We start from the raw sequence: 72,089 nt of genomic DNA, 5'->3' as shown, positions 1-72,089 counted from the left end.
CTCACTATCGAGTAGCGAGTCTATAATTTTTTAAGAATCCACATCAGCTTGAGTCGAAAGTAAACAATACTTTTGTCTGCTAGAAATGTTCCTTCTTAGATTTGACGAAAAAGGGTTCAGAATATGCTTCTATTCTTCTATTTCTATTTTCAGACTGTATATCCGTAAAAAATGTTTAAAAGGAATATATTTTTTTATTTATCTTTTACTCTTACATTTTTAACTCATTATAATTCCTGGTAACTAGACAAAGTGTCTCAAAAATCAGCCATGTGACGTCGAAAAAATGAGGGAGATGGATGGAGAAGTGGGAAAGAAACCCCTTTAAAAAAGAGATGGATATTCCCTCATTTCTATGACGTCACATGGCTGATTTTTAAGACACTTTGTCCAGTTACCGGTAATTATAATGAGTTAAAAATACAACAGTAAAAAATAAATATTTATAGTCAATAAACAATAATTTGTAAAAAATTAAACGCACAAACAGAATGAGTTTTGTAGTTGTTTTGCAAATTTGCAAAGTGTACAGTACAAGTAAATTGTATTTACAGGAGAACAAGGACATGACAATAGCGAAGGTCCACAATAAGAAAAAACTGATTAAGACCGGTTCTCAGCCATACTGAAAAATCATGCATAGCATCATATTACAGACAATTTTTTACGAATATTAAAATAAAAATCATAAAATTGATACCAGTTTTGTTTGCTCTTGCTTTCAGCCCCCTTGGGTCTAACAAAACTGGTTTTAATTTTTCATTTTAATATCCGCCGAAAGTTGTTTATGATATGATGCTATAAATAACCTCATTACTTCTCCCCATTGGACTTGAAATAATAATAGTTATTTCTTTCATCGTATTATAAACGGCGTTCCGCGGATATAGAATGTACAATTATAAGATTAAAACCAGTTTTTTATCCCCGAGGTGCCAAAGGCACGAGCTAAAAAAACTGGTTTTAATCTTATGATTGTACATTTTTATATTTATAGAAAGCTGGATATAATACGATGCTAGACATAGTTTTTTCGTATGGATGAGAACCGGTTCCTATCCACCGGATTCGAATGAATACGAGAAAACATTTTAAATCAATATATGTAACAGACGAATTGATAGGTAAACGTAAAGATTCTATTTTAGAGAATCTTTGCTCTTATAACAAAGCTATAAATACTTAATACTATATTGTTATTCATGATAAGAAAATCACAATAGAACATGTTAAACTTTGAAATTAAATTTGCAACAATTCGCAACTTAACCTTACTATGGGTCCCCGATATAACAGAATTATTTACACAATACACAATCAATGGAACATGATGTTTGCAGAGAGAGAGAGGGGACAATGGGCTGTTTATTTAACTAGTCCCCAAAGTTTTATAATAGCGTTTTCTTATTCGTTGGCTTAACAATTTTGGGAAGTTTAATTTAATTTTGATTGGTTGGTTGGTTCATTAAGTGTTTAACGTTTCGCCACTATTTGCACTCAATACAATGGTTAATTTTGTATATCATCATTGAGGATATACATCAATTTATCGGCTAATGTATTATCCCTTTAAATTCTTGGTTTTCTTTCAAATGCCTCTTAAAGAAATTAAACTTTTATTTTGTTCTATTATGTTAACGATCTTTGATTAGGAAATAAAGTTAGCAAATCATCTAAACTATTAAATTACTATTGTACGTGGTTTCTACGGATTTTTGTTTCTCATATAATAACAGATAATTTTTTTTCTTTCAATGATTTATATCTATATTTAATCCTTATAATAAAGTAAAATAATATTTGCCTGTCTGTACCGAAGGATCTTGCTAACCGCTGAAACGTTATGCTTTACAGTGTAGCTTCTCATAAGAAAGATTTTAATTATTTTGGGGGAAGGTACCACCACTCTCTTCAAGGAAATCTCTTTAAAAAAAAAATAATACCACTATTTTTTTTTTACTTTTTTCTATTTTAGACTAAAATTGGAAGTGGGGTCGGTCGACTTCCAGAACCCGGAGGCTTCCAGGGGCGTAGCCGCTAGTGTCAAATATAGTAAACGAATTTAATAACACTTTAAATTCAATAGTATACTGTAATCTGAAGAAATTATGTCTTTAGGAACATATTTAAATTAAAGAAACTTCGTGTCTTGTCAATAATCAACACATTACCTTCAAGCATACTTTACTTCAAGGTTGTAACTTTATAAAGTGTCTCAAAAATCAGCCATGAGACGTCATTAAAATGAGGGATTATCCATCTCTTTTTTTAGGGGTTTCTTCTCATCTCTCTTATTTTTATGACGTCACATGGCTGACTGGGACACTTTGAAAAGTCACTTAAAGGTTTGACAATTGAGAGTTTTATTGACAATACCTGTAGTTTAATCAACAGGAATATAAATAAAATATAATTTGGGTATTTCAAACTTTGTATTTTCATCACCGTTATTCTTTTCAGAGTATGACTTTGAAACCGATTAATATTCGCAAGATTAGAACCAGTTCTCAGCAATACTGAAAAATCATGTATATCAATGTATTACAGTCAATTATTAGATTAAAATCAGTTTTTTTAGCCCCGAGGTGCCGAAGGCACGGGCTAAAAAAATGGTTTTAATCTTATGATTGTACATTTATATATTCGTAGAAAGCGGTTTATAATACGATGCTAGACATAGTTTTTTCGTATTGATGAGAACCGGTTCCTGTCCACCGGATTTGAATGAATACGAGAATAGTTGTTTCTCGCATCGTATTATAAACGGCTTTCCGCGGATATAGAATGTACAATTATGAGATTAAAACTAGTTTTTTTAGCCCCGAGGTGACGAAGTCACCAGCTAAAAAAACTAGTTTTAATCTTATGATTGTACATTTCTATATTCGTAGAAAGCTGGATATAATACGATGCTAGACATAGTTTTTTCGTATGGATGAGAACCGGTTCCTATCCACCGGATTCGAATGAATACGAGAAATAGTATTATCATATAAGGAAAGGTTTGATAATAAATGTAAAAGTATAGATTTTTAACCCAGACTACTACCTAACTCAAGTGCTGGTGACCTTTTTCGTCTCATAGCAAATTACTTTCTGCTCTTTTGTAGCGACTTGCCTGTGTTATATTTAAGACGCTATTGGCGGATAGTTAAAGACGCAATTGAAAGTCGGCACAAAGGTAAAGGTAAACTATCGGCACAAAAAAATGGCCAGGCTAACATATCAGACAGATCATCCGATAAACTAACAGATATAAATACTTGTAGAGTAGAATTGCTGCAAAACCAATAGATAAACAAGGATGACAACATCCATAAAAGCGAAGCTCTGAAATGGAAGGACAAACGAACATTAACACTTGTAGATTGTTAGAACTGAATTAGCAGAATATTAATGCATCAGTACAAACAATATTTTAAGAAAATTTGTTGCAAAACTGCATAAATAGATGATACTGTTTAAGGACATACTTACATTTTTGGGACTTGTTTATAGAGATGTTTCGCTTATAACATTGTACCTTGTTGTAATAGGAATCAGTTTTCAAAAAATCAGAAGAATCGGATAATTTTAACATACAAAAATTTGTTGTAAAAAAAGTTAAAATCGACATGTTTAAAATGGACGTACGGACATTCTGGTATTGTTTATAGAGTTGCTACGCTTTCTTAATTGTACCTAACTACTATAGGAATCATCATGCAAAGTTTGGAATCGATAGGACAATTCTAACCTGTTTAAATTAACGAAAAGAGCTAACTCTCTGTGACGGACGTACGGACGGACCGACCCTATTTATAGAAAAGCTTTGCTTTTAAAAATAATATGTTCGTTTTTTTTTAGAATTACAAAATTAACAGATCTTCTGTCGACTTATAGAGTTGCGTTAACAAACAAAAAAATCACGAAACCTTATGATGTTAGAAATCCCATTTTAAATTGCCTACCCGTTAACATGACAACATTAATTAGCTACTTTCAATGTAAGTAAAACCCTATCAAACATCTGTGCTGTTAATATATCGACACAGATATGTCCAAGCTTTTTATTTTAAGGGGGTAAAATGGGAGGTTGCAATGGTTTTAGGGGTGTAATCTAATGTATGTATTAAAAATTTTGAGGGGTGAATAACGAGGGGTTTAAAAGTTTGGGATTGGGGGGGGGGGGGGGGGAAGGGGATAAATTAAACACGGGGTGGGGGACCCTTGTATCTTAAATATATATCTTGGCATTGTTGATAAACAAAATTGCCCCTTTTGTAGATTCAGATTTATATCGATTACAAAGTTTAGACAGTTCTGGTTCATAACTAACCGATCTCAATTCTATAAAAGTAACCAAAATTTATGGGCCAACAAATAAAAAAACGTTGTTATAAACTTTGGGTAACTGATTTTATGTCAGCAATGGCCACTTTTTATAAGATTGTAGTCGACGTAACTCAGTGAGAACAAATTATTTCTAGGTTTAACAGAGAGGGAGGGGACATTGGACTGTTTATAATACTAGTCTCCAAAGTTTTATAATAACGTTTTCAATTCGTTGGCTTAACAACTTTGGGGATTTTTATTCAATTTTGATTGGTTATTTTATTAAGATGTGTGTCCAAAATAATAAAATCTACATAAGGAGTAATTTTGTGTATAATCATTGGTAATGTACATCAATATATCGGACATTGTCCTATCCCTTTAGATTCCTGCATCTGATTGCATATTTATATAATATGCAGTATCATAATTATACGGAAATATACTCTTACACCTTTATTAGAAGCATAGCTACTCCATAGTTTACTTTCCATACAATTCTATAAACCTCAGATGGAGGCAGGGAGGGGACATTGGACAGCATATAACATTAACCAATGACGTTTCCTTGTTCGTTGGAATGAAAACTTGTGATTGGTTGGTTCCAAACTAATAGCTCCCCTGATGGGGTAATTTTATTGATCAAGATTGGGTAAGTACATCATTTTATCTACAAACGTCTCATCCCTTAATACCCATGACGAATCACTAAAATTAATACTTTTTTTATTAAAAGAAAAACCATTGTGTAATTCTATGACAATTTTGTTGACTAGCGTAAAAGTAAGACACAAAATCGTTTTTTCTCACATGAGTTAACCCTCCTATAACAATAACGAGTACGTAAACATCTCCGTTGGTGCGTTTCTCTGACAAGCTAAGCTATTTTTGAATGTATTTGTTTTCGTTATTAGGCATTCAATTCACAATTCCTAATGTGTTAAGTACCAGATATTTAAAGGGATAGGATAATGGCTTAAAAAATTATGTACAATATCCCCAATGATACACAAAATTGACCCTTCTGTAGATGAGAATTACTGGTGGAAAAGTTTGAACACTTAACTTGATAAACCAACCAATCAAAATTTGCTATGTTCCCAAAGATTTTAAACAAAGTTTACGAATACGTTATTATAAAACTTCAAGGGCTAGTGTAATAAACTTCCCATTGTCCTCTCTCTCTCTCTGGTTAAGTACAAAGCAAATAAAAGTTATAATTGTAAGATGTTCTTTGCATTCCTAACAAATGAATAATAAGACGATGCTAAAATGTTTATTTAGATTTTTAATATTTTGATTAGAGTTTAATTATAGTTTTAATTAGAAAAAAATCGGGTAGAGGTTAATTTTAGTCCCGAGGCCATTTCTATCTTAACTATCTATTGAAGATTGACGGCTGAAATTTTCAGTTGTTAAATTGAATTAATATCAATTGAAAAAATTCGCTTTAATCTTACTCCGACATCCTTTTCTTTAAACAAAGAAGGGGGAACTTTTTTATAAGAAAACAAGGATGGCAACATCAATAAAAGTGAAGGTCTAAAATAGTATGACAGACGATCATTGACTCTTGTAGAGTGTCAGAACTGAATATACAAAAATTAATAAGTATATAAGTTTTGACAAAATTATACGTAAATTTGTTGCCAACATTTCTTAGATACTGAATACTGTTTATTATTTAAGGACATACTGCAATTTTTTTTATTACTTTATTTTGGAAATGCTTCGCCTATAATATTGTACCTTATTGTAATAGGAATCAATACTTCATAAATCAGATCAATCGGATAATTATATCACATAAAAAAATGTTGTTAAAAAGTTTTAAAATCAACATGTTTAAAATGGACGTATGGTACGGACATTCTGGTTACGATTATAGAGTTGTTAAGCTTTCTAAATCGTACCTAAATAATACAGGAAACATCATGCAAAGTTTGAAATCGGAAAGACAATTTTAACGTGCCTAAATTAACGATAAAAGCTATAAAAATTATAAAACTAAAAAGTACAATGAAAAGGTTGAAAACGATATTTTATTTATATTTGGAGCAGGACTGACATACCGACGATTCAAGTAAATTATATACTGGATGCTCATTGGTAGAGGGAATCTTTACAAAAAAATTCAGTCATTTATCTTTAATAGCAGCTGTATTCAATTTTCTCCAACACACAGACAGTCAAAGGGTATTATTAAGTAGCTTCGCTACTAAAAACCAGTTCTGCAAATTTCTTTCGAAGAAAACAGTAAAAGTGTCGAACTATGACGTCAGAAAAAATTAACAATTAACCAATAAGAAGCCAGTATTCACTGTAGTAAAATATATAGCGGCCTCTCATTGGTTAATTGTTAATTTCTTCTGACGTCATAGTTCGACACTTTTACTGTTTTCCTTTCGAATACTTGTCCCCGAATACCATATCTTCCCGTTTCCCGTTCCGCAATTTTTTTTGCATTCTGACCATTATACACTACACACACACACACATGTACATAGAATTTAAATAGATCCCTTGAAAACTCACTATAAATATAAAATCTATGGTTTTTGATTGAGTTTTTATTTGATTTGAAGAATATATTGATATTATAATGATTTATTTTGTAAATAAAACTAGAAAAGTTCTAAATTAGCAAAAAAAGAAATCAAACTTATATAAAATGTTAATTTCTTTTCAATTACTTATTTTGATATCATTTCATATCTATGTTTGTATGATTTACTTTAAATTGTAAGTTATAACATAAAAATATTGTTTTAAAAAGTATTCAAGCCCAATTTTTTTACATAAAGAGCAAACCATCTGAGTAGCCTGATTTATAAAATGATGGTTGGTGGGGGGAGGGGGGGGGGGAGGTGCGAACATAAGACCTTGCACTTTTTTGTTACTTTAATTAACAAAAAAAAGTAATTTTGTTAGGGACCTTGCAAAAAGTGACTAAGTGAAACTAAATATATATGAACACACACACACATATTCAAATAGGCAATATGTAGAATTAAAGAATCATGTTTGCGGAGTAAATCAGTTGGTTATTATATGTTGAAGGGGATGGAGCTAAAAACAACAATAGTTACAGCACTCCTAGCTGCCATAGGTCTAGTTTTCTCCTTAAATAATATTTTCTTTAGTTCTCTATTTTTAAAAGCAAAGCTTTTCTTTGTTTAGGGTCCGTCCGTACGTCCGTAACGGATAGCTTTTTTCGTTGATTTAGTTATGTTAGGATTGTCCTATCGTTTTCAAACTTTGCATGATGATTCCTGTAGTAGTTAGGTACGATTTAGAAAGCGGAGCAACACTAAAATCATTACCAGAATGTCCGTACGTCCATTTTAAACATGTTGATTTTTAACTTTTTTAATAGCAATTGTTTATGTGATATAATCATACGATTGATCTGATTTTTGGGGTACTGATTCGGGATTCATATTACAATAAGGTACAATATTGTAAGCGAAGCATCTCTACAATAAAGTCATAAAAATGTCATTATGTCTTTAAACAGAATTCTGTATCTAAGAAGTTTTGCAACAAATTTACGTATAATTTTGTTAAAACTTCTATATTTATATTTCGTATTTTCAGTTCTGACACTCTACAAGAGTAATGTTCGTTTCAGAGCTTCGCTTTTATGGATGATGGCATCCTTGTTAGTAACGTTGTTACTCTATTATCCATTTTGTCTGTCCGTCAGTCCGTCCGCAGCGCTATGGGGAAATTGCGATTTTCTAGGCTACTATTAAAGATAGAGAGCTGAAATTTTTGGTAAAGATTTCTTATATCAATTAGCATCAAGTGTATAATCAAATTTGTCCATCCATCCTTGTTACTTTTTATTATACTAGCGGCTACGCCCCTAGAGGCCTCTAGGGCACTTGAGGAGGGGGGAGTCGAATTTGTTTTTAGATTTTAAGAAAAAGTATTAAAACATTTTGGGGATTTAAATTATCTTTTTGGGGGGGTATTTTCCCTTTTTTGGGGGGTTGGGGGTGTCCCACCCCCCAAGAAAATAGTTGTAAACCTTCCCAGGACCTATGAGTAGCTACCCTGTTTAGGAGAACCCGATCGGTTCAGCGGTTAGCAAGATCCTTTGGTACAAACAAACAGACACATAGACAAAGATCCTTTTACTTTATTATAAGGATCACAAAAATCTTATTTCTAAGATCAATATTAGGCCGCTTAATTCAAACTTTAGTTTTTGAAATTTAAAATTCAAAATTTGAGGAGAAAAATGGTTAAAACTCAATGAAACAGTTCCATTCATCACAGAAGCACAGTTTGATGGTAATAATTTATATCCAGGGAGGGAGGGGACATTCGGCTGTTTATTACACTAGTCCCCAAAGTTTATAAACGTTTTCTTATTCGTTGGCTCAAAAATTTTACTTTTACTTAACTTTGAGTATCCAAACGTTTTAACCACTAATTGTAATCTACTGAAGAAATAATTTTGTATGCAATCATTGGGGATGAACATCAATTTATCATCCATTGTCTTATCCCTTTTGTTTAATCCTGAATTATATCAATCCAATAACTGCTTATTTTAGATATTTTCTTTCAAAATATATTCTTCAAATAAAGTTTCAACAAGTCGCATGCATAGAGATTTGTTGGGGATGGTTTGAGCCTTTTAATGCGGTGAAATACCTATTACTGATAAATAAGTTATAACTAAAAATTCATAATGTAGATTTTAATGTCGTCGTAGTTTACCATTTTCCTAAACCACCAATAGACTTAAGCCCAGCTTCCATTTTAATTCTTTTTTTTGGAAATTAATATAATAATAAGTCTTTTAACTATACAGGGACAGAGGGGCAAGAAAAATATCTCAAAACAATCCCATGATTAAAATCTATATATATATAATATATATATATAATAACCTAGAACTTTAACAGGATCTATATTTTGCTTACTTAAAATCGGTTTAGTAGATTAAGATCTTAAGCTTAAGAGAAAAAACGCTTACTACTTTATATGATAGAATATAATGAAATCGCTTGTCGAAGATAACAATAAGTTTTTAGAGAGATATTAATTGCAGGTTCTTCAAGTTTAACAACAGACAATAACTATTCCAAGTACAAGACAAAATATTTAAAACCCAAGAAACCTCCAAATCTAGCCCTAGAGTCCAGACTACAGGATTGTTTTTAAAAATATTGTAATATTCGCAACCAGTGGCATTCACAAAGGGGGGGGGGGGCATTTCTTGAGGGGATGAATTCTTCAAATTTTTAATTTTAAGGGGGGGATTATCCAGAGAGTGAGGGGGGCCAATGGGCTGTTTATTACACTAGTACCCAAAGTTTTATGATAACGTTTTCTTTTCCGTTTGCTTAAAAACTTGGAGACTTAAAATAATTTTAATTTGTGGGTTTATTAAATTGAGTGTCCAAATGTTTCAACCATCTATTGTAACCGACAGAAGGGTTAATTTTGTGTATTATAAATTTATTTGCCATTGTCTTATCCCTTCAGATCCCTGGGTATGGTCACACCTCCCAATTTGATAAAATAGCTAACAAAGTATTTAAAAACAATATAAATGTACACAGCCACCACTAGAGAGAGAATATTCTATCCAACCTCTAGCAAGCAAGCTCTTGCCACCAGTAGTAATACCTTCCAGGAATATTATTATGTTTTATCATTTACTTTAATACATAAGCCTTTCAATTTTTGGTAAAGATTCACAATTATAATCATTTTAGGGAGGGAGGGTTTATTGGACCTGTTTATTACACGTGTTCCCAAAGTTTTATAAAGACGTTTTCTTATTCGGTAGCTCAACAACTTTGGGGACTTTCATTGAATTTTATTTGGCTGGTTCATTAAGTTGAATGTCCAAACATTTTAACAAATAATTGTATTCTACAGAAGGGGTAAAAATCATTGTCAGTTAGTTTAAAAGTTTTAATTAAGGATTTAGGCAGGTAAAATCTTTTTGATGCTAAAACTAAAATTGAACCAAATTTTTGTAGAGTAAAATTATATAAAATTTTTAGTTGAAACCAAATGTTATGACAATGTATTAATGGAAATATTATTATTTGGTTTTTAAACCATATTTTCATTTTCTCAATTAAATGAAACATACAGCTGGCTAAAATATTAATTCCTCCTTTCGTTCCCTTCACTCCATCCCCTCCCCACATACTAGATGAATGCACTGACCAATAAATGACAGAGGAAATACACCTAAATTGACACCAACATAACATAACATAAACTAACAGTGAACTAAAAATAAACCTAAGCGAAGAAGACCTGATTAAGAAAGCCAACAAGTTGAAGGATAAAAACACCGCGTACTTTGATGATTATGAATATCCATCAGTTGAGACTGCAAATGATAAAGCATCATCAATTGATCGTGTGGATGTACAGGGTGATTAAAACCATGTGTTAATTTTTGTATAAACGCTATATCAACAAGGATGACAACATCTAAAAAAGCAAAGCTGAAAATGCGCAAAAACAGGATTTGATTCTTGATATATTTCGCTTATAATATTATACATTATTGTCCCAAGAACCATAATAACAAAAGTCATAAAAATAGGATTATTGCATCATGCAAAAAAGTTAAAAAATAAGCTTGACTTTCTGGTAACGATTATAGAGTTGCTACGCTTTCTAAACCGTAACCAACTGTTATATGAATCATCAAGCAATGTTTCAAATTTATAGGACAATTCTATCTTGTCTAAATTAACGAAAATTAATTGCAATGTTAGGACGGACCGGCGTTGGGACTGACTGATCCTAATTATATAAAAATGCAGTGATTGGCAGCTGTGGGGGCAGCCGCCTGTAAGCCTCTTTTCCCTCATTGTCGACAAAGTCAATATCGTCCTGTTGTGACGTCATAAATTTCGGGATAGGAAAAGGGGAAGGGGGAAGAAAATCTATTCAAATGAGATGGGAGGAATGGGGTTCTCCTTTCCCTTTTCCTTTCCCGAAATTTATGACGTCACAACAGGATAATATGGGCTTTGTCTCATTGTCTAAACAAATATATGTGGGAAGTCCAAGAAAAAATTAATTATATTTTTAATTAATCACCTTGATAGATAAAGATGCAGATGGTAGCGAAGAAAATACAAGTTATGAGGATGGCAGCTATGAAGAATATGAATATGGTGAGTTTGCAGTCTAAAGAATATCTACTTTATAATCAACACAAATTATCATATTCATAGTTTTAAGATTCAATATATCCAAAACTTGTGTGTAAAATTTATTCCAGGTAAACAAACTTTTCTATAATTAACTTTATCTGTCCGTCAGTCCGTAACGCTATGGTTGATTTTCTTTGCTGCTATTTCAGATAGACAGCTGACATTTTTGGTTAAATTCTCTACATCAATAAGAATACAGTATATAATTTTCCTGAGATGGGTTTTTAAAAGATGCCGCGTTTTTTCTCGACATTTTTTACGCTATGAATAACAAGCGCGGCATTCGCAAAATCTTAACAGAGTATACAACTATTTATTTAATTATTTCGCTTTTGTTGGTACAGCCTTTTTAAAAGAAAAACAAATCATCTTAAATCCATTTTTGCTGCATATTAATTAATATATCTTTTTAGAGCTATTAGACATTATACAAATGGCTAAAATAATAATTTTGAAATTTTGAATTCTTAAGTTGTATACTCTGTTTAGATTTCGCGAATGCCGCGCTTGTTATTCATAGCGTAAAAAATGTGGAGAAAAAACGCGGCATCTTTTAAAAACCCATATCTGATCTGTTTTTTTTTTTTGGGGGGGGGGGGGGGTGGTTGCATCCATCCAAAGACATAAGTACTTTGATTTTTTATCAACTGAACATCTTTTATATGATTCACTTTTTCCGCTGTCCTCCCATGAATTTTTTGTGTTTATATTCTTATGGATGTTGTCATCCTTATTTAATGGATTATGACGTGTTTTTCTATGGTTAACAAAATAGGAATTATTCCGTTTTTTTTCAATAAAATTCGTAATAAATTTAGAAAACTTTGAAGAGAAAACCAAATCAACAACAAGCACTACATCTACTTCAACCACAACAGCTACTACAACCACAACTACAACTATATCAACATCAACAAAATCAACGGCAGATGTTCCAACAAAATCCTCCAATGAAGTTAATGATAAAACTGACTACTTAGACGATGAAGGATTGTATACTTTAAACTTACAGCAAAAATACTAATGTGAAAAATCTCTTAAACGACTACTCACTTTGATATTATCTTTTGATAAAAATTAGACCATACTATGATCAGAAAATTTAAATTCTTATTAAAAATGAATATTTATTACAACTATTTTTAAATGATTAAAAATAATCCTATTGTATAAAGTAGTCAGAGTTTTTTTGTATGAAACTTATGATCTCAATAACGACTGTGCTGATTGGGTTCTCTATTTTAACAATGGGCCCTGTAATGGTTTTAGGCTATTTTGTTTCAATATTTGTATGTAATAAAGCATTTAATTATTTTTTAACCTCTTTTCCCTTTCAATACAGAGTCCACAGATGCTAGGGGCGTATCTGCTAGTATTTTAAAATGGATTAAGTATAGAAATAATGACTGCTACAGAAATATCACTTAAAGACAACACTGCAAACTACGCTATGATCAGCAGGAACTATAGATTATAATAATTAGTGGATATATATAATTACTTGGATGTTGCTCCAAATTTTTATTATGCACTCTAATAAAATGATACTCCAAGCAGGCGATATCCCCCCTTTTCCCAATCCCCTCCAATTTTACTGGATAAACGAACTGACCACTAAAATATAATATAACTATAAGAGTTTTTCTTAAATGTACTTATACACAGGAGGTTATAATATTGGGCTGTTAATTACACTAGTCCTCAAAGTTTTTATAATAGCGTTTGCTTATTCATTGGCTTAACAACTTTGGGACTATTTTTAATTTTGATTTTGTTTGTTGAGTGTTCAAACTTTTCAACCACTAATTGAAATCTACAGAAGGGTAAATTTTGTGTATTATCAGTAGGGATGTTCATTAATTTATCCACGATTGCCTTATCCCGTTAGATCCCTATTATATACATCTATACTAATCTATGTGTGTGTCGACAGGGACGGCCAGTCACTGGTAAACCTGACAGTTGAGCGGACAGAGTTTAATAAAGTGCGGCTACTCTGCCAATTTCAGACAAGGACCAAGGACTTGTTCAGAAATGACAATGCCCTCCCAGAAGTTTGGCTCATTTCAGGTTTTACAAAGTTTTTTTTGCTCTAATATATTGATTGTCGTTTTCAATCTACGATCAAATAAAACCGTTACTGAAGGACGAAAGCATATACCTACGAAAAACTCTGATGCGAGGCCTTTCTTTATTTTAGTTAGAAAATCTACTGTGAAAATACGACGAAACACCATTGCCACGTAAGGGACTATTACCTTATAATCTTCTCCATATTCTGTAAAAGTTATTTTGAGATAAGTTTTAAATAGACTTAAATTTTTATTATATATTTCAATTTTCGTTTGTCAATCAGTTTAATAGATTTTGTCATTCTTGTTTCTAATTTTATCAGGTAAAGACAGATGCCAAGATCTGGAAGGCAACGTGGAGGCTGTCAAGATTGCCTATATTATTGGTCAAGGAGACGGAACTTTGGATGTGGATGGTCTTGTTTGGGAAGACCTTAGAGGCAATGTGATTTTATAAAAAGCTAGCAGCTATGCCTCCAGAGGCCTCAAGGGACAAGTAAAATGTTTTCCTATCAATCTGTGTTAAGATTAGATTTTTACCAAAATATCCACCCGTCAATTTTTTTATTTCTTGGGAGGTGTGTGGCACCATCCCCCAAAATAGCTATAAACCTTCCCATGACCTATGAGAAGTTACACTGTGAATGAGAACCATATCGGTTCTGCGGTTAACGAGAGCCTTCGGTACAGGCATACAAATATCCTTTTGCTTTATTATACGGGTTAATTGGAGTAACTTTCATTCTTTATAAATTAATTGTCAATAGTTGTGCCCCTAGAGGCTCTCTAGTGGAGGGGGAGAGGTCCCCTACACCATTTAATCTTTGTGTTTTAAAAGGGAAGCAAAATGAATAATTTATGGGTTGGGGTTATTTTCTCCAAGGTGCGATTTAGAAAACGTTCGAGATCGTTAAAACCTGACCCTACATTAGATTTATTTCAAAATACTTCATATCAATCACATTGTATGGAAAAGGTAAATGCATGGCTGTAATGCAACGAATAACCCAAGTCGACGACATCAGCTCACAGCAACAAAATATTATAAACGTCGACCAACAACCAGCTAAAACCATAAAAAAGCGACGCAAGGGCCAGAAACCAAATTTCTTACAAGATAAAATATCCTATTTTGATGATAACTATTCGAGCGAAAGAAAATTTTCATCTTCCGAATTAAAATTGAAGAAAATTTCTTATTTTGATGATGACGAATATTATGAGGAGAGTGAGGAAATTGAAATAGAAGCAACTCCTGCGCCTAACAAAGCAGCAGTAGTAGTTGCTAGCCAAGAATCATATGAGGATTATGAAAGTAATGCTGATGATGAATCTATCCAAGACAAAGGTTATGGCAGAATTAATTAGCAGATTAACAAGGATATCAACATAAACAAGTAACGAAACTATACAGATCATGGAAAGAGCAAACGGACATAAATAGTCATAGAACAGATGTTGAATTGTAGAATAAAAAAATAGATAGTATACATAAATTAAAAGAAATCACGAAACCTTTAAAAAGTAAGGTTTATGACTCTTGAAGTATGACTGACTGACAGACAGACGGACTAAACACTATTTATAATAGATGCGCACATGTTGAAGAATCATCACTAGAGAAGTCAGCTGTATACATTTCTCCCATAGAGTTACGGTCTTACTGACAGACTGACTGACAGACAAAGTCAATTATAGAGTAACTTTGCTACCAAAAAATGAAACAGTATGTAATAATACTACTAATGAAATATTCAATCCTACTTTTCCTAAATTAATGTACCAAAACAAATTTTCTAAAGAAGTCAGCCATGTGACATCATAAAAATGAGGGAGATGAGAGAAGCAGTGGGGAAAAAACCCCTGAAAAAGAGATGAATAATTCCTCATTTTTATGACGTAACAAGGCTGATTTTTTTTGGGACAATTTGTCCAGCTACAAAATGATCCTAAATTTTGCCATACAAATTTAGTATCTGAGGAGTTGAACATATTGAAACCATCTACATTTACAAGAACAATTATAAACATCAACCTGGGACAATACATTGTTATCTCTTCTGGGTATTCAGGTATACATTATCTATCTATCTATCTATCTATCTATCTATCTATCTATCTATCTATCTATCTATCTATCTATCTATCTTTCTATCTATCTATCTATCTATCTATCTATCCATCAATCCATCAATCCATCTATCCATTTATCCATCTAACCTTCTATCTATCAATCCATCTATCAATCAATCTATCTAAAAATCTAAAGGTTTTTTTTATGTCTGAAGCGATTTCAACAACTTCTGAACTGAGTAAGTTCAAACTTTAAGGGAAGCTTTCCTGGTGTCACGGGATTTGTTTAGGCTAATCTATTTTTAATTTTACCCCTTGGGTTTATTTTTAGTAATTTTTCTGCGCTCTTCTTACCTCTTTTGAATACATATCTCGTAGGTACTTGAGACACATTCACTATTTGAATTAAAAAACTCACAAAAGCATTTAAATTTGAAGTTGACCTTACAAATTGTTCATGAACAGATATGTACCTTCCTCAGATGTCAAATATAAACTAAATTAAGATATTTTTTACAAAAAATATCTTTCTATTTTAGTTGCTTTCGTAGCCCCCACCTCCATCCTCTCCATTTTGGATTCTAAAGTAGTTATTAACCAGCAGGAGGGCCAGGAAGTTCTGTATCCCTGGGCCACCTGGCCATACCTCAGAGTTCCAGGTATAATATTTGAATAGGAAGGTCTGTATCCCTGGGCCACCTGGCCATACCTCAGGGTTCCAGGTATAATATTTGAATAGGAATTTCTGTATCCCTGGGCCACCTGGCCATACCTCAGAGTTTCAGGTATAATATTTGAATAATAAGTTCTGTATCTATGGGCCACCTGGCCATACCTCAGGGTTCCAGGTATAATATTTGAATAATAAGTTCTGTATCTATGGGCCAACTGGCCATACCTCAGGGTTCCAGGTATAATATTTGAATAGGAAGTTCTGTATCTATGGGCCACCTGGCCATACCTCAGAGTTCCAGGTATAATATTTGAATAGGAAGTTCTGTATCCCTGGGCCTCCTGGCCATACCTCAGAGTTCCAGGTATAATATTTGAATAGGAAGTTCTGTATCCCTTGGCCACGTGGCCATACCTCAGGGTTCCAGGTATAATATTTGAATTGGAAGTTCTGTATCCCTGGGCCACCTGGCCTTACCTCAGAGTTCCAGGTATAATATTTGAATAGGAAGTTCTGTATCCCTGGGCCACGTGGCCATACCTCAGGGTTCCAGGTATAATATTTGAATAGGAAGTTCTGTATCCCTGGGCCACCTGGCCATACCTCAGAGTTCCAGGAATAATATTTGAATAATAAGTTCTGTATCTATGGGCCACGTGGCCATACCTCAGGGTTCCAGGTATAATATTTGAATTGGAAGTTCTGTATCCCTGGGCCACCTGGCCAGACCTCAGAGTTCCAGGTATAATATTTGAATAGGAAGTTCTGTATCCCTAGGCCACCTGACCATACCTCAGAGTTCCAGGTATAATATTTGAATTGGAAGTTCTGTATCCCTAGGCCACCTGGCCAGACCTCGGAAAGCTACACTAGAAGTGATATTATTTCTATACTTTTGCTTGTAAGCCAATAGCACAGGTTTAGGGTCATAGAGCTATTGGGGGGGGGGGGGTAACAAAATTTACCCCTGCTAACAGATTTCAGGGGGGGTAATTACCCCCACCAAAAAAAAGCTTTACCCCCACCAAAAAAAAGCTTGGACGCCCCTGTCAATTATATCCTGTTTTTATCAGGGCTCGGCAGCGGTGCTCAAGCCTCATTAAAGTCATCATATTATAACTTTAAAATTCAGCTGGATGTCTAAACCTGTTCTTAAACATACAATCCATCCATCATTCAAATTTTCTTGTCACACGAGCGGGTTCAAATTTGAGGCTTTTCAGCGGCTGCAAAGCCCTGAAATTTTATAAAAATAGCAATTTTATGATAGACTGGCCGTTGTTTTTAATTCTCGATATTTCAGAGATCAACGCGATAGCAGCGATTCTATCAACACTTGGATTCCTGTCCTTGTTATATTTCTTCACCTATGTGCACACACATCCTAAACAGATTGATACAGTTGTTTCAAGTAAGTAGAAAGAAGGTGTATTAACTTTTATTTTTATAGCTAGCCGGTGCTTTTAGTAATAGTAGATGTAAATTTTTCCATAGAATTCAGATGTGCAACCGTTTTTTTTGTAGACCTCTTATTTTTAAGTAATTTAATTTTTTTTAAAATTTCATATGAACCCATATTTTTTATGCCTATGAAATGATATAATTAAGTTCTAAGTTTTTATTCTCGTGGGTTTAAAAAAATCTTAATACATCTTCTTTATAAAAAAAATAAGGATGACAACATTAATAAAAGCGAAGCTCTGAAACGGTAGGACAAACAAATATTAAGACTTGTAGAGTGTCAGAACTGAATAATAAGAATATAAATGTATAAAAGTCGTAACAAAGTTTAAATTTGGTAAATTTGTTGAAATACAGGAAAATGTTTAATATTCATCGGTAAATTCATTAAAACGTTTCAACAAACAATTGCAATCTATAGAAGGGGTAATTTCGTGGATCATCATTGGAGATATATAATTTATTGGCAATTATATTATCTCTTTAGATACCTGCATGTGTATGTTCTCATTCCAGATATTTTTGCATAGAAAACCAAGTTAGTGAATCATAGCTGAAGCTGAATAATATTCAAAGAAATTTGTGGCTTTGGTTAGAAATTCTTACAAGCTGTTAATTAGTATTTAGGAAAGTGTTTACTAATTGGTTCAAGGCCTCTTTTAGATATCATTATATTATATTCTAGAGGCTATGCCCATACAGGCCTCTAGGGGAACTTTTGGAGATGGGAGTTGAATAACAAAATCCATTTTAGACCTCACTAACCTAATTTTTTGTTTCAATTTATTTTTTTTATTTTTGGAGGGTAATTTTTTTCTAGGGGCGATTTCTCTTGGGAAGGTGGTGGCACCCTCCCCCAAAATAGTTATAAAAATTCCAGGGACCTAAGAGAAGCTACCCTGTTAGGGAGAACCCGATCGGTTCAGCAGTTAGCGGGATCCTTTAAGTTTCATTTTTTCGCAATCTTCAGAAAGATACTAATGATTTTTAAAAGATAATTAGAAGATTTTTTCAAAAATTTTATTACATTTTTAATCTTTCATAAATATATATATAATCAGTGCAGATACTAGGTACTATTGTATGTTTATATGACAATGTATAAGAAAAGTAAATAAATTTTTATTTTTAACTTTGCATGCATTCGTACCTGGCCGTATCCTTAGTAAGATTCTTCTTAATAGAATAAAGAAGAAGGTTAATGAAAAGCTAAGACCTAATCAGGCTGGATTTAGACCAAACCGTTCCACTATTGATCAGATAACCTCTCTAAGAATCATCATAGAGCAATCCAAGGAATGGAACTCTGAGCTTTTTGTAAACTTTATTGACTACAAAAAAGCATTTGATTCTTTAGACAGGAAATCACTCTGGAAAATCTGCCGACACTATGGCATTCCAGAAAAGATAATCAATATCATTAAAGCTATCTATCATAAAGGAGGTGGAAATGTTATGTATAAAGGTAAACTATCAACCTTTTTTGAGATTGTAACAGGTGTCAGACAAGGATGCTATCTCTCTCCCTTCCTTTTCCTCCTTGCCATTGACTGGATCATGAAGAACTGTGAAAGCAATGATGGCATTCGCTGGCAGTTATTTGGCAATCCCAAATATTTGGGAGATCTGGACTTTGCTGATGATATTGCTTTGTTAACAAGCAATAGAAGTCAAATGCAAAGAAGGACTAACATGATAGCTGAAACTTCCAAGAAAGTTGGACTTGAAATAAATGTTCCAAAAACTAAAATACTCAGATTAAATGCAAACTCCCAAGAACCAATAACTATTGGAAACCAAATTCTTGAGGATGTTAACTGCTTTGAGTATCTTGGAAGTAAAATTGATGAAGCTGGAGGCACTTTGACAGATGTTAAAGCTAGAATTAACAAATCTAGAACAGCCTTTGCCAGCTTGAACAAAATTTGGAATTCCAACAACATCTCCATAAAGACCAAGTTAAGACTTTTCAAGTCAAATGTTCTGTCTGTTTTGCTGTATGGGGCCGAAACTTGGTTCCTAAACACAGCAGTGGTCTCCAAGCTTCAGACATATGTCAACAAATGTCTTAGGAGAATCCACAAGATCTTTTGGCCAAACAAGATCACAAATGCCTAGCTTTTAGAGCGCAGTGAAATGTCAGACATCAAACTGACAATAAAACAGAGAAAATGGAGATGGTTGGGGCACACTCTAAGGAAAGGGCATGATGATTTAACCTATCAAGCCTTGACTTGGGACCCCTTCACAGGAAAAAGGAAACCAGGTAGACCAAAAACAACCTGGAGGAGGGAATTCCTTGAAGAACTGAGTAAAAAGAATTTTTCATCTTTCAGTGAAGCCTCTACTGAAAGATAAATGGAGAACCATTGTGCGTGGCCTATGCTCTGGAAAGAAGAGATAAATGGCGATGATGATGATGCATTCGTACTTGTTATTTGGATATTAGAGTAAAACACTAGAGGGAGAAAGGGTTAAATAACTGTATCTCCTCATCGCACTGTCCTTGTGCTGACTTTCAATTGGGTCATTGAAAATCAACCAATGGTGTGGTGTGTATTATCACAGCCAACTAGCAGCAAAATATTTGGTAGCAGACGAATAAAGTCATTGAAAAAGGAAGGGAGGTAGTTATCTTAATATACATCTACACTATAGATCTGTTATTTAGATATAATGAGAATTGACAAAGTCCAGCGTGGTCTGAGAAAACTGGATGATTTTCAGGACAAACTTGGAATTGCCATCTACAATGCTCTGGAGTCTATCAATCCATTTAAGGTATCTTGAATACAAAGTAGAACGATGACTGTCCGTCTGAAGCTTAAGACCTCGGAATCCGCTCCGCCTGAACAAAAATAACGCCAAAACCTCCCAAACTTACTAAAGTATTTAACCTGGATTTAAATTTATCAAAGAGTAAACAATATTTCTACAGCTTTAAGAACGATTCTATAATGTAGGGGGAAGGGAGGGGGGGGGGGGAACTTCCCATTACTTGAGGCGGATCCACCTGTTACTTCATATTATACGTAAATCTTATTCAAATGGAGATAATTTGGTATTTCCCCTTCAAAGTAAACGATTCATGTTTACCCGGGCAGAATTTAATAGAACTGTTAAAGTAATTTTAATTTTATTGTACCTTTATTTCGGACTAGCGGCTATGCGCCTAGAAGCCTCTAGGGGAACTCAAGAAGAGGGGAGCTGAATTCCAACGGCCAATTTTAATAGAAAAAGTTTTTAGAAATTGTGCGATTTCTATGTTGCGTTCAAGTCTCTGCGAATATTTAAAATTTTTCTATTTTTTTTTGCTTTTTCTTGGGAGGGTGGTGGTACCCTCCTCCAAAATAGTTATAAACCAGGACTTATGAGAAGCTATCATGTTAAGAAGAACCCGATCGGTTGAGCGGTTAGCGAGATCCTTCTGTACACACAGACAGACAAACAGACATCCTGTTACTTTATTATAAGGATTTTTAATCTAATGGCATTGTATAAATTTTAAAGCCCAAATAAATACACTTCAAGTTTTAAGTGCCACTTTAGTTTGAAAATCAAAGTCCTTATTTAGAAGCTTTATATAGTGCCTATAAAAATGACGTCATATTGGCCTACCACTGGTGAATTAAAATATATACTGGTCTGCCATTGGTACTTAAGTCTGTATATTGGCCCATTATTGGTCATTTTTATTGTATGACGTCATTTTTTTTATTGGCACTAAAAAGAGCTTCCCTTGTGTAGGATGAGCTATCGTATGATTACCACGACTACAACGACTACTATAGTCAGATGCAGGACCCCCATGCTCAGGTATAAGGACGTAGTAACGGGATGGGTCAATTGTAGAATATTTTCTCACAAATTCATAAAAGTCCTAAATTTTTCCTGGTCATTTTATACTAATTCCTACTAAAATCATTTTCCAAAAAAGAAGGAATTTTCCAGTATGGCTTCGAAACCGATTAATATCCGCTGAATTAGAAACGGTTTCACGCCATACTGAAAAATCATGTACAACATTGTACATTATTACACACAATTTTCTACGAATATTTTGTTAGCCCCGAGTGACCGTTCTTAATCTTAAAATTTTGAATTTGATATCCGCGGAAAGCTGTCTATAAATAATTAATGTTGACGACAAATAATGAAAATACCTACTACACTTTTTCTTACCTACCAAGTTTAATCGAATTTTTCTTCAAAGCCTTCAACATTTACATTGACTTTTTGAAAAGTACGGATAATATAAAATTGGACCTATTAAAACGAAGCCCAATCTGTACCACTCTTAATTCCCGTGACGTCATAAAAATGAGAGAGATGAGGGGAGAAGTAGGAAAGAAAACTCCTAAAAAGAGATGGAAAATCCCTCATTTTTATGACGTCACAGGAATAAAAAGTGGTACAGATTGGGCTTCGTCACCTATAAATATTCTTGATGCTTAGAAATGATATAATATAGTTATCTATAGCATCGTTTAATAGACAGCTTTCCGTGGATATAAAATAAAAAAATAAAAGATTAAAACCAGTTTAATATTCTTGGATAAGTGTCTGTACATAATTTTTCAGTATGGCCAGGAACCGGTTCTAACCCACCGGATATTAATCGGTTTAAAAGCCATACGGGAAAACCATATTTTTTCTACCCCACCCTACTACGTCCTTTTTTTTGTTAACAGGGGTTACATTCCCAAGACCTGTTGGCTATAGAGAAAATTGATAGAAATGTGTATGATTACAAGTATCTCAGCTTATAACAGCTTTTACTAAATAAGAATTAGTAGAAAAGCTACTCTACAAATTTTTATAATGGTTTGTAAGTTTATATCAAATTTTAAGTGACATTTTGCGCGCCCGCAAGCGTGAGGAGAAAAACTGGTCAAAGTTTCTAAAAAATCAGCCATGTGACGTCATAAAAATGGTTGATAATCCATATATCTTTTAGGGGTTTTCTTACCAAATTCTCATCTAATCTTCCTCATTTTTATGACGTAACATGGCTTATTTTGGAGACACTGTCCAAGTGAGAAAATTAAAAAGACCTTGAAAAATTTTCAATACTAAAAAAAATCCTTTGGTATTAATATTCTAGAACTAAAATTAAGCTACTGTTGGACGTGATCGCTCTTGTTGTTTTTTAAAGTAGATTAGCTTTATTATAATTAATTTTGTTATTATTATTTATACTTTAGTTTGTTATGTTTTGTTAACTGTACAATGTATTATTTTTGTTTCATTCTATGTAAATGGACTAAGTATATAAAAAATCAGCCATGTGACGTCATAAAAATGAGGGGGATGAGAGGAGAAGTGGGAAAGAAAACCTCTAAAAAAGATATGCATAATCCCTCATTTTTATGACGTCACATGGCTGATTTTTGAGACACTTTGTCCATTTACCATTCTGTGTATGATCTTGAAAGCGAAAATTTCCCTTTTTAAATAATATATGTTGAAAGAAAATTTTTAAGCTATAAAAGTTAAAAGTCGTTTTACTAGCCACCTCCCCCCTTCTTACACCAAATTAATAACTTGAAAATTATTTAAAAGTAATACTAAGATCCTTTGTTAATACCTGCATGATATTTCTAATCAGTTCTTAAAATGTAATATACATAATCGATATATTATTAATTGGATGTTGCACCTGATTTTCATGTACTTTGATGTGTACTAGCGGCTGCGCTCCAAGCATCTAGTAAATTAAATAGCCTAAAACCATCTAGGGACCTGTAAGAAGCTTCTGTAAAATTGAGAACTCAATCGGTTCAGTAGTTATCGAAATCTTAAGCTAACATTCCTTACGAAGCTACCCTGTTAAGGAGAATCCGATCGGTTCAGCGGTTAGCGAGATCCTTCGGTACAGACAGACACACAAACATCCTGTTACTTTAGTATAAGGATATACATAATCGATATAATATTGCTAGGGTGTTGCACCAGATTTTCATGTACTCTAATCAATGGATACTTGGAGCTGGCTAAAATAACGATACCCCAAGTCCACCCCCTCCCCTCCTACTAGAGGAACGAACAGACCAATAATCGAGTTTAAAATTTACTGTTACTATATTCACGTATAGTATATCCATTACTTATATATGTAAATGAAAAATTACAATTTTTTGTTTTAATTATTTTATGTTTTTCAGGTGAAAAAATATCTTTAAAAAAACTTAATCTTGAACTTAAATTAGCCAAATGTCGCCACATTTTATTACACTTATGCATTTTTTTCACAGGTGCTTCCGTTTTTCAGCCATAAATATTTGCTAATGGTGATAATTAAAAAAAAGGGGTATAGTCCCTCTCGTGGCAACGACCCTTAAGGGGCGTTTCATTGTATTTTCACAGTAGCTTTTCTCCTATTTCTAGCCCCTGCGGGGGGCTCTAATCCTTCGGGGCTAATTGCCTAACCCTGCAGGGCAATCACCTAACCCAATTAACCTAACCTTACCTAAAATAACCTAGCAAAAGCCAATTTCAAAATACGACGAATCGTTGCCATGAAAGGGACTATGCACAAAAAAAGTATTCAAAAATATTCGTTTGATTTTCATATTTATTAATTACTTATAAAAGTTATACACGTGACTAAAGCATAATTTTATAAAGAAAGTATAACTTTCTATTTCTTTTAATTGTATTACACTTATTATTTTAAATGTATTAATAGATATATCATTCTGTAACCATTTATGTATTTGAATATAGATTTTTTTTCTTCCATCAAGGACGTCCAAGTTTTTAAAATTTATTTTTGGTTGGGGGGTAATCTTTATATCATAGAGGCAAGGATGTCCAAGCTTTTCTATTTAAGGGGGAGTCGATCACCCCTTGAACTTCCCCGTCAGATATTTCTTTAATAAATTTTTAAAGCTGTTAAAAGGCCTAATCAAGAATACTTTAAATATAGTAAAGCACAAATGATTTTAATTACAACATTGTATTATTATTGTAGAAAAGTTTAAATTAGCTTCTATTATCCTTTCTATTTATACCCACTTGTAAATTATTATTACCAATGTCAATGCAAAATAAATTTTTTGTACATTAAATTTCATTTATTTTTCTTTATGATTAAAGGAAGCCTGCAAGAAATACAACGCTTTAACTGCTAAATGACTGTCACAAGTAGACCAATGCCACAAATTTGAAGCCTTCAGCTTTAATAGCAATAAAGGCATAACATTTTATGTACAATGAAAATTTTTAAGATTTTCATTGCTTATGTTAGAAATTTTGAAATTAAACTACATGGCCTAGAAACAAAATTATAAGCTTGTTTATGTCATAGATTTAGGTTGCCATTAACTTATTATATTTTTACATTAAAAATATCCATTTTTATAATCAAAATCATTAAGAAAATTAAGTTTAACTTGCTTTGTACCAAGAGTATAGTAGTATTTCCAGCCAATCAGAAGGCTGAATCAGCTCATCAACTAATCACAACTGAGCTTGTATTAATTTAATTTGTTTCCACTATGATTTTTCGTTTACAAATGCAATTTAAACCGAATTTTCTTCAGAGATTTTGACTATGAAATATGGTGTTTTTTATTGTAAAAATGTTTCAGTTACCTGCAAGTTTCTGACAAAGATAAGGTTATATTTTGTGTCTAGGCGATGTAATTTAATATTGTTTTTTAAATTATGAGCAATGGAAATCTTTCAAAATTTGTATTGTACATAAAATGCCATTTTGAAATGCCTTTGTTGTTGAAGCTGAATGCTTAAAATTTCAGCAGTTAAAGCGTGGTATTTATTGCAGGCTTCCTTTAAAAAGTTGTTTAGAAATGGTTTTTATCGCATCGTATTATAAACAGCTATCCGCGGATATAAAATGTAATAATTATAAGATTAAAAACAGTTTTTTTTAGCCCCGAGATGCCGCAGGATCGGGCAAAAAAACTGATTTTAATCTTATAATCATAAACTTTTATATATTTGTAGAAAACTGGATATAATACTTTGCTATACATAATTTTTTGTATGGATGAGAACCGGTTCTAATCCACTGGATATTAATCGGTTTCGAATGAATACGAGTACTTAAAAAACATTTGTTTAGAAATTTTCTTACTTTTTCTTTCAGTTATTGCTTGAGTAATTAGCACCTAATTATTACGTAATCCTAATTTTAAAAATATATTTCACGTGTTTTATACATATAAAGTATGTTGATCAGGGTTTATAAGCATGAGAAATCAATGAAAAATTCTTCTGCGTTTTAGTTTAGGTTATGTTATATTGGATACAGGGTAGCCTAACAGGGTTAGGGCAGGTATAGGCCCCACAGGGTTTGGTACATCCGCAGGGGTTGGGCTTATTCATTTAAGAAAAAAATTAGGTAAAGGTGTTTTTGTGCTTGCTTGCCAGTTTTAGGGAAAGCAACAATCCTTTTCAAAGATTTTCAACGGGCTTTAACATGAAATGACTTTTTTCTTCTTGTATTTTTTTATTGAATCAAAAGCCTTAAAATATGTGAAGAAAAATGTGACCGCGAGAGAAAGGGAAAGTGATATAAAAATTAATCTATATCGCACGGAAAACTGAAGCGGTCAGAAAAACCGCGAAATTTTACATATGCGGTCCGAGAGATAGGGATTTATATTCTAAAAAAATTGTTTACTGGTAAAAATTTAAGAATATTAACCCACAAAAAAATCATCTTAAAAAAATTAAAAATAGTACTTTTTTTTTGCATTCGAATTTAAAGGGAGAGGGGACAATGGGCTGTATATTATTCTCGTCCCCAAAGTTTTTTGATTAGTTGGTTTATTAAGTTAAGTGTTCAATCGTTCTAACCACTAATTGTGATCTAAAGAAGGGGTATTATTGGGAATGTACATCAATTTATCGGCCATTGCCTTATCCATTTAGATCCTTGGTCCAATTAATTTTTGTTTAAGAGATAACTTATCCCTTTTCCAATTATATTATGCATCTAACAAAGAAGAATGCTGCTTCCTACTTTCTTTGCACATATGTACATCAAGTGATATAAGTATAAAACAAGAACTATTCTAATCAATATTAGCGTACTATTTTTTTTTTTTTTGGGGGGGGGGGGGCGGGGATAATTCTAGGGTAGATTTCTTTCGAAAGTGTGGTGGTACCCTCCCCCAAAATAGTTCTAAACCTCCCCAGGACCTATTAGAATATACCCTGAAAAGGAGAACCTGATTGGTTCAGCAGTTAGCGAGATCTTTCGGTACAAACACACAGACAATTAAACATCCTTTTACTTTATTAACAGGATATAAATTAGTTTAAAGTATTTGCAAAACTATTACAAATAATTACCTAGTGCTTTATATGCGTTCATATTTTGTCATTATGAATGTGTAGGTTAATTCGTAAGTGTGTGTGCTAGCATGTATGGATATCCTTATACTAAAGTAACAGGATGCCTGTTTGTCTGTGTGTTTGTATGTTTGTACCGAAGGATCTCGCTAACCACTGAACCGATCGGGTTCTCCTTAACAGGGTAGCTTCTCCTGAGTCCCGGGAAGGTTTATAACTATTTTGGGGGAGTTTACCACCACCCTCCCAAGAGAATTTTTTTTTTACATATAGAGACTTGACGGCAACATAGATAGGTATCGTAGAGACTTGAACGCAACATAGATAGATAACGTTTTATTTAAAAAAAAACATTTAAAGTGCCACTAGAGGCCTCTAGAGGGCGTAGCCACTAGTGTTAAATAAAGAAAATGTGTGAGTACTCTAATTCTAACGGGCAAACCCTAGTTATGGAATAGAATTTCCACAATATATATATATGTATTTTGTATTTAAGAAAAACCATAATTAGTAATTTTCCCAAGCCTATATCTGAGTTTTTTAAATTTAAAAAAATCGGGCAAAAATGGAAAGGTAACTTGAAAAATGCGCAACTTTTAATGTTTTGACGGATTTTTAACATTTTTGGGTAAATACAAAATCGATGTATATAGTTTTTAACTATTAACTAGTGATAGAAATATTTTTTATTCATTAAAATATGATAATTTATTAGTCAATTTTTTTGTTTTTTAATTGAAGGTAAATTCGAAGTTTCCGCTTATGAAACACATTTTAGTCAGTTGTTTTTGCAATACAATAAACGGCTCAAATGCCTTTTTGCCCCCTTATCTAAAAGATGTATGAATTCAATTAAAAGACGAGGTATTTTATTTATCTTGTTATCTACGCAATTCATGCCACATATTGCGTAAAAACTCTAGTTATACAAAACGGTTGATTCCTCTTGGTGGTATTTGTACAAAACTGCCAGTTTTTACTATTGTATTTGTTTATACATAAATTGGTGTTTTGAACACATTTTTATTTTGGTAAAAAATTATCAGAAAACCATTTTAAAAGCAAGGCTTTTCTATGATTGGGGTAGGTTCGTACTGAACGGTTAGCTCATTTCGTTATTTTAGACATGTTATAATTGTCATTTAATTTTAAACTTTGCATGCTGATACCTATATAACAGCTAGAAAGCGTAGCAATTATATAATCGTTACCAGAAAGTCCGTACTTTCATTTAAAACATGATGAATTTTAACTATTTATTTGATTTTTGAAAAATGATTTCTCGGACAACAAGGTACAATATCAAAAGCAGGGCAACTATGTAGTTACGGAATTTTGCAACGAACTTATGTACAGATTTGTTTAGACTTAGAAATTATTATTTTGACACTCTACAAGAGTTATTGTTCTTTCGTCCTTCATTATGATTTTAGAGCTTCGCTTTTATGGATGTTGTTCATCATTGTTCTCTTACAATCTTCTTTGGTTAAATTGAAACAGTTTTTTTTGTTAAATTGTTTTAAAGTCGATTTTCCATTTTCCTCCAGGCATAAATGCGTAACATTATTTGATCAAATTTAATACCCTTTTCAAGGTGGCTGATTATATTACACATTTTTATTATGTTTAATTACAGCAGATTTTATTAATTCAATAGTGCATTTGATTAAAATTCATGGGTAAATTTTTCGTTTAGTTCAAAAAGGTTGTCCGTCTTTGGAGTAATCAAGATATTGGTGGCTCCTATTCAAGATAAACGACTGAAACTTCTTGTCAACATTCCTATCATTATTGAGCATATTTACCCTGATTTTACTTCGAAGAAAAGGTTAGAAAAGGTTAACAGCAATGTAAAAATCAAATGTTTCTTGTTCTTTTGTTACGCCACTTAAATACAAATAGAACAAAAAAAAATACTGTTGTAAAAAACTGAATTTATGATGAATAACACTGTTTTAAGAAATAACATATAATTTTCATTATTCTATATACAATATATTCATTTTCTTTAAAGAAGGTGTCCTAACTTTTTTGATATCTTATTAAACAGCTATTCTGTGCTTTCAGTGATTAGTTGATGTAAAATGTTTCTTAGAATTTAGATATGCAATCGGTTGTTTTGAAGACCTCTCATTTTTGAAGTTGAAAAATTTTAAGTTGATTTTAAGAAGCCAATAACATTAACCATTATGAACAAAAATAGTAAGATCTTTAATTTGACACCTTACTTTTTTATTTCTGTCGGGTAATTATTGAAAAATCAATTTTTTATCATCAAAACTTTGAACTTAAATATAACATAAACATAAAAAATATGTGTTAATATATACCTTTGTACTTTTTTTCAAGCAATTTTATTTATAACTTTTGATGATTAGCTTCCCTATTTGTCAATTTTTGGTGATTTGTGATTGGCTAGTTACAATGAACTTATGATTTTTATTATAGTTTTATCACTTTTTTTCAATTTTGCTTAGTTTTTTTTAATAAGGGGGGTGGGATATTAAAGGATATTTGAGAGAATTCGTCGAAGTTTTATCTTTATTTTCTACAAATAAATGTTCTAAGTAAGTACATGGATATCTACATAATTTTCGCCCTATTTTAGTATTTTATTAGTTTCACCTGTGCTATAATATGTAATTAACACACCAGTTATTAATATTGCATGAAATGAAGTAATTTTTACATTAGTATTTCATTTATTTCAAAGGTTTTAACATCAAACAGGTAAAGTTATAATACACACTTAATAAGTGAAAAACTTTTACTTTATTATGCTTAAATGAGGCTTTTCCAAATGTTGTTGTTATATAAAATATGCCTTCTAACTATTTACTAAGAACTTGCCACGCCTCTAACCTCTAGGGATGGAACGGGGATATCAGTAAAATAGCCAAAAACTGACTCAAGATATCTATTATGGTTCCTTGAACAGTACAAACTATTTGAACCCTTAATATCCGAGATCTTCAGCTTCATACAAAAAAAACCTTATAAAAAATTTTCAAACATATATTTGTTTATGTTTGTTTCACGGTGTTTTTATAAAACAAAATTTACAACATTTGAAAAAAGTTTAGAATGTTATCATCAAGACGAAGGACAGAGAGTCACCTTCTAAAATTCAGGAAATCATTCAAACCAATAAAAATAAGTATATTAAATTTATTAAAAGATTTTGGTATTATTAAATGCTGTATTAATGTCAGCGTTTTTAAAATTCACAAATCCAAATTTTATCAAAACTTTTAATTCAAACAAATCACAGAAATATGTAATTCAATTTAATATCTATCTATAATACAAAGTAGAACGATGTCTATTTGTTTGTCTGTTTGTTTGTACCGAAGGATCTCGCTAACTGCTGAACCGATCGGGTTCTTCTTTACAGGGTAGCTTCTCATAATTCCCGGGAAGGTTTAAATTAAATAAAATTAATATAGTGGGGTCGACTAACCCCCCCTCCACAAACAAAGATAATTTTCTTTTAAATCTAAAATACGAAAAATTAGGTTGATGAAACCTCTTGGAGCAAAGAACCAAGAGGCTAGGGGCGAAGCCGCTAGTATCAGTATAAAATAATACAAAGTAGAATGATGTCTGTCCGTCTGTCCCTTAAGATATTGGTAACCACTGAACCGATCGGATTCTACTCTTTAGGGAATATACCCACTGGTCCTGTGGTGGTTTTAGGCTATTTTCTTGGGGGTTTGGACAACCCCAACCTCCCCAAAAAACAAGAAATCCAAAGGCTAGGGGCAAAGCCGCTAGTATCAGTATAAAATAAGAAAAATATTTGGTTCGAGAGATTAACTTTAATTTTGTAGACCAAGGTAATAATTTTATTCTTTACTTTAAACCTTCTTCAATTTTTAAAATAAGAAATAAGTTTCCCTTGTTGAAAATAATTTTAAAATTAATAAAAGCGGCTAAGCCCCTAGAAGCCTTTATGGGCACTTGTGGAGAGGGAAGCCCCCCTCTAATTTCAATTTATGTTTTAAAAAGAAAAAGTATTTTTTTGGAAGAGTTAATTTTATTGTATGGTTGATTTCTCTTTGGAGGGTGGTGGTATTCTCCCATAAAATAGTTATAAACCTTCCGGCACTATGAGAAGCTTCATTAAAAATGAGAACAAAATCAGCGGTTAGCAAGATAACTTTTAAACTTTATACTATTTTTTAAATCAGGGAAAAGGGAATGTGATTATTTTAAACAATTCTAAGCAAAAATTTCTCAACGCCCCCCTCTCTTCAATCTCCCCCTTCTTACCCACTTCTCGTCAGTTACATCAAAAAAAAATTTTTCGCCAACTCTACGCCAACAAAATATTTAATTTTCGTATATATCAAATGGAATTAATAAGCTGGATAGCAGCCCCTGGTTTAAAATAAACTAAAGATAACTCAATGTCGTCTTGAAATGTTTTTTTTGTTTAGAAGCCAAAGCCATAAGAAATTGGTCAGTACAAAATCTCTGCCACCAAGACCATACAATCAAACCATAGATTTGTTTGGAGGCAGGTAAATGTATTTTTTTTTGCATGAAGAAAAGAGACATTGGACTGTAAGTAATACTGGTTTTTTTTAAATATAAAACATAGACTTAAAATCAAAATAGGGTAAGCGGTTGCGAACCCTGCGGCGGCGCGAGTAGATAATGGAAACCGCGGTTAGTTGGCAGCTAAGAAAAAGGCAGAGTGTGATTTGATTACAGCTTTATTTGAAATGAATAAGAATACAAATTACATTGGTATATATAGTACTAAACAAAATCTATAATTAGACATTGCAGGCCAACTCTGATAACAACGGCCTGGGCGGCTTGGTGGTCACGGTGATGAGGGTGTAGGACAGGGTATTTTTAGCTATCTCAACTGTACATAACAATCACAGAATCAATTTAAGTGCGTAGCTTCTCTACAATGCATTTCCTTTTAAAAATATTGGTTGTTTTTTAGGGATTTTTAGATGGATATTAGTGTTATTATTGTACTATCTTCAAAAATAATTATATACCTTCCCTGGACCTATAAAAAGCTCCACTGTAAAAGAGAACCAGTGTTTTGTAAGACCCTTCACTACAGACACACAGAGACACACACATCTCCAGACAGACATCCTGTTACTCCTTTATAGAGATAATAATAATATGTAATTAAAATTTTTTAGGATCATGATGATTTTCGACGTATTTTCACAGTAGCTTTTCTCCTATTTCTAGCCCCAGCGGGGATCTAACCCTGCGGGGCAATCATTAACATTTATCTAACCTAGAATAACCTATAAGAAGATACTGCTGTTTCGTTTTCTTTCCATGATCCAAATGTTTTAGTATCTACCATGAGACTATTGACCAAATAGCTGGACATGAGAAACAAGTTGAACAGGCTGCCAGGCAAATGGAACTTATCATCAGGTTAATATCTTTGGTGCTTCCCTCAAGTTGCCAGTCGAACGCTGACCCCCTCCCCCTAAATAAATTGAAAATGGGGAAAATGGTGCGGGGGGAGTTTTCCCCCTGTGTAATAAAAATATTAAACTTAACAAAAATCTGTGTTTTAGTGTTCTTTAATTTATCTTATAAAATGTTGTTATAGCCGGCTAAAATAAAGATACTCCCCCCATTTACCTTTTCCTCTATCCTCCTACTGGATAAACTAACTGACCAATAAATATCAACCTAAATTGACGACAATTCTAAATCCATTTCAATACAACTTTTGAACTTAATTATCTCTTTATATACTTTAGTAAAGAGAGGAAGGCTATCCAGGATTTTGAGAAGAAAGTGTCAGATGGTGAATCCAATAGGAAAGCAAGGAAAGCATTCATGAAGTGGATGAATCTCAAGAAAACAACCGATAAAAATAACCAGGTCATTATTTTTAGATTATATCTATAATACAAAGTAGAACGATGTCTGTCTGTCTGTCTGTTTGTTTGCTCGTTTGTAACGAAGGATCTCGCTAACCACTAAACTATCATATAATCTAATAAACTCTAATAGCGGCAAACTTCATTTTTTATTCAGTAAAGAAGCATCTAAAATTTTATATAAAACAAGGATGACAACACCCATAAAAGCGAAGCACTGAAACAGTAAGACAAACGGACATTATAACTTGTATTTTGTCAGAACTGAATAAGCAGAATATAAATGTATAAGAGTCGAAGCAAAATTATAAGTAAATTTGTTGAAAAACTGCTTGATACAGGTTAATGTTTATGGACATACTTACATTTTTAGGACTTGATTATAGAGTTGCTTCGAGTATAATATTGTACTTTGTTGTCCCAGGAATCAGTAAACGAAAAATCAGATCAATTGGATAATTAGATCACATAAAAATTTGTTGTTAAAAAAGTAAAAAAAATCAACATGTTTAAAATGGACGCACGGACATTCTGGTAATGATTATAGAGTTGCTACGCTTTCTTTATCGTACCTAACTACTACAGAAGTTACCATGCAAAGTTTGAAATCGATAGAACAATTCTAACTTGCCTAAATTAATGAAAAGAGCTAACTCTCTGTGACGGACGTACGGACGGACCGACCCTAATTATAGAAAAGCTTCGCTTTTAAAAACAATTATTGGATATATAAATGTTTAGGCAGCCAAAGAATACACGGAAAAAGCAGCACAGGCAATGAAGGTAACTTTTTACATTTTAGCATTTATCAGGACTCAGCAGCCCTCTCGAGTTGTCAGCCGACTGTAAGCCTCAGGGAAATCAACCTTTTACAGTTTTAAAAATCAACTGAAACTCTAAAATGGCAATCCCTCTTTTCATAAATGTTTTTCCAAACTGGGTTTAAATTTGAGGCTTCGGCGCGGCTGCCGAGCCATGCAATTTATGCATAACACAAAGTAGAACGATATCGGTCCATCCATTAAAGATTAAAACCAGTTTGGTTAGCCCCATGGGGGCCAAAGGTAAGGGTTAACAAAACTGGTATTAATATTGTAACATTTGTGAGTTTTATTTTACTTTTTTTTTTAAATTGTCTATAATACGATGCTATACCTGATTTTTCAGTATGTTCATTAAGTTAGACAAAATTTACATTTAGGCAGCGGAGGAGAACATTACTAGAATAGATAAATTTTTGGAAATAGAGGAAAAACATCTTCAGGTAAAAACTCAAGAAGCTGTTTATAGTGTCTATCAAAATGACGTCATTGACCAATAATTGGCCAATACACAGACTATAATACCAATGACAGGCCAGTATTCATTTTATTTGACCAATGGTATGACTATTTCAGAACTTGAAAGAATTCAGCTTGGGACGAAATTCGACCCCAAACTTACAATATTAGAAAAAGAAAAAAAAGTTTTTTTAATGGGGGTAATGTTTTTCAAGTTGTGATTTCTCTTAGGATGGTGGAGATACCCTTCCCAAAATTAGTAATGAGCCTTCTCTGGACCTATGATAAGCTTCACTTTAAAGGAGAATAATATAGGTTTAGTAGTTAGTTATTTCCTTCACACACACACACACACACACACACACACTCTTTCACACACACACACATATTGTTACTTTTATAAAAGGATTAAATTTCCTGAATTCAAATAATATGTCACATCTGATAAAATCTATTTTATCCTCATACTAAAGTAACAGGATGTTTGTCTGTTTGTTTGTCTGTGTGTCTATGTGTACCGAAGGATCTCGCTAACCGCTGAACCGATCGGATTCTCCTTAACAGGGTAGATTCTCATATATCCCGGGAAGGTTTTTAACTATTTTTTTTACGTTCTCTATTTTAAAAGAGAGTTCAACGCAAACATAAACGTCAAACGCAACATAGACATATTTTGAATATAAAAAAAACATTTAAAGTGCCACTAGAGGCCTTTAGGGGCGTAGCCGCTAGTATTAATTATACTATTAAAAATTTATGATTTTTCTGATAAAAAACTTTTTTGTTTTATTTTGAAATATAATTCATCTGTGCCAAAATTAAATGTTAAATGTAGGGATAAGTTAATAAATGAAAGATAAATTAATGACATTAAGATACTAAAAATGAGGAAACAGGAAAATTGCAACTTAAAGATTTAAGTCTTGGTAGGGTTTTAGGGTATTTATTTTGTAAGCTATTTTAAGCTCTTTCTTAGTTATATATTAGATCTTTTCATGAAAATACCCTTTTTCGAATTTCAATCTTCTGCTAACCTAAAAAGTTACTTTAGGGGCCTAGAAATATATGTACAAAATTTCAGCTCTCTATCTCTACTGGCGACCTAGCGCCAGGCATGTAAAATATCAACAGATAACGGTAGCACGGCGGTTTTAACAATATCTCAGTAATGTGCAGGTTTTCAGCTCTTCTGCATATTTCAATTTAAACACATAAGGCCAAAGATATTATATCCAAAAAATCCTTTGTCAAAGTCTACTCGAGACCTAGCGCCAGTCAGTTTTCTAAAATCATGCATTTTATACCTGTGAAAAATAAAATCGCCAGCGCTAGGTGTAGAGTAGACTTTGACAAAAGATTTTTGGGATATCATATCTTAGTCCTGATGTGTTTAAGTTGAAATATGCAGAACACCTAAATTCACCTTCCAAGCCATTCTCTAAGCATTTTAATTTTTTTTTGAAATAACGGGATTTCAAAACTGCCTTTTGAAAAGGCCTAAAAAATATCTTTTTTTGTCCCTTTTTTCACTGTATATAGTTACAACTTATTAAGATATTATTCTCAGTTAAAAAAAATTGGCGCTTCCAGCACCAAAACCAGCAAAAACAGGCAGTTAAACTTCTGAACCCCTACTTAACCCCCTGACAGACCCCCCCTCTATCTCGGCTCCTGTTACAGATAGAGACGTTAAACTTTTTTCTGGTTGTTCATGTGTATTTTTAGAGAATTGCTTTTTCTAGTCATAGCGGTCAGACTGCTCCTTATCCGCTTTTTAGCGGCCAGTCGCTAAATATTATAACAGCTGTAGAGCGGCCAATTTTAAAGCTAAGAAAACCAAATTTTATGACAAACTATTATTTTTTATAATAAAAAAATACCTTTTCTGACCATCGTCGAAAAACGACAAATAACAGAAACCGCCAATTTTGGCGGTAAAACGGCCAATTTTAAAGCTAAGAAACCCAAATTTTATGACAAACTATTATTTTTTATAATAAAAAAATACCTTTTTTGACCATCACCGAAAAACGACAAATAACGGAAACCGCCAATTTTGGCAGTAAAACGGCGGTTGGCGGCACTAAATAATATTTTTATCTGTTTATAGTTACAACTTATTAAGATATTATTCTCAGTGTATTTTTAGAGAAAATTACTTTTTCTAGTCATAGCGGTCAGACTGCTCCTTATCCGCTTTTTAGCAGCCAGCCGCTAAATATTAAAAAAGCTGTAGAGTGGCAAATTTTAAAGCTAGGGAAACCAAATTTTATGACGAGCAATTATTTTTCATAACAAAAAAAATGTTTTTTCTGACCATTGCCAAAAAACGACAAATAACGGAAACCGCCAATTTCGGCGGTAAAACAGCGGTTGGCGACGCTAGTTTTATCTGTTTATGATCACAATAAAGACTACATACAAAAATTGGCTGGTCTAGAGCTGTTTTAGAATTCCGCTACTGGCAGCTTAAAAACGGCAAAACTACAGGTAGGAAATAAAAAATCAGTTAAAAATCGGTCAAGGAGTGGCCAAACGGTCATGGCCTTACTATTCACGGAAGTGTATTATTACTCAAGAATTAATATATATTTATCAAAAAATTTAATTGATTTGAAGCTTACATGGACTGCCGCCACTGGCTGCGGTCAGCTGGAAACAACAGCTGATTTAAAAAAAAATTTAATATGTCATGTAGGCATGTAAGATAAGCTTAATTTTACAATTTTAAGTCTATGAGTAAAAAAATAAATACACTGGAGCCATTCAAAGTTATTTGAAGACTAGGAGGATTATATCCTGCTGGATCATACCTGAACACCTAATTTTCATCTTATTTTTTACTAAGGTTGATTAAATATTACAAAAGTAATTACAAGAGAGTTGTCCTTACTTCTGATCTTAGAGCTTTGTCTTTATGGATGTTGTCATCCTATTTTTTGTCTGTATTTAATCACTTATTAATGTTGTCATCATTGTCATATTATTTGATAAAAATGTCAATGCTTTACAAATAAAATTTATAGAGAAGATCATCTTGATGTTTTTAATAATTAGATTTGTATATTTTGATTTTGTTGTTAACCCTTTGTAGACAAATTGATAATATTTCTAAATGTTATATTTTTTTAATTGTCTGCGTCTGGCATCTGACTAAAATAAAAATCTATTACATTAGTTTAAACAATTAACTGTCTTGACCCTTTCCAGACCTTAATCAGCCAATTTTTGTATGTAGTCTTTTATTGTGATAAAAATATTAATTGGCGCCGCCAACCGCCATTTTACCGCCAAAATTGGCGGTTTCCGTTATTTGTCGTTTTTTTGGCGATGGTCAGAAAAAGCATTTTTTTTGTTATGAAAAATAATTGCTCGTCATAAAATTTGGTTTTCCTAGCTTTAAAATTGGCCGCTCTACAGCTTTTTTAATATTTAGCAGCTGGCTGCTAAAAAGCGGATAAGAAGCAGTCTGACCGCTATGACTAGAAAAAGTAATTTTCTCTAAAAATACACATGAACAACCAGAAAAAAGTTTTACGTCTCTATCTGAAACAGGAGCCGAGATAGAGGGGGGTCTGTTATGGGGTTAAGAAGGGATACAGAAGTTTAACTGCCTGTTTTTGCCGGTTTGAGTGCAGGAAGCGCCAATTTTTTTTTTAACTGAGAATAATATCTTAATAAGTTGTAACTATAAACAGATAAAAATATAATTTAGCGCCGCCAACCGCCGTTTTACCGCCAAAATTGGCAGTTTCCGTTATTTGTCGTTTTTCGGCGATGGTCAAAAAAGGTATTTTTTTATTATAAAAAATAATAGTTTGTCATAAAATTTGGGTTTCTTAGCTTTAAAATTGGCCGTTAAAAAATAATAGTTTGTCATAAAATTTGGTTTTCTTAGCTTTAAAATTGGCTGCTCTACAGCTGTTTTAATATTTAGCGGCTGGACGCTAAAAAGCGGATAAGGAGCAGTCTGACCGCTATGACTAGAAAAAGCAATTCTTTAAAAATACACATGAACAACCAGAAAAAAAGTTTTACATCTCTATCTGTAACAGGAGCCGAGATAGAGGGGGGGTCTGTCAGGGGGTTAAGTAGGGGTTCAGAAGTTTAACTGCCTGTTTTTGCCGGTTTTGGTGCTGGAAGTGCCAATTTTTTTTTAACTGAGAATAATATCTTATTAAGTTGTAACTATATACAGTGAAAAAAGAGACAAAAAAAGATATTTTTTAGGCCTTTTCAAAAGGCAGTTTTGAAATCCCGTTATTTCAAAAAAAAATTAAAATGCTTAGAGAATGGCTTGGAAGGTGAATTTAGGTGTTCTGCATATTTCAACTTAAACACATAAGACCTAAGATATGATATCCCAAAAATCTTTTGTCAAAGTCTACTCTACACCTAGCGCTGGCAATTTTATTTTTCACAGGTATAAAATGCATGATTTTAGAAAACTGACTGGCGCTAGGTCTAGAGTAGACTTTGACAAAAGATTTTTTGGATATAATATCTTTGGCCTTATGTGTTTAAATTGAAATATGCAGAAGAGCTGAAAACCTGCACATTACTGAGATATTGTTAAAACCGCCGTGCTACCGTTATCTGTTGATATTTTACATGCCTGGCGCTAGGTCGCCAGTAGAGATAGAGAGCTGAAATTTTGTACATATATTTCTAGGCCCCTAAAGTAACTTTTTAGGTTAGCAGAAGATTGAAATTAGAAAAAGGGTATTTTCATGAAAAGATCTATTATATATACATACGTTTGGTTTTAGTATATTTTCCTACTTTCCTTTCGAATACGGAGCCCCTAGATGCTTTATTCAAAATTTATTTATTATGCATATTTTGATTTTTGTTTCATCAACAATAACATAGTCAAAATAAATGTATTAGACAGATTTCGGGTTCAACAAACTGTTAAATAGAAACAAATGTTGGATCTACTGCAGTTCACGGTAAAATATTGCTGGTAAGCAATATTTCAAAAAATCTATAAATTTTAAAGGCTGCCAGCTGCCAAACGGCTGAACGTACAGATCATACCCGCGCACCATTTTAAGCGGCTTAAGAAGGCCTACAAATAATCTGGAATAGCCAAGATCCAATTATATTTCATTCCTGGCTAATGTAGTAACTTACTATATGACGTGGTTTTAAATATAAAGCTTTTATATTAAAGGTTTGATCGTATGTCGACAGGTACAATCCTGGGATCTAAAGGGATATGCCAATGACCGATAATTTGATGTACATCCCCAATAATGATACATAAAATTACCCCTTTTGTAGATTACAGTTAATGGTTGAGTTTGGGCGCTCAACTTGATTATCCAACGAATCAAAATTCAATAAAATCCAAAAAGATGTTAAGCCAATGAATAAGAAATGCTATTATAAAACTTTGGGGATTGGTGTAATAAAAGGCCATTGTCCCCTCTCACTCTGGGCCAGTACAGCCCCTTATTTGTAGTTAGGAAATGTTATAATTTTAAAGATATTAAAAAAAATTTATACATTGTATTTGCTTTCATGACATTTTATATTATAATTCATTCTATTTATTCAAAATTTATTTATTACCTATGTATATTTTGATTTTGTTTCATCAACAATAACTAAAACAAAACAAAAATTATTTTACAGATTTCGGGTTCAACAAACTTTTCAAATATAAAACAAATGTCAAGTTGAAGCATGTACGTCACCTATTGATGCTGTCTAAAATGGTGCAAAAAATGGGGACAAATTTCAAATTGTTTTGGCGTGTGACGTCATACCCCCATCTCTTTTCTAGGGGGTTTCTTTCCTCCTTCCCTTTTCTTTCCCCTCACTTGTGACGTAAATAAACAGCCCCGTCAAATCAATTTGAAATTTGTCCCCATTTTTTGCACCATTTTAGACAGCATCCACCTATTCAGGGAGGAAGAGGACATTGGGCTGTTTATTACACTAGTCCCCAAAAGTATTATAATATCGTTTTCTTATTTGTCGGCTTTACAACTTTTGGGACTTAAGTGAAATGTTATTGGTTGATTCATTAGGTTGAGTGTACAAACGTTTCAACCTATCATTTTAATCTACAGAAGGGGTAGTTTTGTGTATCATCATTGGACATGTATTTTAATTTATCGGCGATTGTCTTATTCTTTAGAACCCCTTCTCCTACTTCTATCAAATACATAAATATATGCATAAAAATAACATTATTTGACAAGAATATTTGTGTCCTTAAAATGTATAATAGATTTATTATTATTTGGATCTAGAGAAAAGGTAATGTGATTCTGACAAACAATTCTAAGTGAAAATTTCCCTACAACCTCCTTCCGCTTTCCCTCCACTTCTTACCCTAAAAAATAAGATATACCCCACCTTACTTCCAAAGGTTTCGTGAATTTTCGTAGAATTGATTGTTAGACTAGCAAGGCCTGCTTGGATCTAAAACCCGATTAATATGTTCTTTAATAAAGTGAAAATTTTAGCTGGCTAAAATAACGATAGAATCCCTCTTTACCCCCATCCCCTCCCATTCTGCTAGATTAACGAACTGACCATTGCATGACAGGGTAAATAGCAACCTAAATTGATAACATATTTTCCCCTGTCATAAGATCATCAGATTCTCCATACTGTGGTGGATCAAAGGTTAATAACCCTTGTATGATTTTATTTAATTTTTGTAGATTTTCTATGTGATTTTGGAGGATTTTTCACAAAAACAATTTTGGTGAGGCAGTGATGCAGCTAACCTAATTTTTTAAAGAATCCACCTCTGGTTTCTAAACATTAATATTTCATTAGGCTCGTGCCCAATCACTGAGAAGAAAAAGTGAGGGTATGTTCAAGCTGATGAATGGCAAAGCTTTGGATTCTAAAGCTGATAGTCCCACAAGTGGCACAAAACCCCGCAGGTAAAAAAAAAGTTTGGGTAAAGTCCCTTACGTGACAATGCCTCTTAAGGGGCGTTTCATCGTATTATCACAGTAGATTTTCTTCTATTTATCGGACTCTAACACTGCAGGGCCAATTGCTTAATCATGCGGCGTCAATTGTCTAACCCTGCGGGGCAATCACCTGTCCTAACCTTACCTAAAATAACATATCGAAAGCTACTGTGAAAATACAAAGAAACTCCACTGAAGAGGCGTTGTCACTAAAGGGACTATGCCTAAAAGTTTTTATTTTTGAAAAGCTAGACTTTAATTCAAATTTGTTTACCTTCTAGTCTTTCAGTTAATTCATTTATGTGCATAGTTAATATTTTCATGCATATCCTAACTTTGGCAGATGGTAGTTTTTTGAGATATGCGTTTTCTGAGATGACCAATATATAGATATTAATATATTTCATATTTTTATTACTTAAAAGTATCTACCGTCTATCACCACATTAATTTTAAAAAAAGGGGGGGGGCGAGTATAGTTTACTGGAGGTGATTCTCAGGGGCGAGTGAAATACTTCAAAATAAACTTGTAAAGGGACATTCCATGAAATATAAGAAGTTTCCTAGTAAAGAATAATCACTTTGTTTCAGTTATTGTTATCTTTAGTAAAGACAGACACTAAGACCTCCTTTTACTTTGACGTTACTTTGACTAAAAAAAGGATTTGACAACATAAATTCAAATTTAGGAGATGTAACTGAAGATGAGGAAAGTCGCTAAAAAATCAGCGTGGGACGTCATAAAAATGAGGAATCATCTTTTTTAGTAGTTTTCTTTCCCAGTCCTCCTCTCCTCATCGCTCATTTTTTGACAGAAGATTCTTTTAGTGGGACTTTCTTCGTCTTCGATGTAACTGTTGCAATTAGATTTATTAATCTAACTTTAATATTTTAGAAGGATTAGCGCACCAAACATGCCTCTCCGTCAAGTGGAAGACAATTCCCTAATTTCACCACGAAAAGAACACACAATGTTACCTACAACGCCAGAGGAAGAAGAATACAAGTTCACACCACAAGATAAAGACGACATTACAAATGACGACATTACACACACCACTCAGGATGAAGACGATATTTTACTCGCAAAAGATCACTTGGCTTCAAAACCACAAGAAAAAGATGAAATTTTGCCAACAATGCAATTGTTAAAGTCCATGGAAATAACACCAGGAAATAAAACATGTTACTTTCAATTTAAACCAGTCCATATATCGGGTATAGTCCCTATTGTGTTAACGCTTCGTATTTTCACAGTAGCTTTTGACAGGTTATTTTACGTTAGGCTAGGTTAAGTTAGGTTAGGTGATTGCCCCACAGGGTTAGGTAATTTGTCCCACAGGGTTAAAGCCCCCCGCAGGGTCTAAAAATAGAGGAAAAATTACTGTGATAATAGGACAAAGAGCTTTTTAAGAGGCGTTGCCACGAAAGGAACTATACACCATCTGTATTATAGAGTTGGAAGGTTTATTGTTTGTTTATTGAGATCAGTGCACCAATTATGGTTCTACATTAATGAAATGCTTTAGATATGTCCTAGAAAGGATTCTGGCTATTTACTGCCCACTTATTCCTCAGATTATAGTGAAATGAAGTACTTAAATTGAAAAAAAATCCCCGATTTTATAATATAATCTTGGAAGCAACAGCAGATCAATATAATTTTCAATTCAGACACAACTACAGTAGTAGCTCTTCAGTTATTGTTTGTCACTTCTGGAAAAGCTTAAATCTGCAACTAAATCAATATTTATGTGAAACTTTCAACTGAATAAAACATGCTTTAATATTAGGAAAGTGTAAAGCAGCATCTACTTTACAACAAACCTTGTCAAGTCAATTAGAAATCACATCTCTTTAATCAATCAATGATAACTTGTATTTAATCATCAATACTTTTACTTATTTTAAATATTCGGTGGCTTATTTATTATTCTATTTATGATATAGTTTTTTATTTTATTCTAAATATTTATTTATCTAAATTATTACTCCACCAAAATCAATGGAAAATTGTATTTAATCATCAATATTTTTACTTATTTTAAATATTCTGTGGCTTATTTATTTTTCTATTTATAAAATGCTTTTTTATTTTGTTCTATTTATTCATTTTTGTTTAAGTTTTTTTTGTTCTACAGGGTGTTTCAATAGAAACGTTTTTTTTCAAATCTTAATTATGCATAGAAAATATAACAATTATATAAAATGCTTTATATATTTGGAAAACCTATTTTGGGACATTTATGTTTCAAATATTTGAAAATGATTTTTTCAATAAATCATGCCTTAAAAACCGGTTTTTCCAAGGGCCTTAGTTTTGAAGATTTAGGGATTTCAGGTTGTGGAAAAAATGTTCACATTTTTAAAATTCAAATTGCGCGGCTTGTATTAATAGTAGAAAAACGCCATGCATATCGTTAGAATTGTCATAAACTCTATTTTTTGGAAATATAAGTGCCATTTTTGTGCTATTTGTAGTTTAGGAGCTACGTTGAAAATTGTGAGAAAGGTTGAAAAGTTTTAAGTAAGTTGGAACATTTTATCACGTAGCTCCTAAACTACAAATAGCACAAAAATGGCACTTATATTTCCAAAAAATAGAGTTTATGACAATTCCAACGATATGCATAACGTTTTTCTACTATTAATACAAGCCACGCAATTTGAATTTTAAAAATGTGAACATTTTTTTCACAATCTTTAAAACTGTAAATCTTCAAAAATAAGGTCTTTGGAAAAACCGGTTTTTAAGGCATAGTTTGTTGAAAAAATAATTTTTGAAACATAAATGTCCCAGAATAGGTTTTCAAAATATATAAAGCATTTTATATAATGTTTTTACTTTCTATGCATAATTAAGATTAAAAAAAAACGTTTCTATTGAAACACCCTGTATTTATTCATTTTTATTATAGTTTTTATTTTGTTCTATTTATTCATTTTTGTTTTAAAACATATTCATCCACAAGTTATTATTTGTTCAATAAAGAAAGCATAATTTATTGTTTCTCATTAGAAAACTCATTACTTTTTTACTATTTGTGTGTTTGTAAAAAATGCTGTGCAATATGGATATTACTTTCCTTGTTTCAACTATATATAGTCCTTCTGTCTGTATGTAAAGACCTAACGAACATAAACAAAATTTTGTTTTACTCAGCTGCTATTCTAGTTAGATGGATGGGTATAAACTCTACAACGCATTAAGTTCTTCTGTCTGTTATGGTTACTTTATCCTTCCACTAGCGGCTAGGCCCCTAGAAGCCTCTAGGGGTATTTAAGGTAGGAGGGGGAAAATTTGACCTCATCCCATTTTAAAACTCAAAAGAGAAAAAAAAATTGGGGGGGGGGGAAGGGGGAGAAGACACCTTTCCAAAAAATAGTTTTAAACCTTCCCAGCTTCACTGTAAAGGAGAACAATATCGGTTAAGCGGTTAGCGAGATCCTTCGGGACAGACAAAAACGCTTACTACTTTATATAATAGGATATGCTTGGATGTTCTCCTGAATTTCATTTATTTGGAAGCTTTGCTACTTATGGATGTTTTCATCCTTGTTACAATGCTGAATTAAATAGTTTTATCATGTTAGTAAAACATTACCTTATGAACATATTTGTCCTTGTTAAGCTTTATCATAAATTCTTATAATAAAGTAACAAGATGTCTGTCTGTTTGTTAGTGTGTTTGTATGATTGTACCGAAGGACCATGCTGACCGCTGAACCGATCGGGTTCTCCTTAACAGGGAAGCTTCTCATAGGTCCCGGGAAGGTCTATAACTATTTGGGGGAGGGTACCATCAACTTCCCAAGATAAATCACAAAAATTGAATTTTTTTTACTATTCTCGATTTTACATAGATCCTTGACTGCAACTTAGACATACATATTTGCAAAAAAAAAACACTATGTCACTAGAGGCTTCTAGGGGCATAGCCGCTTGTATCAAATATCATAAAAATGATGATTTTTTGTTTAAAGGCTTTTACCCCTTAACGGTTTATTTTTATCTCATTTTCTGTGTGTGAAAGATATAGGGTTATAACATTAACTAAGTGACCTTTTTAATATGGATATGACGTAAATAACTGAGAGTTGGGTCATCCAAGTAAAGAACAAAATTTTTTTGTCTTCAACATTGCCTTAAATATTACCAGAATGATAAAATATCCTATTGTAGAAATATGAAATAAAGGCGTTCAATTTCAGGTTCCTGGTATGGTCCTGAATCTCCAGGTCTCCAGCTAGATAATAGGACCGGACCGATTAAGGTGTGGAAAGGGGTCCAACTTTTAAGGGTTAAAGAACACTTTTTGTATTGTACAGTAAAAATGAGGAAAAAAATCCCCACCTTCTAAAAAGTTTCTTACCATGTGATCTTCAGTGGCAGGTTGATTTATTTTAATAAACTAGTTGATTTACCTCTTGGCGACGGTGAAAGAGGGTCAGTAAAATATTCTAAAACCAATCCAACACATTTATATAGCTTACCTGAAAAGTGCAATCAATTCATAATGGTAATTTCTGAGATTCTAAGCTTCAGGAGGAGAAGTTACTATATAAGAGACTAAGATACTAAAATTTTTGCCGTTTTCTCTTTTTTATCCCATTTTCTTCTACTCTTTGTACACTACTGTGCCCCTAGCTTACCTAAACCCTGAAATGACCAGTAGACATCGGTTTAGCGGCGAGCATGATCTCCAAGGACGATGAACGGACAAACGGAAGGACTTAGATTGTACTACATGGTGTTTCAATAGAAACGTCTTTTTAAAAATCTTAATTATGCATAGAAAATAAAACAATTATATAAAATGCTTTATGTATTTGGAAAACTTATTCTGGGACATTTAATGTTTCAAATATTTGAAAATGATTTTTCAATAGATTATGCCTTAGAAACCAGTTTTTCCAAAGGCCTTATTTTTGAAGATTTTACAGATTTATAGATTCTGGAAAATATGCACATTTTTAAAATTCAAATTGCGCGGCTTGTATTAATAGTAGAAAAACGTTATGCATACCGTTAAAATTGTCATAAACTCTAGTTTTTGGATATGTACAAACCATTCCTGTGCTATGTATAGTATAGGAGCTACGTGATAAAATGTTTTAAATTTCTTAAAACTTTTCAGTATTTCTCACATTTTTCAATAATGCTCCTAAACTACAAGTAGCACTTTAATAGTACTTATATATCTAAAAACTAGAGTTTATGACGATTCGAACGATATGAATGACGTTTTTCTACTATTAATACAAGCCGCGCAATTTGAATTTTAAAAATGTACACATTTTTTCCTCAACCTTAAATCCGTAAATCTTGAAAAATAAGGCCTTTGGAAAAACCGGTTTTTAAGGCATAATTTATTGAAAAAATCATTTTCTAATATTTGAAACATAAATGTCCCAGAATAGATTTTCCAAATATATAAAGCTTTTTATATTATTGTTTTATCTTCTATGCATAATTAAGATTTTAAAAAAGACGTTTCTATTGAAACACCCTGTATATTTGTTTTTGTAACTTTAATTCAAAAATCATTTTCTTAGATTTTTGTTTAAAAGAAAACCTTTGGCTAAAATGAAAGCGACTTTAATATCAGAGAGAGAGAGAGAGAGAGAGAGAGGGGGGGGGGATGGGATCTTTATCATTATACCAGTCCCCAAAGTCTTGTATTTACATTTTCTAATTCGTTGGCTTAACAACTTTGGGGTCTTTTAGTCAATTTTAATTGGTTGGTTTACAAAGTTAAGTGTTCTTACGTTTCAACCACTAATTGTAATCTACAGATGTGATAATTTTGTGTATAATTATTGGGTATGTATGTTAATTTATCGGCCATTGTCTTATCCCTTTAGATCCCTGCTTTATTATACAATATATATGTCCCTGTACTGTAAATAAAGATGACCAATGCAAAACTGAAGGAAAAGTATTTTGCAATAAATTTATTTAACTGGCTATTGTTCTCTGATTAAGCCCTTTACTTCCACATTAAATATTAATCCTATAGACTAAATTAATAGTAATATCACTCTAAAGTATCAGGCTAACGAATTGATAAATCCTATTGTAATATTACAAATTAACCCTAGTAATCTCTGTCTCAGCAATTTACCTTTTTTTGTGCTTATATAAGCATTTTTGTCAGATTTAAGTAGGACGTGCTCACATCGGGAAAGTCAGCACTTTACAACAAAAATGGCTTACTTAAATCGGACATGTCGGACTAACGAGCCATTTTCGTAGGTTAATTGCTTACTTGAAGAACTATTATTGCCCTATAAACCCCTAAAAATCCCCAAAAATAAGGGTGGCTGATAAGAATCAGCCAAATCGGACGCTTTTGACGTAAATGTCTTACAGATTAAGATTTTAATCCGGATTATTTTTCCTCAAAATTTAATCCCTTCTCAGCCATTTAGGCTATATTTGTAGTTGATTGCTTACTTATATCTTCCATTTTTGCTACAAAATCCTTACTTAAACAAGCCATTTTTGTTATTAATGTCCTACTTATATCTTCCATTTTTGCTACAAAATCCTTACTTAAACAAGCCATTTTTGTGATTAATGTCCTACTTATATCTTCCATTTTTGCTACAAAATCCTTACTTAAACAAGCCATTTTTGTGATTAATGTCCTACTTAAATCATCCATTTTTGCTACAAAATCCTTACTTAAATAAGCCATTTTTGTGATTAATGTCCTACTTAAATCATCCATTTTTGCTACAAAATCCTTACTTAAATAAGCCATTTTTGGGGTTGATTACTTACTTAAATCATCCATTTTTGCTACAAAATCCTTACTTAAATAAGCCATTTTTGGGGTTGAGTACTTACTTAAATCATCCATTTTTGTTGCAAAATCCTTACTTAATTAAGCCATTTTTGGGATTGATTGCTTACTTTAATCATCCATTTTTGTTGCAAAACCCTTACTTAAATAAGCCATTTTTGGGGTTTATTACTTACTTAAATCATCCATTTTTGTTGCAAAATCCTTACTTAAATAAGCCATTTTTGGGGTTGATTGCTTACTTAAATCATCCATTTTTGCTACAAAATCCTTACTTAAATAAGCCATTTTTGGGGTTGAGTACTTACTTAAATCATCCATTTTTGTTGCAAAATCCTTACTTAATTAAGCCATTTTTGGGGTTGATTGCTTACTTAAATCATCCATTTTTGTTGCAAAATCCTTACTTAATAAAGCCATTTTTGGGGTTGATTGCTTACTTAAATCATCCATTTTTGTTGCAAAACCCTTACTTAAATAAGCCATTTTTGGGGTTGATTACTTAGTTAAATCATCCATTTTGGTTGCAAAATCCTTACTTAAATAAGCCATTTTTGTGATTAACTTCCTACTTATATCTTCCATTTTTGTTACAAAATCCTTACTTGAACAAGCCATTTTTGTGATTAAATTCCTACTTATATCTTCCATTTTGGCTACAAAATTCTTACTCAAACAAGCCATTTTTGTGATTAATCTCCCACTTATATATTCCATTTTTGTTACAAAATTCTTACTTAAACAAGCCATTTTTGAGATTAATTTCTTACTTAAATCTTCCATTTTTGCTACAAAATCCTTACTTAAACAAGCCATTTTTTGTGATTTATTTCCTACTTTCATGATGAAAATTGGCAAAATTGAACCTATAATTAATGTAAAAAAAAACTTTATAAGTCAAATTATATTAAACTACATGATATTATACAGTATTACAATACATTCAAAAATTTTATATTCTTTTCATGTTTAAAAAATGACTGATGAAAGTTTGTTTTAAATTTATACAAATTAGATGTTTAAATCAAATTCACTAGTTTTCTGCATAAATCAATCTTCTGTTTCTGATTTAAAGTTGTGTTATAAAGTTCCAGCAAAACCACTCTAACCACAGACTGAGACAATCTGTCTTTGAAGTGATTCTAATGTACTCTAATGATATTTTGATTGATTTATCAACTCTGTTCTCCAATGAAGGTAACTCCTGAGAAAAAATTACTAAAAATAAGATATATTTAATATTGATATGAAATACACAAAACTACTCTTTCTAACATATGTTTCTTTAATATTTACAATAAATATTCATGAATTATTATAAACATTTAGAATAAATGAATAATAGTAAAATATCTAATATAGTATTTGTCATTTGGGATTAGACTTTTATTCAAAAAAAAATTTAAAGTTATTATATATAAAAACAAGCAATGAAGTGCACTGATGTCTAAGGAGGGAGGGATGTACAGGTATGATAACCCCCACCCCCAATGAAATTTGGCATTTAGGAACTAAGACATCATTGTGGAGCTTCTATGTAATACAGCATGACACACAAAAAGTATCTTTTAGGGTTTACAGACCATATTACTTAGTGTATCAAAAAAAGTAGCATATGTTGTTGATCTCTTAATATTTCCACACAAGAAAAAAATTTTAGAAAGAGCCTAAATTTTGAAAAAGTAACTTAAGAAAAAGTAACTTACATAAGTTTTAAGTAAAAAGTTAAAAAAGTTTTAAGTTGAAAGCATTTTTTGAGTCTTGTAAGGTTAATGCTATTTTTATGATCCTAACTTTATTAACAAAAAAGATATCAACAAAATAAAATTTCATCAAAATGAGTTTTGATTTTCAAAAGCATAATTTACCAGAGATCTAAAGAGATATGTCAAAAAGGGGGCCAAATAAATGTCGGAATTCATCCTTTATTATACACATTGTGATGAAAAAATTAAGTTTTTAAAGTTAAAAGCATTTTTCTATTATTGGTATTATTTATACCCACAAATTTTAGTTCCAAGGTTATAAGTTTTAAGAATAAAACAGATTTACAACTTAAAAATGTAAGAATCGATCTAGCACCCCAAACAATTGGCAAAACTTAATGATACTTGGTGAAAATATGAAGATTATTACCATAATTATCCCTAAAAATTTCAGCTCTGTATCTTTTATAGGAGTTGAAAAAATCATGTTTCACCCTTTCTGTCTCTGACAGATGGACAGATGGACGGACAGACAGATAGACATTTCATATAATAGAGTAGCTTCACTACTAATTATAGAATAGCTTTGCTACTAAAAATAAGCTCAGAACTCATATTTATAGTTTTAGAGGGGGTCTTTTGCTCCACTAGCCTCTAGAAAGGAAGTCCCGAAATGAAATCTGTAATGGTTAATTAGTAAAGTTATGTTAAAAAAGTTTTCTTTAAAAAATCAGATTGATATCTTTAAAAATAAGCTCAGAACTTACATTTTTAGTGTTTTCGGGGATCTTTTGTTCCACTAGCCCCTAGAAGAAAAGTCCCAAAATTCAATTTTTACAGTTTTACAGGTGGATCCAATCAAATAAATGAGCTTACAAGCTATTAAAACAAGCCCAACAATCCAGGGCAAAATTTGGTACTGAAATATAAATTATTTGTGTAAGAACCAATTATATTCAGAAAGTTTTTAAAAAACAGAGGGGGAGAGGAATGAGGATACTTTGTTAAAAAGTTTAATGTTGCTGCCCTACTTATGGATATACTTATCCTTGGTAAATTAGTATAGTATAATGTTGTTGTTTTACATATGTATATAACTGTCCTTGTTAACATTAGAAGGAATAATGTTGCGTTACTTACAGATTGGGGGGGGGAGTCATATTGACCCCCCCCCCCCTCTAGTTATTTCAATGTCATTTTTTTTGTAGGTAAGATAGAGAGTTGTGACTTCATGACTATTTAAGTTTTGTAATTATACGTCGGCAAGAGTTGATCTTATAAGGATATCTGGTCTGTGTCGGTCGTGGCGTTCGGTCAAAGTCGGTTAGGTGGCACCAAATTTAGAAAAAAATTTAAATAAATCTTAATTTCTACATTATGACTTTTGTGTATAAGGAAAACCTAAAAGTTTTTGGTGAATACTTAGATATCAATGACCTTCTGAGAAAAGTGGTGTTATGACCGCTCCTTGACCGACTTTATGACCATTTTTTGTCCGGCTTTTACTACAGACATATATAATGAATATCGTGGCTTATATTACAACTAGAGACCTATAATTTTTTTTGGTAAATCCTTGAGCAAAAATAAACATATAAAAATATTAATTGGCGTCGCCAATTGCCGTTTTACCGCCGAAAATGGCGGTTTCCGTTATTTGCCGTTTTTCGGCAATGATCAGAAAAAGTTTTTTTTTGTTATCAAAAATTAAAAGTTCGTCCTAAAATTTGGTCATCCTAGCTGCAAAATTGGCTGCCCTACAGCTGTTTTAATATTTAGCGGCTGGCCGCTAAAAAGCGGCTAAGGAGCGGTCTGACCACTATGACTAGAAAAAGTAATTTTCTCTAAAAATACACATAAACCACCTGAAAAAATTTTTATGTCTCTAACTGTAACAGGTGCCGAGATAGAGGGGGAGGGTCAATATGAACCCCCCCCCCCCCCCCAATCTATTAAGGTGGGAATTGGGGCCCGATCTGTAGGGGTAAAATTTAGATTATCATAATGTTGCTGACAAACTTGTGGATATAAATGCACTTGTTAAAATCAGTAATTTACCACAAAAATGGCACAATTAAGTAAGCAATTTACTTTTTTTCTTGCTTACTCCACGAGGAGAGATTACTAGGGACAGCATAATATAATTTTGCCGCGCTATATATGAATATACTTCAACATTACTTAAACATCACTATTGTATAATATTGCTGCTCTACTTATATTTATACTTGTCCATGTTAAATTCAGTATAGTAAAATAATGCTGTTCTTCTTATGAACATACTTGTCCTTATACCAGTATTACCTCTAGGGGCTCGGTGACGCTTTGGGTAAAAGTCCTCTCCACCCCACCTTGAACCTACTCTGTGTCTAAATTGCAATGTAACGCGCTCAATCGCCCAAGGGTATTAAGTAAGGTAACACCAAATAGATAGCCAAATCTTTAATTGCACGAATTTTGTCTAGAGGTCCTAGAGGCATGGTAATGAGTTGCACCTGTTTTAAACCAAGACATTCCTCATACTCAAACTATTAATGTCACAAACCTCCCTCCTTGTATGCTCAAACAAATGCATCTTAACCCTTAACGGTCGGGGGGGGGGGGGCGTTGAACGCCCCCCCATCCGGTTTTTTCTATCTCATTTTCTGTGTGTGAAAGATAAAGAGCCCAAACTGCGTGACTTTTTAAGTTTGGGTATGACACATAACTGAGAGTTGGAATTTTTGAATATTTCCATCCTGGCGGGCACAGGATGCCAGCAAACCTGGCAGGGTCATCCAGGTAAAGAGCAAAAATATTTTTTTGACTTAAACAAAGTATTTTATCTTGCCAAAATACTAAAATATCCTCTAGTAGTACATCCTTATATGAAATACAGGTGTTCAAGTCAATTTCAGGTTCCAGGTATGATCCTGCAGGTCCTGATCCTCCAGGTCTCCAGAAATCTTTAAAAGGCTCCTGTGGCCTCAATTTTTGACTTAGAGACTTCAAATTTTAAACTTAAGCTTTTCTTACATGTCTAAATAACGTGTTAAAATTTCATAAAGATCCACCGCCGTTTTCCGGCCGACCGCCGACTGCGGCGGCTGGCAGCTGCCAAGTACAGCTGCGGCCGCTGAAATTTATATTTTGACATTTCAAATATAAAATTTACATAAAGATAAACATTTTCTGCAAAAAAATTGTTCTTCTAGCTTCAAAAATAAGAAAATTACAGCCGTTTGAAATTTTTAAGTAAAAAAGGACCTAAAAACAAAGGTTGAAGGAAGCGAAAATTGACTTTGACTTACTTAAGGTCGGAAATTCATCATAACACAGGGGACTTGTACAAAAAAAATTAGCCCTCTAGCTCTAATAGGAACTGAGATAATATGGGGGGGCGTTGAACGCCCCCCCCCCCCCCCCGACTGATTAAGGTGCGGCAAGGGGCCCGACTGTTAAGGGTTAAAAACGTTTTAAGAAATAAAGCCAAACATTAACCCATTTACTAATTTAAAACAAGGAAATTTAAATAACAAAATGATTTGCTCATAAAAAAATTTAAAAGGGTGGGGTCAAAATAGGTAAACAAGGATGACAACATCCATAAAAGCAAAGCTCTGAAAAGGTGTGATAAATGAACATTAACACTTTTAGAGTGTCAGAACTAAATAATCAGAATATAAATGTTTAAAAGATTAAAATTTTGAGTAAATTTGTTGAAAAACTGCTTAGATGCAGAATAATGTATAAGGACATACTTTCATTTTTATAGATGCTACGCTTACAAAATTATACTTTGTTGTCCTAGGAATCAGTATTTCAAAAATTAGCTGTTTAGAATGGACGTACGGACATTCAGGTAACAATTATAGAGTTCCTACGATTTCTGAAGTCTACCTATCTACCAAAAGAATAACCATACAAATTTTGAAATTGATAGAAAAATTCTGACGTGCCTATTTTAATTTAATTTAATGCATAATTTTAATTAACACTCAAAATATTCTTAAAAGTGTATGTCCGTCTGTCTGTCCGTCATTTTGTCTGTCTGTCCATCTGTTTACGTCTGTATGTCTGTCAATACCTTTTCGTTAATTTAGGCATGATACAGTTATCCTTTAAATTTCAAAGGTTTTAGGATTTAGTGCTCAACAAGGTATCCTGAGTGAAAGTTACAATTTTAATTGGGATAAGACAATGAATGTTTAATTGAAATACATCCCCAATGATGATAATAGTTATTTATTGCATCGTATCATAGACAGCATTCCGCGGATAGTAAATTTAAAAGATTAATTACGGTTTTGTTAACCCCGAGGGGCCGAAGTCCTGGGCTTACAAATCTTGTATTGATGTTATGTTTTTTTTTCATTTTAATATTCATATAAAATTGTCCAGTATGGCTTTGAACCGGTTCTAATCCTGCGGATATAAATAGGTTTCAAAGCCATACTGAAAATAAAATAACCCCTATTGTATATTAAAATCATTGATTGGGCAATACTTGTCTGGAACCAACCAATCAAAATTAAATAAAAGTACCCAAAGTTTTTATGCTAAATATAGGCGAGGATGGTAATAAAACTTTGGGTACCTTTGAAAATATAGTCCAATGTACCCTACCTCCTTGGGTAAAAATGTAATTTACTGCTCAATGATCCCTACATCCCTGGGTATGGTGTGTCTACAAAAAGGCAGTGTTCAAACTTTTACACCAATTATTTTAATCTAAAAAAGTGGTCCCGTTTTATAATTGTAATTGTGCATATTGTAAACAGTTATCGCGCAAGTAAATTTCTGTTTTTCTACAATATAATATTTTTTTTTCATTTTGACTCAAAACCTATCAAATCAAGCCACACTAAAATAGTTATTTATAGCATCATATTATATACACTAAACAGCTTTCCGTGGATTTTAAAATGTATAATTGTAAGAGTAAAAATAATTTTAGAATAATGCGTTGAAAACTTCATTTTATTTGCTCAAAGATGTGCCTCAAATTAAAACGTTTCAAGAAAAATGCCACCCCCCTTCTCCTTATACAACCTATCCTAACCTGACCCAAAATTGAAGGTTTCAGTGCTCATCAAGGTACTTCGAGTGAAAGCGCCAATATTTTGTTTTAGAGCATTGCAGTTATATGGATTTATATTTCTTGTTTTTACTTTAAACTAAATTTTCGTTTTAACTAGGAATCTTAAAGACTAAGACAATGGACGATATTTTGATGAAAATTCCCTTTTTACAAACAAGTTTGAAAACTTAACTAATCAAAATTCAATAATCTATCATTATTATCTTTAGTGTTCAAACGTTTCCAACCCTAATTGTAATCTACAGAATGGGTAATTATGTTTACCATCAAACTAATTAGTTTTCCAACCCCAAAAAACCATACAAGTCAACAAACAACAGATTAGTTTTTGGGACAAGTATAATTTCCAGTCCAATGTGCCTTCCCTCCTAAATTGTAACACAGAAAGAAATTATCAGGGGAGGGGACCTTTGGCTGTAAATTACACTGCTCCACAATGTTGTGTTTGATGGCTCAAAAACTTTGGGTAATTTGAACCAATAATTTTAATAATTGACTTTGGATGTATAAAAAAATATTATTATCTATCGCCTGTTCTCTTATGATCGTGATTGGATAGTGTTAAAATTTATAATTTTATTAAATTTGGATTGGTTAATTAATTTACTTGCAATGTGCAAACGTTTCATTCAATAAAATTACAATTTCTGAGGGGTAGTTTAACATCCTTGAAGATATATATTAATTTATCATTCATTGTCTTATACCTTTAGATCCCTGAATTCATAAACAGTTGACCACGAGAAAAAAAACGATTATTTAATGTTATATATTTAGTTCCAATAACATTTCTCTATATGCGGAAATCTGAAAATTAATATGTTTTGATAAATAACTATTACATAAATTATTGTTTCAGAGATCAACAATATACTCTGAGAAAAACACCAGTATTTTTTAGCATTACTTTCATGGATTCTACATTACCAAAGTCTTAAAATATTGTTTTCTTATTCGTTAACTTAACAACTTTGGGGACTTTTAAAATCTAATAAAAGTCCCCAAAGTTGTTAAGCCAGCGAATAAGAAAACGTTATCGTAAAACTTTGGGGACTAGTGTAATAAACATTGTACCTCTCTATTTGCTAGTTCCCAAAGTTTTATAATAACGTTTTCTTATTTGTTGGTTTAACAACTTTGGGGACTTTTACTGAATTTTGATTGGTTGGTTTAAACACTTCTATACTTAATAACCTAACCATTCAAAATTTAATAAAAGTCCCCAAAGTTGTTAAGCCAGCGAATAAGAAAACGTTATAGTAAAACTTTGGGGACTAGTGTAATAAACAGCCCATTGTTCCTCTCTCTTTGCTAGTTCCCAAAGTCTTATAATAACGTTTTCTTATTTGTTGGCTGAATTTTGATTGGTTGGTTTAACCACTACTATACGTAATAACCTAACAATTAAAAATCCAATAAAAGTCCCCAAATTTATTAAGCTAACAATAAGAAAATGTAAAACTTTGGGGACTAGTGTAATAAACAGCCCATTGTCCACCCTTATTAACTTTGGGGACTTTTCAAATCTAATAAAAGTCCCCAAAGTTGTTGAGCCAGCGAATAAGAAAACTTTACCGTAAAACTTTGGAGACTAGTGTAATAAATATTGTACCTATCTCTTTGCTAGTTCCCAAAGTTTTATAATAACGTTTTCTTATTTGTTGGTTTAACAACTTTGGGGACTTTTACTGAATTTTGATTGGTTGGTTTAAACACAGCTATACTTAATAACCTAACCATTCAAAATCTAATAAAAGTCCCCAAAGTTATTAAGCCAGCGAATAAGAAAACGTTATCTTAAAACTTTGGGGACTAGTGTAATAAACAGTCCCCTCATTCTCTAATTCCCGAAGTTTTATAATAACGTTTTAATTTTTGATTGCTTAACAACTTTGGGGACTTACAGATGGGGTATTTTTAGGAATGTAAATGAATCTATCGGCTATTGTCTTATCCCTTTAGATCCCTGGTGGCGATAAACCTAAATTAAAGTACCTAGAGGTTTTTGACCAGCTAAGAAGGTAATTTGCAGTTCAGTGTTCCCTACCTCCCTGGGTAGAGTAAAAGTTGTCTACAGGGAGGGAACAATGGACGAAAAATTAAATAAATTATGTCTATAATAACATGAGAAGGACAGTAGCGCCCTGTAATCGTTATCAGAAAGTCTGAACGTTAATTTGGCGAGGCTTTTTACATTAAGACAATTGACATTAATAAGATACATACACAACGTTATTGTTTCTAAGCAACAAATAAGGTAATGTGGTTATAAAACTTTGGTTATCTGTGTAATTAACAGCCCAATGACCCCTACCTCCCTGGTGAAGTATTATCTATCACATCGTTTTAAAGGCACTTTCCAGGGATAAAAAAACTTTTATTACAAGATTAATTCAAGAATTGTTGGTTCTGGTAAAAAAAATTTATTATTGGTGGAAAGTTATCTATAAAACGACATTATACATAATTTTAAGAGTTTCTCAGAAATGGTTTTTATTTTTTATATCGCGGAAATTAATTAAATTCACAGCCATACTGAACAGAGAGAGAAGGGACAATGACCTGTATATTACACTAGTCCCTAAGGTTTTACAATAACGTTTTCTTATTCGTTGGCTCAACAACTTGATTTTAAATTTTGATTAATAAATTTATTAGTATAGTGTCCAAACGTTTCAACCACTAATGGTAAAAGACAGGGGTATTTTGATTGGTTGGTTAATTAAGTTGAGTGTCCAAACGTTTCACCCACTGATCGTATTCTATAGAAGGGGTATTTTTGTGTATGAAAATTGGGAATGTCTATTAATTAATTGGCCATTGTCTTATCCCTTTAGATCCCTACTTAATGGAATAGTTATTTATCGCATCGTATAATAAACAGTTTTCTGCGGATATAAAAATGTACAATTATAAAATTGTTATTCCCGCGTTTCGATTATAATCCCCTGGATTAGAACCGGTTCTAATCCATACTGAAAAATAATGTATAGCAAAGTATTACAAACTGTTCTCCACGAGTAATAAAATAAAATTATCCTAAAATTAAAATAAGTTTTGTTAGCCAGGGCCTACGACCAATCAGAGCTTACAAAACTGGTTTTAATCTTAAATTTTTTTAGATTTAATATCTGTAGAAAGCTGAATATTATGATGCGATAAATAATTATTTTTTTATATAATCATATCCTTACAATAAAGTAACAGGATGTGTGTTTGTCTGTGTGTCTGTACCGAAGGATCTCACTAACCGCTGAACCGATCGGGTTCTCCTTTACAGGGTAGCTTCTCATAGGTCTCGGGAAAGTTTATAACACAACCCTCCTAAAATAAATCGCCCCTAGGAAAAAATTACCCGCCCTAAAAAAAAGAAAATTATTTTAAAAAAAACTAAATTAAAAAATGGGGTCGGGTGGCGGGACCCCCCCCCCCCACTCTAATAAATTTTTTTTTACTTTTAAAAGAATCTAAATTAAAAAATATGTTTTGAGATTCAACTCCCCCCTCCTCAAATGCCCCAAGAGGCCTCTAGGGGCAGAGCCGCTAAAAATATATAATACAAAGTAGAACAATGTCTGCCTGTCTGTCTATTTGTAATGAAGGATCTCGCTAACCACTGAACCGATTGGGTTCTTTTTTACAGGGTAGCTTCTCATAGGTCCTGGGAAGGTTAATAACTATTTTTGGGGAAAGTACCACCACATATACTCATCCATATGAAAAAAAACTATGTCTAGCACTGAATTATATCCAGCTTTCTACGGATATAGAATGTACAATCATAAGATTAAAACCAGTTTTTTAGCCGGCTCGGGGCTAAAAAAATAGTTTAAATCTTATAATTGTACATTCTATATCTGTGGAAAGCCGTTTATAATACGGTGCGAGAAATAACCAACATAAAACTTTGGGTACCAGTGTAATTTATAGTCCAATGACACCTCCCTTCTTTTTTGCTCGTACATGTGCATCAAAAGTTTTAAGTACCAAACATTAACCTATTTATAGTATTATGCAAGTTCGTTATCCAAACATTTCTTATATTTGTTTCTTATATATAGTAAATGTAAATAACAAAATGCTTAGCTAATAAAAATGTAAAAAGGTTTGTGTCAAAATAGTTTTTAAAAACCCATATATAACAGACGCACTGATGGACTATATGTACTGTATATCATATATTACTAAAATAAAGTAATGCACAAATAAGGTCCAAAAAATACATATATTAATCTCTTGATTTTCATACAACATCTTGTCCTTTGCTGAAAACTAAAAATCAATCCTTATATGTATATGCCGCTACCGAAGTAATGGTGCGTCCTACGTGGTTGCTAATGATAACCACTTTTGTTGGGCTTGAGGAGATCTAGAAAAAAGTATTTCTTGGTCAAGTCCGTAGAATGACTCCCAGGACCACTTTAAGGGGTCGAAAAGGTTACCCCGTTTTCGGCGGCAAATTTAAAGCAAATAATGTTATGTTGTAATGGCCAGATTAAAACTAAATATGGGTATTTTGCCGGATTTAAAACATTTACTTTATTTCAGTAATATATGATCATTGATACTTAATAAAACAGAGTCTAACCTTTCAATTAATAGAACTCCCATTATCCATGCATAGTTTCCTTTCAAGATAGCTTGACTTGGTTTAATTTGATGCGTAGTTTTAATTTAACTTTACGATTTTCTACAATTCAAATATTCTTTAAAGTATTATTGAATAGTTGAAATTGTTGATAATGTATAGTTAAAAGGAAAGAGAATTCACTTGAGAATGTTTCTTGATTTATCAAAACACTTTTACTATAAATAAAAAGTACATTGCACAATCACATATACATAACAATAACATGTTTCTCTCTCGCTTACCATGAATGTACTGACTCGTCTTCGGGTCATCCTAGTGCTGACCCTCGCGCTTACACCACATACACACACACACACAAGCACGCACACACTCACAATTAAACACTTATTCCCGCATTCTAATGTTACTTTACTTGGGAGAGTGGAGTTAACCTTTTGCAAAACAGATAAAAACATTTGCAATAAAAAAGCTTCCCTGTAAAGCAAACTTCAGTTCACCATGAAACTCCATGTCCTTGTTTGGGTTGTATAGTGTGAGGGCCAACTCGGTTTCTAAATAACCCTGTTGGTATAGAAGACGGGCTACCTCACGACGTACTTCGTCACTGACATTGTCACCATTAACTATATTGAGAAGTCGTTCATATGTTATTGTCAATCTATTGCGTAGCGGCTGCCACATTTGTTGGTATTCTTCCTCTCCGAACATTTCGTGTCTAAACAATAGTAAGATTTAAACCTCACTAAAGCAAAGCTATAACCAAATTACGCGCGCAATAGCACGCCACAGTCTTTTTTAACATGACCCACTTTCACCCTTTTACCTTCAAAAAGGGGTGGAATCAATGGATTAATGATACGTTTTCGCCTTCCCTTAAAACCCCCTCCCCCCCCCCCTCTTCCTCTCCCATTTTGTTGCCCCATTCACAGCCATGCTGTGACCAGTTCTCAAAACACAAAAATCAGATTCCGGAGGAATCGAACCATACATATTTAGGGACACACTCCCATTATCAAAATACCAAAATCAGATTCCGTAGGAATCGCATATGACCTATTCTTAGGATTTTTTATATCCATTCTCAAAAATAAAAATCAGATTCCGTAGGAATCGAAACCAACCATTACACCTTGTTCACTTAAGTACACGATATGATTATTATTAGGGTATTCTTGTCCTTTTTTGGACTTTTCTTTGGTTTTTTTTTGGATTTTTTGGATTGGACCAAGTGTTATCGCGAAATTTGCCGTTATCCTGTAATTATTGGTGTGGAGATGTCCTTAAAACCCGGACAAAACTCCACTCTATAATGAAAATAATTTGATATAAAGGAAACTGTCTATTTGGAGCTGAAAAGGGATCTCAACGGGAATAGCGACTCCTTATGGAGGTTTTGGTTCCTTAATTGTTCCGAATTCACGCTTGGAGAAGTTGCAACTGATAGTAGGAGGATGTCTGAAATACACAGCAAGATATTGTTTCATTGTTAAGATTATTATTTATTTGCACATATAACATTGTATCGGCTTGGCAAGCGTCAAAGTACACCAGTGGCTCCACAACCCTTAAAGGGTTATGCCAACTATCTGGTACAATGTTGCATGGAATTTTTATTGTAAAATATTGTCTCCATTCAATTTAAACTGGCCTGGTAACTAGGTGGAGATGAAGTTCGGCCAATTCCATGCTAGGTACTTAATAATTGTTATTATGTATATTATTATCTAACCTGCACCAAACACAACAAACCAGATGAATCAAACAAATCAAGCATAGTAACATAATTTATAATATATATCTAATAAAATATGTTGTACCTTTGAGGAAAATAAATCTTATCTTATCTTATCTTACCTGCAAGATTGTTTTTTTACATACAGACATTCTGTTACTTTTGTATAAGAATAAAAAGATAGTTAATAGTTTTTCATTTTTCCGCCCAAATGTATAACATTTTCAAATCAAAACCTAATTATTTTTACAGCACAAAATGACTTTTTAGTAGTGAAGCTACTCTAGAATTCACTTTGTCTGTCCACCAGTCCGTCCGTAACGCCATGGGGGAAACGTGATTTTCTCTCATAGAAAAATGAGACAGACAAGAAAAAGACAGTATAATATCAGAGAAAATTTTTGGGTATAGTCTCATTTGTGGCAACGCCTCTTAAGGGGCGTTTCGTCATATTTTAACAGTAGCTTTTCTCCTATTTCTAGACCCTGCGGGGGCTCTAACCCTGCGGGGCCAATTACCTAACCCGGCGGGGCAATCACCTAATCTTACTTAACCTCTCAAAAGCTACTGTGAAAATATGACGAATCGCCCCTTAAGAGGCGTTGTCATGAAAGGGACTATACCCAAAATAAATTTTCCATGGTACAATCCCTAGCATAGTTTCTCTATAACTTCTGTTAATTTATAAATGTTATCATGTTATAGATTTCAAACTTTGGGTAAAGATTCCTTTAACATAAATAAAACTTGGGAAGCAAAGCATTTCTATTATCGTTATCAGAAAGTCTTTATATCCATTTAAAACATATGGCAAAACTCTTTACATTAAAAATTAGTATAAACGTGGGTCCGCATATCTGGATTGGGTGTCCAAACTTTTCAACCAATTAATATAATCAAAAGTAACAGTTTTTAGTACCAAAGCTACTCTATAATTTGTAATGTCCGTCAGTCCGTCCGTCTGTCTGTCCGTCCGTCCGTCTGTTAGAGACAGAGTGGGGGAAACATGATTTTCTTAGTAGCAAAGCTACTCTATAATTCGTAATGTCCGCCAGTCCTTCCGTCTGTCCGTCTGTCCGTCCGTCCGTCCGTCCGTCTGTTAGAGACCAAGTGGGGGAACATGATTTTCTTAGTAGCAAAGCTACTCTATAATTCGTAATGTCCGCCAGTCCTTCCGTCTGTCCGTCCGTCCGTCTGTTAGAGACAAAGTGGGGGAAACGTGATTTTCTTAGTAGCAAAGCTACTCTATAATTCGTAATGTCCGCCAGTCCTTCCGTCTGTCCGTCCGTCCGTCTGTTAGAGACAAAGTGGGGGAAACGTGATTTTCTTAGTAGCAAAGCTACTCTATAATTCGTAATGGCTGCCAGTCCGTCCGTCTGTTAGAGACAAAGTGGGGGAAAACTTTATTTTCTTAGTAGCAAAGCTACTCTATAATTCGTAATGTCCGTCAGTCCGTCCGTCCGTCCGTCTGTCCGTCTGTCCGTATGTTGGAGAAAAAGTGGGTGAAACGTGATTTCTTAGTAGCAAAGCTACTCTATAATTCGTAATGTCCGCCAGTCCGTCCGTCTGTCCGTCCATCCGTCTGTTAGAGACAAAGTGGGGGAAACATGATTTTCTTAGTAGCAAAGCTACTCTATATTTCGTAATGTCCTCAGTCCGTCCGTCTGTTAGAGAAAAAGTGGGTGAAACGTGAATTCTTAGTAGCAAAGCTACTCTATAATTCGTAATGTTCGTCAGTCCGTCCGTCTGTTAGAGAAAAAGTGGGTGAAACGTGAATTCTTAGTAGCAAAGCTACTCTATAATTCGTAATGTCCGTCAGTCCGTCCGTCTGTCTGTCCGTCCGTCCATCCGTCCGTCTGTTAGAGACAAAGTGGGGGAAACATGATTTTCTTAGTAGCAAAGCTACTCTATAATTCGTAATGTTCGTCAGTCCGTCCGTCTGTTAGAGAAAAATTGGGTGAAACGTGAATTCTTAGTAGCAAAGCTACTCTATAATTCGTAATGCTCGTCAGTCCGTCCGTCTGTCTGTCCGTCCGTCCATCCGTCCATCCGTCCGTCTGTTAGAGACAAAGTGGGGGAAACATGATTTTCTTAGTAGCAAAGCTACTATATAATTCGTAATGTCCGTCTGTCTGTCCGTCTGTCCGTCCGTCTGTCCGTCCGTCCACATGTTAGAGACAAAGTGGGGGAAACATGATTTTTTTAGTAGCAAAGCAACTCTATAATTCGTAATGTCCGTCCGTCTGTTAGAGACAAAGGTGGGGTAACGTGATTTTCTCAACTCCTATGACTGATAGAAGGCTAAAACTTTTTGATAACATTCCCATCATTAAGGAGCATAATTAACTTTAACACAACCATGGCGGCCGGACTGCTTTTTAGCAGGTTTTAGGCTATATTTGTATTTTTCACATTTTTTTTATATATGGATATCTAAATTAAATTTCCTGTTGTTTAATGAAATATCTATGGGGGTTGGACTGCCTTTTAGCAGGTTTTTGGCTATTCTATATTTTTACATATTTCTCCATATCTTTGGGGTTTATGGTCCGATTTTCAAAATTTTTGTAGTTAAGAATATCAAAATAAGATTTCCAGTTGTTTAAAAGAAATATCCCTTGTGATCAGACTCCTTTTTTGCAGGTTTTTGGCTATTTATATTTTTTATATAGTTCCTAATATCTTTGGTGTTTATGGTCTGATTTTCAAAATTTTTGCAATGAAGAATATAATTTTTTTTTTTTACTTATTTAATATTGTACACTATCTTATCCCTGAGCAAAATAAAAAATCATTTTTAGGACCAATTATTGAAAAATATTTTATTTCACACCCTAGCAGCCAAGATTAGTTATTATCGCAGCATTCTATAATTAGCTTTTTGCGGATAGTCAAACAATAAATTATAAGATTAGTTCCGGTTTTGTTAGTCCTGAAGGGCCGAAGGCTTGGTCCAATGAAAACTGGTATGAATATTAGGATTTTAATTTTACTCTTCATAGAAAATGTCTATATTTTGATACGATACATGATTTTGCAGTATGGTTGGGAAACAGTTCTAATCCGGCAGATATTAATTGATTTTGAAGCCATACTGGAAAATCAAATAAATTACAGACTGAATGATGAGAGACAGAAAAGTGAATCATAGAGTAGCTTTGCTTTTTATACTTTCTTGGTTAGTATTTTTTTTTCCAGAGGGATAGCGGAGACAATTGGCTGTTTATTTCAATAGTCCCCAAAGTTTTACAATAACGTTTTCTTATTCGTTGGCTTTGGGGAGTTTTACTGTATTTTGATTGGTTTATTAAGTTGAGTTTATAAACGTTTCAACCCTTAATATTAATCTACAGAAGGGGTAATTTCGCGTGTCATATTTAGGGATGTGCATCAATTTATCGACTATTGTCTTATCTCTTTAGATCCCTGATTTGTTTCATAATTTTATTTGTTATCCTTGCATAACCCATTAGTGACGAACCGGGTATTAAAACCTGGTTCCAGAAAATGTAAAAAAACGGTTTCCAGCTTCATAATTGCATCATTCTCAGTATGAATCCCCCCTCTACTACCCTGGCTTTCATTTCCCCCTGGAGCAGGCAGTTTTGCTTACTTCCGTTTGCCGGTATAGATGCTCTGAGTATTGGTGCAAAAAATATGACATAACAAAAAAAAATAGCCAATGAGAGGCCACTATAAATTTTACCATTGGTCAATAACGGCCTCTCATTGGCTAATTTTTTTTGTTACGTCATATTTTTTGCACCAATACTCACAGCATCGCCGGTATAGCTCAACAATCATGAAAATTTAGGTGAATTCAAAATACCCCTTCTAACTTTTTTGTTTTTATAGTAAAGTCGCTGATTTTTTTCGTGAAATCTAAAGTTTATTGACAAATTTATTCAAATTATTATTTTTTTATATGATTTTTCTATCGTTTTTTTACGCCCTATTATGACCCGGTTCAGCATGGACATAAATACCCGACAGTTTTAAAACCCTGCTCGGTTTTGGTTTTATTACCCGGTTTTAACTTTTCAACCATTAAATGTTTGTTTATGATCTATTATTCTTGAGCCACCCTAATCAGTATACCCTAGTAATCTCTATATGTGTCCTCCAATATTTTTATGCTCTTTTTCTGATATGTAACACCCAAATTTTATATGTTCTTTTTTTGTAGTGTGTGTGTTTTAAAACTTCGACAAACGTTTTTTTTAACCAAAAACGGCGGCACCTATAGCCGAAACATTGGATATAAATCGCTTCGTATATTACTTGTAGCTCTTTAGATTACATGAGGTTGTGTAGTTTTCAATTACGGATGGTATCAAAGTTCTAAAAAGTGTTCATCTCACTTTGGGCGTTCAAAAATTACATTTTTCATTTTTTTGTTGAAATAACCGGGTATTTAGGAAAAAACGGGTTTTAATGCTGGCAAAAACCACCAAAAACGGGTCAAAATACCCGTTGTGCATTTATGGCCATGCCGAAACGGGTTTTTTTGCAACTTTCCTGTGCACGCCACTAGAGCAAAACAAAAAAATTGGAATTCCGTTTTGACCATTATAAAGCTTCCCTGAGATTTTCAGCTCGATCGGCCCATAAAAGTGGCGCTCGGCACTAATAGGTTAAGAGAATGCTTTTTATAACACGACAACAACATAAGTTTTAAGTATGTGTAGTAACATATAATATAGGCTAACGTTAAGCTTATTCTTGGAGGGATAGGACAATGGCTGATTGATTATTATACATTTTTACATAAAAATGAAATGGTTTGGCAAGGATAATTAATATTCCATCGTCCATCTCCAATATCCCAATGTTAATTAAATCTACAGACCTTTGAATCTAATTAATTAAGCTAGGTATATGAAATTTAAAGTTGAAAACTATTTTTTTCCATTTTAAAGAATAATAAGATAATTTCTCTAATTTAAATGAAAACAATTAATTTTAAATGTTTTTCTCAATCCTTATATAAAAGTAACAGGATGTCTGCCTGTGTCCCTGTATGTATCTATGTCTGTCTGCAGTGAAAAATTTTGCCAAAAGCTGAACAAATATTGTTTTCCTGTATGAATCTTTAATTGTATATTCTCATTGGTCCTAGGTAGGTTTATTACTATTTTATAAGGGTACCACACTCCTCAAAATATAAATAGTTCCTAGAAAAATCATATTCCCCCTCCCTAATTTTCTTACTTTTTTCTCTTAAAACTAATTAGGGGAAGGTCAATTTACCCTTTTTTCTGACTTCAAATTTATCTAGTGGCCTCTAGGGTAAGCCAAATAAGCAATAAATGTGATTGATTGATTGTAAGTAATCTATCAAAAAATTGCATGATCTGGTATATAAGCCAAATAAGCAATAATTTTCATTGATTACTTATAAGTAATTTATAAAAAAAATTGCATGATTTGGTATATAAGCCAAATAAGCAAATGTTGTGATTGATTGCTTGTAAGTAATTTATCAAAAAATTGGATGATTTAGTATATAAGCCAAATAAGCAAATATTTTCATTGGTTGCTTATAAGTAATTGATCAAAAAATAGCATGATTTGGTATATAAGCCAAATAAGCAAAAATTTTCATTGATTGCTTATAAGTAATTTATAAAAAAACAGCATGATTTGGTATATAAGCCAAATAAGCAAATATTGTGATTGATTGCTTATAAGTAATAGATCAAAAAATAGCATGATTTGGTATATAGGCCAAATAAGCAAAAATTTTCATTGATTGCTTATAAGTTATTTATAAAAAAAATAGCATGATTTGGTATATAAGCCAAATAAGCAAATGTTGTGATTGATTGCTTATAAGTAATTGATCAAAAAATTGCATGATATGGTATATAAGCCAAATAAGCAAATATTTTCATTGGTTGCTTATAAGTAATTTATCAAAAAATAACATTATTTGGTATATTAAAATATGCAAAAATTTAGATTAAATAAAAACCTTAACATTCTATTTCAATTTGTAGACCAACCATGCCCATGGAACATTGATCTGTAAATTACATTTATACCCAAGGTGGGAGTGTACATTTGACTGTATTTACACAGGTACCCAAAGTTTCATTACCATCCTCGCTCAATGGTTAGCTTAAAAACTTTGGGTACATGTAGTGCACTCGCTCGCCGTCAGGGAGGTGAAAGCTATATTATATCTCTGCCTAAGCCCCGTGTCATAACTAAAGACGTTATAATGATTCCTACTGCTACTAAGTCAGGTGCGCAACAATAATAGTTAGAGTAGGGGGAATGCCTGGGTCCAAAACAGGGGCAACTTATTACAAAGGTTGTGCAATCAAAGGGTTGGTTTGGTTGACTGATTGGTGAATGGATGCTTTACACCAAACACATAAGCAGAGTATGTTTTAAGGTGTTTGGAGAGGTCTAGAACCCAAAGCAACACCAAGCCACCTACAGTTTTAACTCTTACTTTCCTTAGGATGCTACTTTGTCCGAGGCTGCTTTGTCCGAGGCTACTTTGTCCGGAGGCTACTTTATCTGAGGCTACTTTATCCAAGATCCAATTGCTGTCATACCAATGACTATTCAATTGTAAATTAGTTAATTACATTAATGTCTGAAACATCCAGCATAGAAGAATTTTCGGGGTCCCTTTCATGGCAAGCCTCCTAAGAGGTGTTTCATCATATTTTCACAGTATATTTTATAGGTTATGTTAGGTTATTGCCCTACAGGGTTAAGCAATTGGCCCCACAAGGGACAGAAATAGAACAAAATGCCCCATAAGAGGTTGCCACAAAAGAGAATTTTCTTCTACAATTTCTATTTAACTATTGACTGATTGAATACAAGCTTATGCTCAGGTTTTTTTAAAGGGCGTGGGGAAAAGGGCATTTGCCAGAAAAAAACAGCCTAAAACTATACCTAGAGGTAAATTTGCAATTTCCGTAAGCATAGTTTTTGAAAATATAAGGACCGTTTTTGTGCTATTTGTAGTTTATGAGCTAAGTTGAAAAATGTGAGAAAAAGGTTGAAGTTTTCTGTAATTGGAACATTTAACCACGTAGCTCCTATACTATACGTAGCACAGGAATTTTTTTTATATATTAAAAAACTAGAGCTTATGACAATTCTAACAATATGCATAACATTTTTCTACTATTAAAACAAGCCGCATAATTTGAATTTTAAAATTGTGCTTATTTTTTTAACAACCTTTAAATCAATAAATCCTCAATGGTTTTCCATAATAATTTTATTTTCTATGCATAATTAAGTTTTTTTTTTAAAATCACTTCTCTTGAATGACCCTGTAATACAAAATTTTTTTTATAAATCATTTCTCTTGATTTTTTGATGAAAATTACTCCATAACACATATTACTTATAAGCAATCAATAACAATAAATGGTTATTTGGCTTATATACCAAATCATGCAATTTTTTAATAAATTATTTACAAGCAATCAATGAAAATGATTGCTTATTTGGCTTATATACCAAATCATGCAATTTTTTGATTAATTACTTATAAGCAATCAATGAAAATTTTTGCTTATTTGGCTTATATACCAAATCATGAAATTTTTTCATAAATGACTTACAAGCAATCAATCACAATATATGCTTATTTGGCTTATATACCAAATCATGCAATTTTTTGATAAATTACTTATAAGCAATCAATCACAGTAAATGGTTATTTGGCTTATATACCAAATCATGCAATTTTTTGATAAATTACTTATAAGCAATCAATCACAATAAATGCTTATTTGGCTTATATACCAAATCATGCAATTTTTTGATAGATTACTTATAAGCAATCAATCACAATAAATGCTTATTTGGCTTATATACCAAATCATGCAATTTTTTGATAGATTAATTATAAGCAATCAATCACATTTATTGCTTATTTGGCTTATATACTAAATCATCCAATTTTTTGATAAATTACTTACAAGCAATCAATCACAATAAATGCTTATTTGGCTTATATACCAAATCAAGCAATTTTTTGATAAATTACTTACAAGCAATCAATCACATTTGTTGCTTATTTGGCTGACATCAGCCAAATCTTCTCTTTTTTTCATAAACTGCTTACAGGAAGGAAGGGATTAATTATTACTCCTCCTTCTTTTTCTTCAGTTCAACTTATATAAGCCACTTTTACTGTAAATGACTGAGTATTTATTTACTCCACCCTCTTTTAACTCACAAGTAAGACCAAATTGTTGTTGAATGCTGATATAAGTAAGCAATTAGTATTTTTATGGCTTATCAGTAATTTACCACAAAAATGGCACAATGGCACATTTAAGTAAGCCAAAAAAAATGTTAATTGCTTACTTACTCGTTTTGAGATTACTAGGGTAATAGCTTCACAGGATCGGTTATAAGTATAGGTTTAGTTATAGGTATAGGACCCGTGTTAAGGCCTTATATTCTGCCTAGTTAACCAACAAGGGTAACAGTTTACAAAAGAGGAGAGTTAAGAAAATATAAATACTTTTCCAGTATGGCTCGAAAAAGAATGGTATCCGCTGGCTTAGAACCGGTTCTCAGCCATAATGAAAAATCATATACAGCATCGTATTAGAAATATTGAATATTGAAATAAAAAATCATAAAATTAATTTTTTAGCCGGGGCCTCGGCCTCTCGGAGCTTACAAGACTTGTTTTAATGTTATAATTTTTCGTTTTAATATCCGCGGAAAGCTGATATAGTAAGCTTCGATAAATAACTAACTATTCCCCGTGTATTCCTTTAAGTCATTGTTTGCAGGGATCTAAAGGGATAAGACAATGAACGTTAAATTGATGTATATCCCCAATGATGAAAGACAAAATTAACCTGTAGATATTAATTAGTGGTTGGAACGTTTTAAAAATTAGCTATAGAAACTAACCAATCAAAATTTAATAAAAGTCCTCAAAATAGTTGAGCCAACGAACAAGAAAACCTTATTATAAAACTTTGGGGACTAATTTCTTCTTCCATGCATTGTTTGACTATTAAAACTTGGGGTTTGTTGAACCATATAAATTAGCGGAAACAATCCCCCCCAAAAAAACTTTTTTCTCTGTGTACCTGTTTTTGTTCATGTAGTTTGCTCCATATGTCGTCTTCATGAAACACTAGCGGCTACGCCCTTGGAGGCCTCTAGTGGCACTTTAATGTTTTTTATTTCAAATATCTAATTTGAGAAATAATTCGTATATGTTGCGTTCAATTCTCTATGCAAAAGCGAGAATATTTTTAAAATTTCAATTTTTTTGTGATTTCTCTTGGGAGGGTGGTGGTACCCTCCCCTAAAATAGTTATAAACCAACGGGACCTATGAGAAGCTAACCTGTTAAGGAGAACCCGATCGGTTCGGCGGTTAGCTAGATCCTTTGGTACAAAAATACAGACAAACAAATATCCTGTTACTTTATTATAAGGATTTCATAATTTCAAAATATTTGATATTCAAGTGTAAAAAAGATTTAAATTGAGAAAGATTGAAGAGTATCTCCACCACTAAAAAGTTGTATTTGCAGAAGAAGCCAGGAAATGAAGGATTGTGGGCAAAATCCCTCATTTTTTACCTTAGTCAACTTTCCACGGAGTGTCAACGGATAAATAAATGCACGGTCTTTGTCTTGAGGTTCTAGCTGTGCCTGTCATAGCAACATTGTTTATATCTAGTACTATCGGCTACGCCCCCACAGGTCTCTAGGCACACTTAAAGTTAATGGGGGTTGAATTCGGACCCCCCCCCTTTTATTTTTATTTTAGTTGCAAAAACAAAACAAAAATAGGGGGATTTTTTTTTGGGGGGGGGAGGGGGTTGGTGGTGTCATCCTCCCTCAAAATGGCTATAAACCTTCCTAGGACCTATGCGAAGTTACACTGTAAAGGAGAACCGTATCGTTTCAACGGTAATCGAGATCTTTTGGTAAAGACAGACACACAGAGATCTTGTTACTTTTATGTAAGAATGATATTAACGGGTATTTAAGATAAAGGAATAACGCAGGTTTTGAGGGTTGATGGATAGGGATGAGCTGAATTTGAACTTCCGAATGTTTACACAGTTTCCTCGGTGTATCCTCATCCTATCAGGAAACTGTGTACAAATTCGGAAATTCAAATTCAGCTCATCTGGATAGGCGGTTATTCGTTACATAATAAATATGGAAAATCTAGATCCCTACTAAATATATTGGACAAATAAGAACATGATGAAGGAACAAATCAGCTATAGTGTTAGTTAGAACGTGTACACTTTTTTTTTATCCATTAGGTCCCTGGGTTGGTTTAGGGTACTTAATATTTGATTGTAATATCTGGTTTTAGGCTATTTCTCTGACATAGACCATACAACTTGATGTGGGGGCACAGCCGCTAGTATACATATAAGTCACCTACAAATAGTTGGATTTCTTAGGATAAAGTCAGCTTTCGGGAAAATTTATGTAATTAAACATAAACAAATATGTTGGTCCGCTAGAAATTCTTTTTTTAGTTGGACGGATTAATGTGTAGGGTAAAAAATCTATTAAAAGAGTGGTCTAATCTATATAAAATAAAACAATTAACATCTAAAAAGTGGGAGGTTGATATGGGGTCCAATGATGAGTTAAGGTAATGTCCTCTAGAAATAATAGAACAATTTACAATATTAGATTGCCAGAAAACCTTTCACAATTCTTTACAACTTACACAGGTCAGTTGAATCTTAGTTTCCGATTGTGTACGTATCACCCTCATCCTATCTCAATATGTACTGTTTTCTGACCTTAGAAATTAAATTAGAAAACAAGGGTTGTTTAATTGCAACTTTAGCTAGGAGTGACTTTGTTATCATTCTTAGAATTCATATTTTTCTATAGCAAATTTTTTTTTATTTATTTACTTTTTATCTGCTTTTCTAGAATTTAATGTCAAATAGTAAAATTATACCTTTGAACA

The 72,089-nt window shown here is 32.8% G+C and overlaps 2 protein-coding genes and 2 long non-coding RNA genes across 4 annotated transcripts; all 4 read left to right on the top strand.

The window, feature by feature from the left end:
- The first annotated feature begins 7,367 nt into the window (after positions 1-7,367).
- LOC145312869 (uncharacterized) lies at positions 7,368-9,480 on the top strand. The gene is made up of 3 exons (XR_013877152.1): positions 7,368-7,423; positions 8,584-8,613; positions 9,380-9,480. It is a non-coding gene; the product is annotated as an uncharacterized LOC145312869 (long non-coding RNA).
- A 1,097-nt stretch (positions 9,481-10,577) lies between these two features.
- Positions 10,578-12,502, top strand: LOC145312868 (uncharacterized). Its single transcript, XR_013877151.1, has 3 exons — positions 10,578-10,726; positions 11,418-11,480; positions 12,338-12,502. It is a non-coding gene; the product is annotated as an uncharacterized LOC145312868 (long non-coding RNA).
- Positions 12,503-13,454: 952 nt separating this feature from the next.
- On the top strand, positions 13,455-22,575 carry LOC145312185 (uncharacterized). The gene is made up of 9 exons (XM_080151375.1): positions 13,455-13,589; positions 13,915-14,031; positions 14,568-14,939; positions 15,565-15,663; positions 16,204-16,323; positions 17,641-17,748; positions 20,470-20,579; positions 21,546-21,614; positions 22,490-22,575. Exons 3-9 carry the CDS (start codon positions 14,576-14,578, stop codon positions 22,565-22,567), a joined length of 948 nt encoding a protein of 315 aa, XP_080007501.1. The 5' UTR covers positions 13,455-13,589; positions 13,915-14,031; positions 14,568-14,575; the 3' UTR covers positions 22,568-22,575.
- Positions 22,576-30,793: 8,218 nt separating this feature from the next.
- On the top strand, positions 30,794-67,666 carry LOC145312621 (uncharacterized). The gene is made up of 10 exons (XM_080151881.1): positions 30,794-30,955; positions 31,559-31,642; positions 32,454-32,537; positions 32,873-32,996; positions 33,737-33,778; positions 34,197-34,259; positions 41,074-41,183; positions 42,112-42,434; positions 45,429-45,490; positions 67,604-67,666. The coding sequence occupies exons 3-10, from the start codon at positions 32,521-32,523 to the stop codon at positions 67,664-67,666; spliced, it is 804 nt and encodes a 267-aa protein (XP_080008007.1). The 5' UTR covers positions 30,794-30,955; positions 31,559-31,642; positions 32,454-32,520.
- Positions 67,667-72,089: the final 4,423 nt, after the last annotated feature.

Source organism: Acartia tonsa, chromosome 2 (assembly GCF_053477335.1).
Source record: "Acartia tonsa isolate MP-2025a chromosome 2, ASM5347733v1, whole genome shotgun sequence".
In the NCBI taxonomy this organism is placed as follows: Eukaryota; Metazoa; Arthropoda; class Copepoda; order Calanoida; family Acartiidae; genus Acartia; species Acartia tonsa.
This window is presented reverse-complemented; position numbering and strand designations above follow the sequence as displayed.

Coding starts and splice junctions, on each gene's coding strand:
- LOC145312185 (XM_080151375.1), top strand. CDS start 14,576: ATGGCTGTAATGCAACGAATAACCCAAGTCGACGACATCAGCTCACAG. Junction 15,664..16,203: donor TATCTCTTCTGGGTATTCAG/GTATACATTATC, acceptor TTTCTATTTTAG/TTGCTTTCGTAGCCCCCACC. Junction 21,615..22,489: donor TGCAGGACCCCCATGCTCAG/GTATAAGGACGT, acceptor TTTTGTTAACAG/GGGTTACATTCCCAAGACCT.
- LOC145312621 (XM_080151881.1), top strand. Junction 32,997..33,736: donor CAACCGATAAAAATAACCAG/GTCATTATTTTT, acceptor ATAAATGTTTAG/GCAGCCAAAGAATACACGGA. Junction 41,184..42,111: donor AGTGGCACAAAACCCCGCAG/GTAAAAAAAAAG, acceptor TTAATATTTTAG/AAGGATTAGCGCACCAAACA.